The 72,089-nt window shown below is 34.3% G+C and overlaps 1 protein-coding gene across 1 annotated transcript; it reads right to left on the reverse strand.

Moving 5' to 3' along the window:
• Positions 1–31,360: 31,360 nt before the first annotated feature.
• Positions 31,361–34,211, reverse strand: LOC143561171 (uncharacterized). The gene is made up of 4 exons (XM_077049297.1): positions 34,130–34,211; positions 33,773–33,838; positions 33,233–33,303; positions 31,361–32,114 (listed from the first exon to the last, which is right to left on the reverse strand). Exon 4 carries the CDS (start codon positions 32,112–32,114, stop codon positions 31,506–31,508), a length of 609 nt encoding a protein of 202 aa, XP_076905412.1. The 5' UTR covers positions 33,233–33,303; positions 33,773–33,838; positions 34,130–34,211; the 3' UTR covers positions 31,361–31,505.
• Positions 34,212–72,089: the final 37,878 nt, after the last annotated feature.

Below are 72,089 nucleotides of genomic sequence, written 5' to 3' on the forward strand. Positions count from 1 at the left end.
TTGTCACTTTTAGTCTAATTCTCATTGTCCAAAAATACTAAGGCGGCTCACGGCGATGCGAGTGTGCGAAGTGCGCCATCAAAGCGCCCAACGCCCTTCGCCGTCGCCAGAGCCCGAGCGCCTTGGGTGCTACGCACCCTCCTCTAGGACCACTTGGTGCATGATATTCATAAAAGAATATTACTATGGAAAATCTCTTCTTTATAAAGAGCCTCCATTTCTTTACCACTTTCCATGTAGGATGGATTCCATCTTCCTTATTTATACCTTAGTGGAATGCTTACACTTTCTTACATCTTCCAATGTGGGATGAAATTTCTTTCATGTAAGTAAACTTAACTTAGGAAATATTTTTATTTCCTAATTTTTCTTATATTTCCTTATTTAATATTTTCCCATGACTTGTCTTTAATATTACTTTTGATCCCTCAACTTTCCTAAGTTGTCAAATTTTGATCAAAATTTTGGGGATGTTACATCTAAGAGGACACCATCACTTCTGACAACACATTCTTGCGCGACTTCATTGCAATTGAGTCGAGCCAATCTATGAGGTCAACAAGATTTCGAGAGATTGGAGTTCCACATCTAACCATCTAGCAATCACCCTCCATACTCTCACAACGTTATCGGAATCACTAAACATATGATGAATGGTTTCAGGCACCTTATCACACGATAGACACAAAACCGAAGGAATACCATACGTTTTCAAACTGCATTTGTTCTAGTTGGTATCTGATTAATCAACGGCCCACCAACCTAATATGTTACCTTCTTTGCAATGAAGCTCTTACATCTAGTAGATAACGAACCAATCGATAGTTTAATGTTCAACAATTTTTTAAAACTAAACATACAAAAAATGTGTTAAAAAAAAGATGAACCTTCTTTGGCTTACACCCCATGGTTGGAGCATAACCCTCCACGTCATTAAAATCTACCCCCACACCACAAATATTTTCATAGTTAAAACTCAATTACAACAGCGTAGCAGATTTTAAAAGTTTGATGCATCGTTAAAATAGGTTGAATGCAATATTGTGATCAATAGTGTAAATTTACATTAGTTTAAGCGAATCAAAAATCCTCTTTATATATGTGCTATCATGTACTTGCATTTTGTTCATTTCCTAGCAATTGCTAGTTTCATTTAGCAAAAGCCATTCAAAAAAACAGTGTAAATTTTAATAAGAGGAGAACTGTATTTTTTTTTTCACCTAAATTAACATAAAAATATTTAATCTTTTTTATTTTCATTAGATGCTTTATGTTAACAATTATGCCGAATTACAATGATTTTCGGAAGAAATTACACGATCAAAATATTCACTTGTTTATTATTATGAACAATACGAATTATTACAACGAGAATAAAAAGAGAATTGAAACACAATTACAAGAACAGAATTAACCTTAAAAGGGATAAAAAAAACTTTCAATTTATACAAGCCCTAATTGCTTCTAATGGCTATTAATGACTAAGTTTAAAGATTGGCATAAAGCATCCTCTAACTTTTTTCACTTTTAGCCCAAAGTTACCAAACTTAGCATAACCAACCAGTAGTTGACTTTTAGCTTGACTTTTGAAATTAGACTATTATTGACTTTTCTAATTAACTTCAATTAGACTTTGACAATTCTAATCACACTATATTCTACCAATCTCCATTTTGTAACAATAATTGTAAAAGACCTTTTTGCCTCTTAACACTAAGTTTAACTGATGTTACATATAGTTGGAATTTGGGTTGTTCGAGAGCAATGGTTTGACTTCAATCCTATGATGTAATATGGTTTGTCGATTTGCACTTCGATAATCTTCTTGTTCCATATGAAATGTTGATTTTGCGAGTGTTAACTCATGTTTTTTACTTTCAGATTTCAACAAATGGCCCCTACACGTTTACATTGGAAGTTCATCATGGTTGATAATTTAGCAATGGTCCATGCCAAAGATACGAGAGAAGTAACACGTGTGAAGAATCAAAGAACCCAAATTCTGAGTTTGAGCATCGACTGAATTTGAGGAATGAATTTTGTGTTAGGGTTTAGTTAACATGAAAACTTATATAAAGGGATTGAAAGATCTGTGAAATTAAAAAAAATGAATGTTTTCCTCTAACTTAACGCCCAAATAGACGGGGTTTGTGAAAAGTACAAAAATGACATGATTCGTAAAACGTCAAGTATTTAGTTGCAAAAAATGTAAAAATAAATGTATTGAAGTTGCGTAGTTAGTAACCTCATGTTTAAAAATGACACTTAACTCCAGATTAAAAGAAATTACAAATTAATAAAAAAAAAACAAAACAAAATAACTGTTTTACCCCTGACTACAGTCAAAATAAAGATAGAGTTAACGAAAAGTACGAAAATGACATGATTCTTGAAACGTTAAGAGCTCGGTTGTAAAGAAAATTAAAAATGTACTGAAGTTGCGTAGTTGGTCAAACCACATGCATGTTTAAAAATGACACTTACTTCTAACAATAATAATTATGTAATGTGACATATTAACTTTTATTCATAAATTCGAAAGTAGTCACAAACACGTGTTACATATCCTGATCTACTAATGTGGTTTTTAGAAAAACGTAGTTTTTTCCATTTTATAAAAAGAGCTAGGGGCGTAACTTATTATCCTTTACCTTTTATTTTTATTTTGACGTTAAAGTTGATTAATAAGTAATTACATTTTTCACTTAAAAAGTTCTATCCCTTTGTTCGACATGGATAAATACGAAGAATATTTGTTTTGGTTGAAAACATGAAAGATGACTTTTTCAGACCAACTTGGTGTTTGTACTTTTATTATGAAAGGGAAGTTTGAGGAAAATGAAACAAACAACTGAACGAGGATCATGGTCCTTGTTTTATTGCGGTCATAGGTTGCTAATTACATGTGTCGGCATAGCTGTTTGTATACATATATGAGTAGTGAGAAAACAACTATGTGCAAGCTTTCTTTTATTTATATATATATATATACTTTTCACAAAAAAGTAATATACAATTTAACACATATTCAGTAAGTCATCTACATAAACAAATAGCCCTAACACGCACTACAACACGAAAACAACACGCCACAAAAATAGTCTACTTTATGTTGTTCAATATAATGCGTATATTAACGAGTTAAATCAAACACGACCTTTTTAATAAACGGTTTTAACATTAATTAAGGGTTAACATGTTAACCTATTTAATTTCTTTAACACTTTCCACTTAGATTTGGGTATGCTAGAAGATGTTAACATGCAAAATTTGTTACTTCGATTTTTAGTTTCGTCATTTTTTGTTAATACTTCTTAAAGTATTCACCAAGTCTTCAGTTCCAACAAATCTATTCTTTACTTTTAACCATCTACTATCAGTTCTACATTCCCCAATCTTTTAATCCGGCTCCTTTAAAATCGACTTCTGCATTTTTTTTGATCTTTTAATCATGTTCTTTTAAAGTCTACTTGAATATGTAAAACCAAATTTTTAAATAGTAATTAAAGATAAGTAGCATGAATAATTAAAAAGACCAATTTATAGAAACTTCATTTAAGTTAAGGTTTTTATTTGTTTAATTTATTACTAAGTCATTATGTAGTTGTTACTTGTTATATTTAAACATGGACATAACCCGCAACATCACGCGAATAATGGCGCTTTGTAACAAAAGTGTGTGTGGGTTTATATCTTTAAACGCAAGGCATCCCCAAATTACACGTGAGATTTGTCTATTTGTATTCACCAATTCGATCTATCAATGAACCAACCCCAAATCAATAAATTAAAGTCGTCAACCCAGCATGATTTACAGGGCCGTCTTCGAGAATTGAAAAAAAAAATTTGGGCCGAAGGCGAAAAATATTTTGGGTCTTAGGTAAAAAGAATATTTTGTTGGGTTTAGACAATTTAATTTTTAAATTAGCTCCCTTTTAAAAAAATTAATGTATAAAAGTAAGCTTAAACATGTTTCAAATGAGATCAGAGCTCACAACCTTTTGGTTCGGAGTCAAATCCCTTTACCACTACCAAATTAGTTATTATGTGATTGAGTTAAAATATTAAGTATATATAGTTTTACATAATAATACATATAATTAAAAAAAAATCCGGGCCTAGCGGGTAGTCGACGGCCATAGTAGTCGAGCCTATAGCCGTCGACTACTCTGCCATATGTCATGGTCGGCCTTGATGATTTACACCCTAAACTATATCAAATTACTAGTAAATTTATTTTTTTAAAGTTACCTTTTTTACTTATATTTATCTTTTCTAGAATTTAAAAACTTTTACGAACTTTTCATTCCCGTCAAAAATATTTGTAAAAACACAAATTATTTAAGTTGTATATGTAATTATATAGGTTGGCTTTTATACAATAGTACACCTTTACATATGTAAAATTCTTTTGTAGAAAACTAACTTTTATAACTTGTATCTTTTTTTTTCCTATTTAAGTTGCGTGTATATCCATGCTCGAATTTTAGATATGATTATCTCTTTACCTTGCTAGGAAACTACGGGTATGCACCACACTTTCTGATAGTAAGCCGATTTAAGATGGTTAATCTTTCAAGATAGTAACCCTTTAAACGGGTTAGACTTCAAAAAAATAGAAAAAAACAAGACATAATTTTACTTCAATGTTCTTCTTAATTTAATTCTAAACTTATCATGCCTTTTATAGACTTTCATCCAAAGGTAAATAACCTACAAGAAGTTATCAAACATGCACGTACTAGACCACTAACCACTAATCTAAAAACTTAGTAAATAATTTTTTAGAAACAATGTAAAGACATGAACATCAGAACATGGGCTATGTGGGTTGTGGAGCACGTATAACTTTCCTTATATGATTCTATCTTTAAAATGCATGGTTTTAAATTAAAATGTTACAAGTTCTAATTTTACATTAAAGAGTATGGTTTTTAATAAAAAAAGTTGTGAGTTTTAGTCTCACTTAAAACACACTAAAACTATTAGTTCAAAAATAACTGCGTCACACTTTATATACGCTTTATCTTTTCCTAAAATAATTCACACCCGATTGTCACTCTTTACTACAAAAGAAACAAAATACATGTGTTTTAAAAGAAAACTGGATATATATTTTTTTAGTAAAGAGGTGTTTGAGATTCCTTATTTTTGTCTCCTTATAACTTATAATTTTTAAAAAGTTAAAAAGGTTTTTATGATTGCTTAATATGTGAGTAAAAAAGTTTCATAAGTTATAAGATTATGATTTATGACTTATGAATAAGTAATAAGGAGGTGAAAAATAAAGAATATCAAACACCCCTAAGAACAACATTATCTCAACCCTTGAAACCTTTAGGTATTCAAAAGTTGATAAAACATGATCACTAAATAATAGTGAACTATTGAAATTCATGATTCATGCGTCTTCATTAAAAAATTGTAACCTAACAAGTTTTATTTTGTTTTATTCTCTCACCAATTGCCTGTTTAGGCGAAGCTAGTGTTTTATGCGTTTAGAAAATGTTGTTTAATATGTAATACTTCTTTGTTTTGCATTCTACCTGTCTTTGCCTTCGACACTTTTGGATCACTAGCTCCCGAGGCGGTTCGCTTCTTGAAGCGGGTGCAGAAGGTGGTCCACAGTGACTCGCAGAGCCCGAGAAACCAAGGATTTATATTTAGTAGAATAGGCTTTGCGATTCAAAAGGGGATAGCGGCGCAGCTTGTTGCTCGCTTACCCATTATCCAGATGTAGCTCGGTTTGTGTTATATATAAAAATAATCATAAAAAAAATACTACACATGGTATGATATCTATAAAAAAGATGGAGAGATTGCTTATGCAATTGTGCATAGGGAAAATCAGAAAACCGATTTTTGCTCACAGCCAAGATTGTTAACGAGATCATATGTTACAGGCTGAAATCGGTGTTGATTGTGTTGTCGGTCTAAAGTACTTATATATATGCTTGAAATGTATTTAGAGAGCTTTGTGAATGCACTAAATTAGATTTGATCATACCAAAGCTCTAACATAAAGCAATTATACATAATGCAAAAATGACAAGAATAATCTCCAAATATAATTAATTTTCATAGATTTTGTCTGTAGATCATAATGTACATCAATTTCAGGAAATTATAACAAGACAATTTTGAGGAATGTATAACGATACAAGGAGGCTACTTACATCCATCCACATAGGCTCTCGGAAAGACCGATAGCATATTTATTGTGTTAAGGTATTCGATACAAATGTTATTTTCCTCTACTAGTTCACATATGATTACGAACAAGTACGTACTTTGCATCAAGACATAATATAGTGTCACTCGGACTGTTATTGTTCGAGAAACTATTTACAATTGACTTATTTAAATAAACCTTTGGTAATCATGATACGGAACTAACGATTTTGAGCCCACTGATCATATTTCCTAACAACATTTCACGACACACTGCAACGTATTTCACCATCATTGTGGAGGCTGTAAATTTCTTATTTATGTTACTTTCATAGCATTAATTTAATTTCCTTATAGATATCGTAATACTTTGTAGTCTTTTACTCTTTTATCTTAATGTTATGGATAAAAGGCCACATAAAAGCAACTTATCATTGACATGATTCATAATATAACAACAATATTTTAGTTAGATATCAAATACAAAAATATGTACTAGCCATAATATTGATCTTTTCAAGATAAAATTAATGTACTCTGAAGATAAATGGTATAGGACCATATTAACTTTTGCACATCAAGATAAAATTGATGGGGTGATTGCTGATGACCAAAATATGAGCCCCTATCCTATGCCAAAGGCATCCTATGGTATCGGAGATGTAACGTTTCCCGTGACGTGGTCCATGTGCCGACGACATTTATGAAATTAAGTCGATCCATCAAAAAAATTTTACGTGTATTTTACGCATTATAATCTTGAATTCTTGATGTCCTTCGTTGTTGAGTTGTCGTAGACAACGTTAATGATTTATAATACTTGTAGGTCATTATCATGATTTATAATATAACTAGTATTTTCATTAGTCATCAAATTTATGGTGTGTTTGGGATTGCTTATTTAAGTGAAAAAAGACTTTTTGTTAAAAGAACTTATAAACTTATGATTTTTTTAAAAGAAGGTTTTAAAAAAATGTTTGGATTAGGGGGAACCAAAATGACTAGAAATGACACTCTTTTTTTAAAGGAGTGTAATGAGTTTTAAAGGTTAGAAGGGGTGTAACAGGTAAATCAAACACATTAAGTTAATAAGTTATATATTATTAACTTTTCAAAACCCCTTTATTTTGCCTTGTCCATATATTAAATTTCATAAGGCCTTATGGTTTGCCAAACACCTTATACATCTTATTAATTTTCAAAAAATTTATAAGTTATAAGTTGATAAAAATAAAGAATCTTAAACAACTATGTGTGTAAAGAAAATGCCATAATATATATTTTTCTAAGGTAAAATGAAATAATAAAATTAATGGTTTATGAAGATGAAATCTGGAGGACCATTCTCTATAAGATATGCACATGAGATGATTGCTTGTAACCAAAAGAATGAACCCCTATCCCTGCCGGAGGCATCCTATGGTTTTAAAGATTTTGGATATCTAACAGATCCCGTGACGTGGTATATGTAACGAAGTCATTACTGAGGTTAAGCTCAACTTAAAAATCAAAATTGGACCTATCAACGAAGTTTTACTTTTATTTATGAGTTAAAACTTTGATGCCCTTCGTTAGAGTAGAGCGATCTTATAATGTACCATAATGAAGGTTCCCCTGATAATGTGTATGATACTTCGAATATAAATAGGCAAATGACAAGACAAATTTTATTTTGTCTTGGCGAATGGTTAGCAGCTACCATGCCGAGTCACCTGACATGTGTCACGCACGGATTGATTCCATTGTTGCTAAGTAACGGGTCGTTAAGCGATTGGATAGCAGACCGCGATCTTTGACGTTTCCTTGTTTTCAATTAAACCTTGAACTTTACTTATATTACCAATAGGCTCTTCAACTTATAAATTAACATTTGGGTTTGATATTTTCAGGGTGTTATAAATGGGTTCTTAACGACACTTGATAATTGTCAGAAAAATTGGGATCTATTTCCACAAATAAAAGCTTTAAACACTTTTAAGTTAAGAAAAATAAAACTTGGGGTGTTTAGAGCATTTGCATTCATTCTTTTAACTCCAAACCTAAAATTACATTAAAACTTATTATTTTTCTTTTTTTTTTCAGTTAAATAATATTATTTTATACTTTTATCATTACTTATCGTCATCGTTTTTTCCTCCACTCACAGCACAAATATTAAAATATAAATAGGTTGGAACCATAACTTTTCAAATATGTAGAAAAAACACTACATTTTCTTTTTACTTCAGTCACGAACACCTTAAACTACTCACCTACATTAAAAAAAAGAAAAAAGAACTCCCTTGCAATACTTGAGTTAATGGAAAGAATTGGTATACTGTGGAAAGAGAGAATTCTTTCATCTATAGAAAATATAATAAAACTAAAAGATATACAAAGATCATAATTGCAAAGTACTTTTGAAGAAATGTATAAAGTATTTTGCAAGGACTTAGAAGTAGTCAAAATATAGGATTGGCATCATGAATTCTAGTGAAGATTGTTGAAATAAATGTTTAAGAAACATTATTTACTAATTTTTTATTTCTAAATATGGTATCTTAACTTAAAAATAAATAAATAAATAAAAATCAAGTAGCTTATAGCCTTATATCTATTTCACTATATTTCAAAGAAATAATGTCATAAAATTGAGAATATTGTTTTTATTTTATTTTATGAACATTATTGTTAAAATATAAAAACAAATGACGTCTTTTAAAAAAAAATCATTCGTTATTATTATAACAATGTCTAAACTAATTATAACGCTTTCGACGAAAAAACAATCTCCAAGTTTATCATGTCTAATACATGTATGAACTGTAGGATCACAACGGTAAACCATTTATAATTAACGAGCACATACATTTAACAAATATATACACCATATCTTGAATATTTTATAAGACATAAAACACATAGTACGTTGATAGTAACACACCCCTATGTCGGCAACAAGCTAGTCTTCTCATATAAAACGAGTACACTTATGCCAATTATAATGAACGTGAACCCACTATCCTTTCTATTTGTTTTTTTTTCTTTTTCTCTCATTATTTCAAGTAACAGAAAAAAGAGAATAGTTTAAAGTGAAGTTTAATTGGAGTCCAACTAATTGATGTTGGCTTATAAGATAGTGATTGGTAAATTTTGTCTGTACTACTTTGTACCATTTGTTGCGTCTACGCTTTACTCTATGATATATTCGGTTAACTAAACTTAATATTCAAATAACAACTTTATTAGGTTAATATGTAACACAACACAACATTAAAACGAATTAAGTTGTATGTACGTAAACAGGTTGAGTCAGCATAAGTTAACCTGATATGTACGTATGAGGTTTGGGTAAGCGTTTTATGAAACAAGTTGTTGGATAATGCGGATGACTATATTGAACGTGTCATGTTCATGTTGTGTAGAATGACTTGCATATATATTTGTGGTCGTGTTTGGATTTAGGATTATTTCTTTGTGAGTGAAAACAACATTCTATAGTTCATAACCACATCAAGTTTGTTAAGAAAATGGGAGAAACAAGACAACATCAATTTTAAACAAAAGCGTATCAAACTGGTCCGACTGATTTAACCAATAAACTGACTAGTTTACTGTCTGATCCGGTTAAAAGAACATTGATTATACCTAGTTGATGGCGAGTGATTTTTATAAATATTTTAATGCAGTATTTTTATAAATAATATTTTGCTTTTAAACAATCACTTATTCAATAAAATTAAATAGTAAATATAAGATTTAAAATAACCAGTTTTTTAAAAGTTACTTAAAAATAAATAGCTTTTAGATTTAAAAAAACTAATCATAATTGTCTTCACCATGTAAAGCAAACTCGTAATATGTTCTACCAAATCCGCCGAAGGTTGTTATGCGTTTCTTGGGTATGTAGCTGTTGACGATTGAATGCTATTTGTTGGTCATCGATTTCTTTAAAAGTCGGTTGCATCATCAAACGCATGCCAGTCATCCTCCAAAATCATATTATGTAAAATTATGTGTAACATCCCGAAAATTCTAGACTAATATTTAATATAATACCTGCGTCGGGTAAATTATTTGGGTTAGTGGGATAATGATAATAATATAATAATAAAGCTTAAGGGGTAGCGGGCTTGGTTAATAGAATTAAAGATGAACCAAAAAGGAAAGATGGGCCTTAGGTCCATGGGCTTAAGGGAGTATAAAAATCCCTTAAACCCTAATCTTTATCATTTTTATCTCTACACCATAGCCTACACCTTGATAAACACACACAAACACTATTCTCTAACCCGAGTCAAGATCCGAAGGCGAAAACCCCAGATTGTTGGTGCTGGAACATCGAGACGAACCAAAACAACTTCAAGACTAAATCGTGCTCGTAAACCTACTCGTTTAAGCTACGTTTATGTCAAGAACTTGTTCGTTTAAGTTCAGATTTAGCCTAGAAATCATAGATCTGTTTTAGTATGGTAAAAACGAATTCAACGAAGCTAAACTTACTTAAATTGATTACAGTTTGATAGGCTAATTACAAGTATGAAGACCCGTAACATATATGCCTTAATCGCACCACATAAACATGTATATTTGGACGAACAAAGGGTTAGGGTTTGTAGGCGCTGTAATCCGAATCCATTGATACCTAAATCGTGTTATTTGGTTAAGAAACGAAGGTTTAGTTGCAGATGTAAGATATGTTGACTATATGGTGTTCTTGACGATTTTGACTTTGACCTCTAAGTCAAAGTCTGGATAAGATGGGTGTAATTCGTTAAGAGAAGATAACGAATTAATTAACCCAATTCGTTATGGCAAGGTAACGAATTAGTTCACCAATTCGTTATGCCCAAATAACGAATCACTCTCCCCAGTTCGTTATGATCAGATAATGAATCATGTGATTCGTTACCCACCCAATTCGTTAGGATAACGAATTAGGCCAGCGAACTAAGATAACAAACCAGACTAGCGAATCAGGTCATGAAAGATGACGAACTAGATTAACGAATCAACTTAAGAAAGATGACGAATCAGATCATATCTAATAACGAATTAGACTGTGATCTGATAACGAATTAGACTTAATTCGTTGTAACGAATGAGATGGCGAATTTAATAATAATTTAAAATCCTAATGGAAAATGTGATAAGACAATTAATAGAAATAAAATTTTTTCAAGCTAACCTGGCAGCTCGACCCCAGCCAGGGGCTCTGCCCCTTGGACCCTGCTAGGGGTTGCCTCCCCTAGACCCCGCTGCTAGGGGAGCTGCCCCCGGATCCCCGTTCGTTGAGGGTAATAATTTAACTAGAAACGCAATATGAAAAGTGACAGTTGTCAATACGCATAATTGTTATACAGCTAGTCGTGCACAGCCAAAGAAAGGAGTAACCATTAACGGAAGAAGTAACCGAATTCAGGTGAGTTTCTAGCCCCATTCCTTGTTATGTTTTCGGGGCTGTGTGCATACTCGATGTGACAGTTAATACACTTACCTTAAATGGTAAATGTATGCCATGTATGATATATGTGATAGATACGACTGATTGCTTGTCAATACGTGAACGATCTTCGGATATTGCATGTATTGCCAAGAATAGTGACGATTGTCTCCTTATATGGATATTAAATGATAACTTATATATAGAGTTCCCTCTACGGATAATATATAGAGTGTTCCTTAAATGGAAAGCATAGTGTTCCTTCTATAGAAGTATATAGGATGTTCCTTCAATGGAGAATATATATATATATAGTGTCCTTCTATGGAGAATATAAATAGTAGCGGTAATAGTAATAGTTCTTTTAATAGATATTATGTGACGTTCCTCTTATGGATATTTATACAAGGTTAAGATATGTATGTATGTAAGATATGTGTATGTATTGTATGTCACCTGATTAACTAGAACTCACTCAGCGTAGCTGACTTTTAGTATGCACGCAGGTGAATATGATTAAAGAGCTAGCATGAGGTTGGCACATGGCACAGATCGAACGGCTGGCATTTGAAGATGGAAGAAATGATGTCTTAATATGATGATTTATGTTATGGTTTTAAAGAAAAGATTAAATGTTTTGTAATAAACGGTTAAAGTTTTATATTTCGCGAAAGTTTTAATAAACTCTGATTTGTAGAACTTTGTTTATGAGTAAATCTGACGTTAAAGTGAGGCACTGGGAACGGGCCTTACATTATGCAAGCGTACATTACGTTTCTAAATTTATTTACAAGTCCAAATCCATGTCGGATGTTGCCCAATATGCTAATGTTGCTTTAGAACGTTAAATGTCCGTTCGATGTCTTTTCTAATCATTTCTTGAGCAACTTTTAAATTCTTTGGCTTTTTTTTATCATGTGGGCATCAAAACAATTTGACAAAACATAGAATATTCAAGATGTATACCATCACAAAGATAATACTTGTTCTTGTATTCTTCACCATTGACATTAATCGAAGACCCTAGTATAGTTCCGTCTATGACATTGTTAAATAATGATGTCAAATCATATCATTGATATCATTGTTGGAATCGGCACACCTTCAAGCATTATTGATGTATGTGGAGGATGATCACCCACATGGAATGAAATTTCCGCAGTCTGACCACTCTCATTGTGTAGAAACGATACAACCATGCATCTTGAGAAAGCCATGTTTGTCAGCATACACCTTGTATAGTTATATAATGTCATTCCACGTTCGTTTCGCAAATATTTTTTGTCATACAGATTAATTTCACACATAAAATTTGTATATGTTGATCTGTGAAGCTTTTAAAGACATCATCAGGTATTCGTTCCATAAGCTAGTGATACCTCATTTAACTAATTGCAAATGTGCACTTTTGTAAAGAAGTAAAATCGTGTCTACATCTCACAACATTTATTTATTGGAACCATGGCAGTTCTCTCTCTCTCTCTCTCTCTCTCTCTCTCTCCATATATCTCTCCCACCCTCTCTAAATCGTCTACTATTCGTAGGAATAGATGTCGGCTCACAAGAAAAAGATGTCTAAACATTTTGTCATTGTATTTAGAGTCATCTATAAAAATAATCTAGTAACAAATGATCATTAGCAATTTCACTGTCCCAATTTGAATGTGTTCTCCTAGGTTTTAGATGTGAGACTTCAACTTGTTGTACTAATATTTTTGCCTCGCTTATGATTGTTATGATGAAAGTCTCATTGGCCTCGAAGGATGACGATGATTTAATGAAGATGAATCCAATAGCGAATAACTTTTCTTTAAAAAAAATTTATGGCTTGTATGTTACTTTTAAATAAGTTTTTTTTTCTTCTAAGTTTTAGCCATTTTTAAATGGCACAATCGAGCCCCGCGATCATAAATGGCTAACCCGCACTCATGCATAGGCAGCGTGCCACGTTAGCATGGGTTGATGTGGATTCCGATCCTCTACACTCACGGTGTATAACATACACCCTTAGCCATGGAGTAATTGGAACTAAACGAAAGCGAACACAAATACAACCGAGTGATTTTCATTGTCACGATCTATTACTTAATATTAACAGTGATTTAGAGTATGGTGAAAGTATTTGTGAAAAGATTAGATTGTTCGTATTGAAACCCATTCTCTAGCACGTCTATAATTACTATTAAAAACTTATAATGTTAACTGATAAAGATTAAAACTAATTTGAAAGATGAAAATAACTAAATAAATTATTAAATTGTTTTAAACTTAATGTATAATGATTGTTTATAAACAAAACAATGTATGATAAATTATTGCTTTTTTTTTTGTATTTTGGTTAAATGTTAAATTTTATTTTTTTTCATCTATTATTAGTATGATATGCGGGCCTCAAAGCTACTATCTAACGGGTAAACAATCAAACATAATAAACATTTTTAAAGAAGTGATTTTTCTAAGTTAATATATTACACTTTCATACTTATGCTAATTTTCTTCGAATATTATGTTATGTCAATCACATCCTGTTAGAGTTCTTGGAGTAAAAGTCTCTGTATGAAAACACCTTCTAGAAGTAATTTAAAAGAAAAATGCCATCTAATTTTTTATTTTTATTTTTGTCTTATCTTACAGTAACAGGTTACGGTGTTCTAATAAAGTAAAATAATGATGCTTAAATGTCATATTCACATTCAATTCTAGCTAAATTTTCCTTATAATCTTTTAATTTTTTTATTTTATTTATCCTAACTATCTATGGTTCATGAGATAAAACTATTTTGACAATTGAGTTATATAATAGTTAAGTTTTCCTCATAATCTTTCAATCTATTGTCTCATTAATCATAACTATCCATGAGTTATAGGCCAAAACCATTATGACAATAATGAACCTTATTTATTTTTTTCATTTAACAAATCTCATGTATAAATAGGCTGAAAAGCTAGTAATATAATAAGCAAATACCATCTGACTTTTGGCATTGGAATAAAAATGGGCGAGGCTTCCTTTAAGTCCTGGTTACCTTAAATTTTTTTTTAGTAGTGTTGATATAACTGTTTTCATCAAAAAATATTTATACATGTTCTAAATATACCTATTATAAGTTTTGGTTATTGGTTAATAATTTATATAATAATTAAGTTAGATTCTTAATCAGATATTTGTGGGTCCATTTTATTAATACTAACTAATCAAATGGCAATCATGTTATGTTGGTCATTAGTTTAAATACTTGATGAAGATATCACTTCTTGATGTCTCATCTATCTTACCACAACTCTACTAAATTGATCATTTAACTAACCAAATCCCAAATTTATAATCCTGATGTGAGTTGACCGAATGGGTAAAAACATATTTCCTACGTTAAATCAAGGATAAAATCATGCAACAATCCAAATATAAATTAACTATAACAATCACTCAAGTTTCATTGGTTATTATGTTATTATGAAACTTATATATAAATATTAATTTTTTTCTTGCATGAAATATACATGAAACTTCATTAGTATTCCTATTTAGTGATTATTTAATTCAATGTATAAAAACTTGGTGTTATTTATTGATTATTATTATTTTTTCTTCACTACTCACTTAGAGAGAATGGCCATGGTTGTTTGTATGGGTACCCGCCATAAGGTCCCCAAATCACTTTTCAGCCGGTGGCCGAATCTAAAGGTGGTGCTATGGTGGAAGGATTTGATAGTTCTAAGGTTTTAACAAGATAAGTATAATCTCATTAAAAAAACAAGGGTGGGCAAAAATACCCCTCACGTAGGGCGCACGTGAGGGGGGTGTGGGTTACGGAGAAGTTGGATGATATTTGTCAGTTGAATTGAAATCGTTACAGATTGAAACTTTAATGAATCAAATTGTTGAGGGTTTGACGATTTGACCAAAATAGTTAAAATCAATAGACCACATGGACCAAAATAGATATTCTCTCATTCGCTTAAAGTTGAAGTTAAAATGTAAAAAAAAAGTAACTAGTGTAATAGTAACCAAATTTTATGTATCTATTTTTGGTCCCTTAATTATAGAAATGTAAAAAAATACGCAACAACTTAACAACGTTAAAACTTGATTAGTTTTTGTCAATGTTTTAAAAATGATATTTTACTTGTATTGGATTGGACTAAAAATTTTTACAACCGGTTGAACCGTATTATACCGGGAGGTTTAACCGGTTGAATAGTTTACCTTATAATTTCCTATAAATGCTACTTCTACTCCAAAAATAACCTAAAAGTAAATGATTTCACAACAATAATAATCCAAAAGTTAATCTATATTAAAAAATAATACAAAACCGCTCAATTTTAAGAAAATGGTACTAAAGTTTACACGTTTGATTGTTAATTGTTGGGTTAAAAGTTATTTTGAAAAAATATGGGCCGAAAATATAAAAAATTTCTTGTACTTAAAAACTAGTTTGCCGGAAAAAACCGGTATTAAAAAAAAACCGTCGACACGATGTTTTAGCAAACCGGCCAAAAATACTTGGCTCAAAATCCGGCTTGCTGTACGAAATTTGGTTTAACCAGTTCAACCGGCCGGTTTGAACCGGTTTTTAAAACACTGGTTTTTGTTGCCAAATGACTATTGATTTTAATGGATTAATCGATACCGGATAGAACATTCCCCATTAAGTATTGATTGTTTATCTAATAGCAGGAAAATTAGGTCATATATATTTTAAATATATTACACAAGTAATATATATAACTTACATTAAAGTAACTTAATTGAGTACGTGAAATATGTTGTTAGTCATACAAAGTATAAATATTAAATCTCATAAATCACTACATTCTTATAATTATATTCTTAGTTTTGTATTATAATTTTAACAATGTTTACCACCTTAATCACGGGTGTAGCTGGATCATCCTAACCTGAATCAGTCCCGGCACATTTCTTTAAACATTAACAAAAAAAACTATTTTAATTCATTGCCGAACCGTTCAATATTACATACTCTAATAAACACAAAACTAAAACTTACGAGTTTTATATAATCTTCAACCACCCACACAAGGTACATATATATGCACACATTCTTATATAAAACGATATAAGAAACCGCACGTTTTTGCCTCGATGGAAATTCATCGACCACACCTTTTTGCCTTTGTCAAACGCAAATAATAAGTGAAAACTTTATGAAAACAAAACGACCCTACATAAAAGTTGCAATGAAGATATAAAGGTTTTGTCCCAATGGTGTGATTTTGGAGTTACTTTAGAATTGGAGACAAACTTTTAGATAACAGTCGTGTATGGTGCCATTTTCATATGGCATCATTATTTTGAGCAAAATATCGTACATGTATCAATATGGGACCCTTGTTTAATACACACCAACTGTTTTTGCTTCTATTTTATTATTAACTAATTTAATACGCAATCTTTATTGTAATGGAAATTTTAAATAAAAAAATAAATAAATAAACAATACGGGTTGTATCATGTATGTTCTTGATGTCATGCCTAGGGTTATAAATGAGTCGAGTCGAGTCAAGTTTGAGGTTAATACGACCTGGTCGCTAACTCGCTTTCTGACTACTATGTGTTAAGCCTGAGTCGGCTTGGTATATAGCTGGATGAGTCTATATGTTACATTGTTTTTGTGACAAACCTTATTTTAAACATGAAAGAAAAAACTTACAGTAAAATCAGATCATGTAAAAGATTTGAATTTTAGGTAAGTCCAAACATTATAAAAATACTAGCATTATTTATGATTTAAGTGAAGTTAGTTGTATAGTCCTTGATATTTTGTTGGTTCACAAAAAAATTACATAATACTTCAAAATCTCGATAAGAGTTCAATCCTATTTAAATAAAAAAATTTGGATCCGCCATTGATCATCACAAACTTCAGTATTTTTAATTGCTGAAATTAATTCACAATCTTTTTAATGTTTGGGTTGTATACTCTTTTCAATGATGGATGAACTTTTTTTTATTTAACAACGTTTGAAACTACCTCAATACATGAGTTAGCTTTTCTGAGAGTACATGTCAACCGTTCATACCGATTTTAACGTTTAAAGCCTGAATCACTCAAGAATACCACCACAGAGAAAACCTACCAGTGTGAGAAACCCATTGAGTTAGGTTTTAAACCTAATACTCAAATTCAATTATCTCAAACCGTGACTATCACTCTTATGTCATTCCTAGAAAAAAAGCTAATTGCCAAATTGAACTGATTTATGTAATTGCTTTACACAATATTTATTACATAAAACCATCAATAAATTTCATCTAATTATTTATGTGAAAAGACCCAAAACTAATTTTTTGTTGAGACTATTTAAAATTTATTGAGTAGCTTGAGAATTAAGATATGGTCACCTACAAACTCCAGAAAGCCAAAATTATATAACTTATAATTATCATTTACTAAAACAGAACATGAAATATCTGATTTGTTTCTTTCGTATGAAGATGCATTAAATACAACACTAAATATTCATTTAGACAACGTGGCAGTTCATTGTATATGTACATAGCTGAAACACTGTATAAGACCGTAATGTATCACGTGGGGTATATACTCTTGCCAATAAATAATCATTTTTCTTTTGAAAGATATTTGTTAACCGTATAATTTATTGATGCTGGAATGATCAGATATATGAACTTAAACATGGGGAAGGTTCATGTACATTTTAATCTTAACATAAGAACGTAGGAAATAATACCAATTTATAAAAAATGAGAACGTAAGAAATAATACCAACTACAAAACCAATATAGATAAACAATGATTTGTAATAACAAAGTAAAAACCTAAAAATTACAACAAAAGAATCAAAATCAAGAACAAAATAATAACAGCAAATAATAGAAAAAAATCTAATAATAACAACATAATATAAATCAGCAATACTTATAATGTCTCATAATTGAAAATTAGTAAATACGAACAAAAAATAGCAACAAACACATATAAAAATAAACCTAATAATAGCAACAAATTGGTTCTCACTGTTTTCATGTTAAGAATAAAATGTATTTGATCCTGTAAACATAACTAAAAATATGATTCATCCCGAATTAAGAATATCCTGCAAAATATTTATCAATATGTATTAAGTTGATATATCTCGATCCCAAGATTTGAAAATTCTTAATAATGGTATTGAAATGTTTGGTTCGGTACAAGTACTTGGACGGTTCTGTTTTTGAAGGTAAAATTTAGAAATTTCCGGTAGCAGTACGGAAAACTAAAAATTTGATAGTGATTCAGTACTAACGATACTAATTCGGTACACGTACTAGGTACTAAATCAGTATTAGTAGTCGTTTTGCTCACCCCTAGTCTTATGGATGTTTGCCTTCGGCTATGATAGCGTTGTTGGGCTGATGATTACGGACCTTATTGTAGGGCTTTAGCATTTTATCGTCATATAATAAAACTTATATCTTAATCTTAAATATATAAAAATGAAACCTTTAAAAATTTTCTGGTCACTTTTCACTTCATTTCAAGCCATCAGATTACTTGTAAATTGAGACTTCTCATGCATTTTACCCAAATTTACAGGTATTGTCTCCTCAAACTCAGATAGCCCTTAAACAGGTTATAACATCTCAATAAATTAAAAATTAATCTCATCAAATATTAGATTTGAAAAATCCTACTTATATGATAGGGATATACAAAAAACTATATGTGATTTTTTTTTTAAAAAAAGTACTATTTATAATTAAGAAACAATTTTACAGTAAAAGAGATAAGTGGGTTATGGGTCTCACTAAACTCATATAGCTTCTAAACCGGGTTATAACATCTCATTTATTTGTGAAACCATTTCATCATCAAACTCTAAGTATATTATTAACTTGCTTACAATAAATAAAATTATTCTAAGGTATTTTAGTTTTAAAGTGGTGGTCAAGGGTGATGATTTAGTTTTAAAAATGCGTTATAGATTATTACTATTACCATTTGGTGTGGTGGTAAAGGCAAAGGTGGTTTAGTTTTAAAATGGTAGTTAGAGGTTTGATCCCCGCTTAAGGTGGTTTGTAAATAATATATTTGCATGTTCAAAAAAAAATATCCAAAAAAGATATAAATATTAGAAACGAATAATTAAATTAACTCCCGTAATAAACGAATAATGTAAAACAACCCCAGTTATATGAGGGATAAAAGGTAGTTAATACAATATATGTGTATTGTTTAATATAAAACATATAAAAGTAAGATGACTAAGTCTTGTTAAAATTTAAATAGTAATAGTAATTTTTTAGCCTCATTAAAATGTATTTAACTTGAGGGGTTTGAATCAAATACAAATGAAATTAACGTGCTAATTGTGAGAATCATGTAATTACTTTATGATATAATTACATAACTACTCTACTTGTATATATAATTACTATACTTTATTCTACTTGTATTATAATTACTATACTTGATTATCACAAATAGCACGTTAATTTCATTTGTACGTTAACTTTCCTCTTAACTTGAGACGTAGTATAATTGTATTTAGCATACTAAATTTCTTCATCTTATAATATACGGAACCTGAAAATTTACCATTGTGTATAATGATAGATCGAAAATTGAAAGTTTGCTTACGTGAAAATTGAAAAGTTACGTTTTTTAGTTAAATTTTGAATTATGATTTTTTTTATTTTTTAAGGGTTTTTTTATGTGACTACAAATCCTTCTCATTTTTCTTATTTTTGTTCCCTTTTGTAGAATAACTTGACCCCGGACATGTTACCCTTGCATTAATAGTAAAAAGTTAACTTTGATACTTTTACATATAAGAATTTTGTGAAAATATCCAATACACTAATCCTTAACGTATATTAACGTACACGAATCTCGTTTTTCACGAATCGATCCATGAAATCACATCTCAACATCTCGGAATCGTCAATACGTATCCAATTAATCATTGGTTAACCGAAAAAACAGTTTTGGATCCTTAATCGATCAATTTTTTACCTTTTTCACGAAGACCGTTTTTGAGCGTTTTAGGGTTTTGTCGGAGCGTTTAAGTTTTTGTGAGCGTTTTATGAGCGTTTTAGTTTTTGACTTTGAGCGTCTCGCGTACCTCTCGTACGTTAAGGAATTAGCGCACAATATCTCTACCCTAAGAATTTTAATATGCTATATACAATAAGAGCATATGTTAAATATTAACATATCCTTTTCTTTTACCAATGGCATTGGTAGCCCATTAGCGAAGACAAAACATTTGTAAACACAAAAAGGTTGGGAGGAGGGTTGTAAAATCTGACTAGGCGCCATTAATCGATATTCACTACCCCACGGATTTGTTGTCGATTAATCCTCATATGTCCAAAATCGGTCAAAATTTAAAATTTATACATTAAATTTGGAATATGTATATTTGAAATTTTACATATAAACCAATCTGATTGATCCCGACTGACCTCTGTTAATCCCAACTAATCGTTAGTTCCTACCATACCACCAGATTACCGCCTAGCAATTTCTACAACACTGGTTGGGAGGTATTGGGTTAAAGTCTTCCTAATAACAAAAATTTACCGTGTATAAAAAATAGTAGCAACTTTTTGATATAATAATAATAATATACACATTATTTGATTACCACCTCTTTTTAAATCTTCTTAAATAATAATAATAATAATAATAATAATAATAATAATAAATCTTCATTAGTAGTACACAAATGACACAAAACACCATATACAACAAAAGATTGCAATCGTGGTCATTTTCATATGTTTATATCTATATAATATAAAAAAAATAAAAGATTGTGACAATGCTGACTAAAGATGTAACTTAGTTGACTGAAATAAAAAAAATAAGTAGTCAAAGATTTAGGAAGATTTATAAATAAATATTGATTGATACTGATAAAAAGTAGTCGGACGGTGGTGACCATATATGGTTTTGGTCCCATGCAAATATTTGGCTTTTTTACGGCGAGTTGCCGCCACTGATACACGTATTACACACTGTTTGTAGTTTTGTAGACAGTAGGTACATTTTGTCCAAGTGCCAGTTCAGTTTAATGTGAAGTAAAGCAAGATAACTTTTTATAGGTGTGAACTGTGGATCTGTTTTGTTTTTAACTTGTATAAAAAGTTATTATTATTTTTAATTGCTGTATAAGTTTTTATTAATTCCAACTATTATCTTTTGGTTGCTAACGGACCTAACTAACGAGTTGGTTGTTGACGAACTCATCTTTTAACGCAATTGTTCTTAACGGTTCGCGACTAACGGAGTCCTAATTCCGTTACTTGATGATTGCCGGAAAAGTCACATTTTTTTGCAGAAAAACTCAGCCTGAAGTCCTAAATACCACCACCATGAACAACAACCAAAAATCACCACTTGAGCACTATCAACCGATTCCAACGATGGTTCTAGGGTTCCCACGACCTCAATCGGGGTTTTTATTAGAAAAGGGTTCATAAAGATTCGATCTAAGGTTACAACTTACAAAGATGTTTGAGACGAAAATGTTGAGTTTTCCGGAATAAATGTGAGCTTTCTGGCCAAAAAAACGTTTTTCATGTTACCCACAACTAACGGCGTTATAATTTTGTTAGTTGCGAACCTTTAGGAACGAATATGATAAAATATGAGTGTAACTGTATGTTATAGATATATATTTATGCTTTTTTCGAAAGGATTAAACATATGTTTGTATTACTTTTGTATTTGTTTTTATTTATTTCATTTTTTAGTAATTATATGTTACAAACATATATTGCGGGTTAAGACAGTTCATCTTTGTATCAACTCGTGAATGCCCATGTAGTGTATTGTTCGGGCTCACGTGTTTTGACAAGCCTTTTGGGTTTGCTTCTGTTCGAGTTCGCGCATTCTTTTTATGATCATATTGGATTTAGTTTGCTAACCCATATTACGACCCGTTTCGCATTCCTAGTTTAAACCTTAACTTTATTAGAACAGTTAACAATTTCTATATATTAATTATAAAAGTATTAACATTCAAACACTCGAATTAAATGTGATAATTACAACTCATTTGTTTAAAATAAAACAAAAATAGATTAAACGTGTCAAACTATGTTTAATAATAAAGTCACTAAACTGTTATAAGAAATTCTGAAGAATACTAAAATGTTATTTGACCAACTGAAAGAGTATTTATGTTGTTAAAAAATAACAATAATTTAATATCATAAAAATTATTTAAATCAAATATATAACTCTATTGTATTTCCGGTGAGCTAGTGGTAAAAGACAGAATTGATGTTTCATATGATCGGGGTTCAATTCATACCCTAGCATTTAGTTTTAAAAGCATTAGAGCGACGATGAAAGACTAGGCGAGTATATGAATTTCATTAGTTGGATCCTTAAACTGAACGAGTTTTATTTCATCACATTGTCGTGCCTTTGGGCGAGGGTTCATGGGTGTTGGTCTTAGGCGAAGGTTTTTTCTGGAACAAAGGACGAGTGTATCTCGATGTAATGAATTTAATCCGTAATCTATTTTGAGGATTCGTTGCCTGTTGAAATATATATATATATATCATATGATAAAGGATCAAATACAATAATCCCTTATCATATAATAGGTACGCGAGTTTCTTCACCATCGATTTTCAAAAAACACACGACCGTTTTGATTCTCTGCTCCACTGCTCCATCGATTCCGTACGCCTTCACCGTCACCGTCCAATGATTGCATCTACCGTCGCGACCGTCGATGGTACCGTCGTGAACACCATCTTCCTCGTCACGCCTTTTTCACAGGTCAGTTGATAAAATTGGCCAATTAAAATTGAAATTGTTGAACTAATTGATCAATTAAACTTTGAAATTGGTCCAATTAATCATCAATTTGAAGTTTCAATTAATCAATTTTGAGTTTTGAGTAAACCCAGTTGCAGACGTTCCATTTTTTTTCATATGATCGAATCAATGATCAAATTAACGGTCGATTGACGATTGTTTGATGATTATGAGATTATATAAAGTGATTTCAATGTTCAATTTCATGTTTACATGTGTTTATATTTTTTTTTGTTAGTTTTAGACCGGCGCCATGTGTTTCTCTTTCTCTCTCCCTCTCATACACACACATACATACATATAGATGTATATATATGATGAGGCGCTAAATGGGCTTTAACCACAGCGAGACGTTGTGGAGAAAAGCTTCGAAGTCCCGTTTCCTACGTGGCGATGACGTGGAAGGGCTTTAAAGCCCCTCCATGCATAGTGAATAACCTAAAGGGTTAAACTGCTTGGCGAGTTTACTTTATAATGTGTATTATTTTTTATTATGGTTTTGAATGGGTTGATGGTTGTGGTTGTGGTTGTTTACTTAAACGACTTAAACAGTTTAACTTAAACATGACATGCTTAATTAAGTGGGTTACGATCCATACATTATACAAGCTAGAAACAACCCGAAATTTGATTTTTTATATGTTGTGTTCGTAGTTTCACTTTTCGAGTATTTGCGTGCAACTTAATTAACAATCTCTAAAAATCATTTTTGTATATATGTTTTAACTTGGGTATGCTAAAAGTTATTGTTTGTATAATATTATATGACAAAAACATTTTATAAAATTCTTTATAGAGAAATATGTATTTTGTCTCCCTGGAAAATAACGCCGCGAGATGGGTTAACCACTGAAAAAGATTTTGCGAACTTTGGACCATTGTGATATTTAAGCGGGTCAGTCTGTGCCTTTGCCGTCAGTTGACCGTGAGTTGACTGACCAAAAAACGATGAAATTACCATTTTATCCCTGAGCCTATGATTAATATTAAAACTTATATTCTAAAATCGTGTAGACAGTGGGGTTCGAACCCGCGACCTTTGGTATAACAACAAACAACACCAACAATTTGAACTGAACTAACATTTGATATATCTATACAATATGTAATATATATTCCTCACTTTGTTTAAGAATTCCTCTTCATCTTCATCATCTGTCAACATTTTTAAAAACCATTTTAAAAACAACTATTTTGTCATTTGTAAAAATCTTAAAAGAACAATTTTTTAGTAATATTTTCACTAAAAAATGGTTTGTTTTAGTAATATTGTAGACCGAAAACAACGAAACGACTCATTTTTTTGTAAACATTTCACCCGAAAACAACGAAACGGGACGTTTTGTTGCAAACTTTTAGCCCGAATACAACGAAACGACTCGGTTTTTGGTAAACTTTTCACCCGAAAACAACGAAACGGCTCGTTTTTTGGTAAACTTTTAGCCCGAAAACAACGAAACGGGCCGTTTTTAAGTGAACTTTTAGTCCGAAAACAACGAAACGACCCATTTTTAAATAAACTTTTAGCCCGAAAACAACGAAACGGGCCGTTTATTTGTAAACTATTCGCCCGAAAACAACGAAACGGCCCGTTTTTTTGTAAACTATTCGCCCGGAAACAACGAAACGGGCCGTTTTGTTGTAAACTTTTAACCCGAAAACAACGAAGCGAGCCGTTTTTTAGTAAACTTTTCACCCGAAAACAACCAAACGAACCGTTTTTTAGTAAACTTTTAACCCGAAAACAACAAAAAACGAGTCGTTTTTTAGTAAAATTTTCACCCGAAAACAACCAAACGAACCGTTTTTTAGTAAACTTTTCACCCGAAAACAACCAAACGAACCGTTTTTTAGTAAAATTTTAACCCGAAAACAACAAAAAACGAGTCGTTTTTTAGTAAAATTTTCACCCGAAAACAACCAAACGAACCGTTTATTAGTAAACTTTTAACCCGAAAACAACAAAACGAACCGTTTTTTAGTAAACTTTTCACCCGAAAACAACCAAACGAACCGTTTTTTAGTAAACTTTTAACCCGAAACAACAAAAAACGAGTCGTTTTTTAGTAAAATTTTCACCCGAAAACAACCAAACGAACCATTTATTAGTAAACTTTTAACCCGAAAACAACAAAACGAACCGTTTTTTAGTAAACTTTTCACCCGAAAATAACCAAACGAACCGTTTTTTAGTAAACTTTTAACCCGAAAACAACCAAAAACGAGCCGTTTTTTAGTAAACTTTTAACCCGAAAACAACCAAACGAACCGTTTTTTAGTAAAATTTTAACCCGAAAACAACCAAACGAACCGTTTTTTAGTAAACTTTAAACCCGAAAACAACCAAACGAACCGTTTTTAAGTAAATTTTTCACCCGAAAACAACCAAACAAACCGTTTTTAGTAAACTTTTCACCTGAAAATAACAAAACGAACTGTTTATTAGTAAATATTTAACCCGAAAACAACAAAAAACGAGCCGTTTTTTATTAAACTTTTAACCCGAAAACAACCAAACGAACCGTTTTTTAGTAAACTTTTCACCCGAAAACAACCAAACGAACCGTTTTTTAGTAAACTTTTAACCCGAAAACAACCAAACGAACCGTTTTTTAGTAAACTTTTAACCCGAAAACAACCAAACGAACCATTTTTTAGTAAACTTTTAACTCGAAAACAAACAAAAACGAGCCGTTTTTTAGTAAACTTTTCACCCGAAAACAACCACACGAACCGTTTTTTAGTAAAATTTTCACCCGAAAACAACCAAACGAAACGGTTTTTTAGTAAACTTTTCACCCGAAAACAACTAAACGAACCGTTTTTTAGTAAACTTTTAACCCGAAAACAATCAAACGAACCGTTTTTTAGTAAACTTTTCACCCGAAAACAATCAAAGGAACCGTTTTTTAGTAAACTTTTAACCCGAAAACAACCAAACGAACCGTTTTTTAGTAAACTTTTCACCCGAAAACAACCAAACGAACCGTTTTTTAGTACACTTTTAACCCGAAAACAACCAAAATGAGCCGTTTTTTAGTAAACTTTTCACCCGAAAACAACTAAAACAACCGTTTTTTAGTAAATTTTTAACTCGAAAACAACTGAACGAACCGTTTTTTAGTAAACTTTTCACCCGAAAACAAAAACGAACCGTTTTTTAGTAAACTTTTAACCCGAAAACAACCAAAACGAACCGTTTTTTAGTAAAATTTTCACCCGAAAACAATCAAACGAACCGTTTATTAGTAAACTTTTAACCCGAAAACAACAAAACGAACCGTTTTTTAGTAAACTTTTCACCCGAAAACAACCAAACGAACCATTTTTAGTAAACTTTTAACCTGAATGACCGGAAAAACGAGATGGCCGGAATCCATGGCGACGTGGTGCCGGAGGTTAGGGGTTTTGGTCGGAATGACTTGTGGGTTTGAGGATTTGAGAGATTCGATTACTTGTAATGAAACTGATGATGATGAAGAACATCAAGTATGTTTGAGGTTGATGATGATGAATATGAGCTGATGATGAAGATGATGATCTGCTCTGATGATGAAGATGAGTATTATTATTAATATTATTATTATTATCTCTTATTATTATATTGTTACTATTATTATTATATTTATAATTTATTAAAAGAAGATTACTAAAATACACTTAATATGTTGGTATTATTACTAAAATACCAACGGTCAACGGACGGTAGGAGTTAGAAGAACCCGCCGGAGAAACATAGGGGCACAAAGTTCGCAAAATCTTTTTCAGGAGTTAACCCATCTCGCGACGATATAAACCAGGGAGACAAAATGCAGATTTCTCTTCTTTATATAACCTTTTGTTCTCAACAATGTCATAACTAATAAGTTTATAAATTTACATATGTACATATGACAAATTAACACTAAGTATGACTGTTTTCTCTTATTGTTCAATTAACAGTAGTGATTGTACTCTATTTATAATGTGAATGAAGAATAAAATGTCTTATAATGTTTGATAACATAAAGAATTTCTTTTTAATAGAAATATATAAGTACATGTTTAAATAGTCTTATGTTAGTATACATGTACTCTTTGAATCAGAAAAGTTCTTTATTTATTGCTAAAATAGTTTGGTTGTACCACCGTCTAGGTAGAATATTTGTTGAGCTGAATTTATCTCTCACATATTGAAGTCGGGTGAATTGACTTATTAGGCCATTTGGCCCATTTAGAGTTGTTAGGATTCATTATTTTTCTAGAAAGACACCATTAAGTAATTAACTTTTTGAGGTAATTAACATTAGGGTGGCAATTCTTGCTACGATCTGAATTGGAAACAAAAATAACATATATGTTTTAGGCCAGCTGACATGATTTGTTTAAAAAATGGTTGGGTTCAAGTAAACCCGTTTAAAAATCATGTCGGGATCGGGCAAACTTTTTAAAACAGGTCAGGCTCACCCATTTAATTTTGTATGTTTTGAAATTATACTTTTATTTTTCCCTTTTAGTGTGGACAGAGTGTCCAAGGGTGAACAAGTTTGTATGTCTTAAAAACAGGCAATGGTGATTGTTGGTGTCGATGTAAATTGACGAATGTGGCGAGGAGCATGGAGTATTTGGAGAAGATGGCGGCGAACAAGATGTAGGCAATATTTAGCGTATTAGGCTTTTTTTTTTAAATATATTTGGGCTCACAAAATAATTTGGATAAGTTTTTTGTGGACAAAATGAATTTTTAAATCTTGCAGATTTTTTAACTTTTATTTTTTAAAAGATACATGTTAATTTATTTTTTAATTTTATCTATGTTCTTTTTCTTTAAACCTTGTATTGTTTTTAGTTACTAGAATTTTTTTCTTTTATATTATGTTATTTTTATTTGAGAAAAGTTTAGTCAGTTTAGTTTTTATAATATAAAAAATAAAAAATGGCTGAACGATTGATTGGATGAAATATGGGCATTTCCATTGTTGAAAACTTGAAATCTTTTCTGTGGGCTTTTGTTTATTACTTATTTAAGCTTATGTGATGTTCTTGGGCTTCTCATATGAGTTTTCATTTTGTGAATGTACAGCCCACTATTTGCCCAGTGATAATCCCTTTTGGAAGCCCTGCTTGCGGTGCGCACATATGATGTATATATGTGTGAACCCTCGGGTGGGCAAAAGTGAAATTGCACTAATTTTGACGTTATTTTACTAATCTCGTGAAAATAACGTTAAAAGTGACGGACGGTTAATCAGGCATCATGTAGTGGCGTTGATAGCCGAAAGACAAGGGTACATGCACCGATCAGCCGGTGTCCCGATGATTGAGTGCTATGTGCCTTATGTCCAAGGCTTGATGCAAAACTACTATCGAGCCGGGGGTCTCACCGGAAGCAGCCTCTCTATCCTTATGGGGTAGAGGTAAGGCTGTCTACATCTTACCCTCCTCAGACCCTACCATAACTTTGCTATTGGTGGGATATACTGAGTACGATGATGATGATGATGATGATGATGATGATGATGATAATCCCTTTTGGGTAGAGATGTAAAAAAACCGAATTGGTAACCGGACTTGAAAAAAACCTGAACCGGATTTTTTCATATCCAGGTTTTCAGTACCTGTACCCGACCTTACCCGTAGGGTACTGATAGGGCATTTTTAGTACCAAAACCCGTACCTGAACCGGACTCGATTTGTGCCCGGTAGTACCCGAAATCCTGAACCGGGTTTTCCCAAAATCCGTAACCGGGTTTTTCAAATACCTATACCTGAAATTACCCGAAAAATACTCGAAAATACCCCAAAAAAGTGTAACCCCTTAAAAATACCCAATCTGTACTTGGAAAAAAACCCGGAAAAAGCCCGAAAATTGGGGTTTTTAATACCCGGAAATATTTTTAGAATTTCCAGTTTTATATCCGACCCGAACCTTGTACATAGGATATGGTTTTTAGAGACAATTACCCAAACCCAACCCGGGTATGACAAATAGCCGATTTTCTAATACCCGATTATACCCAAACCTTGTTTTATACCCATTATTAGAACAACCCAATTTGTGAACATCTACTTTTGGGGTCACAGTTAAGCCTATTAAAGGCCCAACCCATTCAAACATGATATAGATTATAAGATTTGTTTTTTTTTTCCTACTTTTGCTTCCCCTTATGATTCGATAAAACCTGAAACTAGACCGTTAGTTTGTTCTCTGTTTATTTTTTTTAATTTTGTAAATATTTTATGATTAAGATAAAATTTAATATGATCATGATGGGTTAACAGGTTTCGGATTAAGGGGGTATATAAGCCAAAATATGAGTGCATGACCATTTAACTCATTTATGTAAACGTGTCAAAAGGTGGGTAGGTAATAATCACGTTGTAAGCGTGTTAACGTTGGTGAATTAAATGCTTTGAATGAATCATAAATAGGTTTGTAGGCTGACCTGTTTAATTAAAAGGGTTAATTAGATCAACCAAGACATGACCGTTTAATTGGACAACTTAACCCGAACACAATCATTTGAAAAACGGGCAGATTTGACAGCACAAAGCCTGATTATATTGATCATGTGTATGATTTAATAACACATAAGTTTGACAACAGAAAATTTATAGTATTTTATCTTCGGTCATTGTTAACATTATTTTTAAGTTGGAAATTTCGTGAGGATCAATCACAATCGAACAACATAACTTAGTAAAATTTTAAAATATCAAATTCGTCAAATATTTCATCTCTTCACTACTGAAATGTTACTTTTAAGATTTTAAATTTATCTAATAAATTTTGAATGAAAAAATTATTTACCTGCTGCAAATACGTAATTTATTTTTTCTACCACAACATCGTCACGTAGGTAGTAGACTTTTCCAGTTTATCGTAGAGGCTTGAAGCCCATTATAATTTATTTTTTTCAAAATGTAACTTTTTTAAACAAACGAGAACACCAAAAAAACTGCTACCTCCACAAAAGGAGTGCAACCACCAACAAAACAAAACAAGAATCTACATGATAAAAAATTACACCACATGGACCAATCAATATATCTATTTTTTGGTCTATCTTTGTACCAAAGAAACCCGTTTGACTTTACATCTCCAATTATATCTTCGATCTTCACCTGTTTACCTTCAAACATATAATCATTTCTAGCTTTCCATAATCTCCAACAAGTAATTATAACAATCCCATGAAACGCCTCCTTCTCATGTTTGCTCAACTTGACCGATTTATGGAGATCTAACAAACGCCTCCTTCTCATGTTTACACCAACGACTTATATGCTCCCACACAAATGTTGCGATTAAACAACCTGTGGTAATATGGTCAGTGGACTCATCACCTGACTCGCATAAAGGGCACCGAATATTCTCGACCGTGATATCCCTTCTTTCAAGGGCCACCTTCATTGGAATTCTATTCATTTCCGCCCTCCACGCATGAATATTGCATTTTGTCAGGACCCATTCACTCCAACTCGTAATATAATTTTTGCTAGTAAATAATAATTAAAATTAAGAGAATTATATAGTTAGCTCTCTAACTAAATACAAAACATGAAAAAGTGAAACATGTGGCAACACATAATGGTGTATTTGTCCATTTATATTGTCCTGTGTTGGCATACAAGTGAGTGGCCAGTGTCACATACTCACATGTTTATTGTTTTAAGATTAACAAGTATAAGTGTAACATATTATATTTAGATATTAATAATTATGCTTTAGAAGGTTAATCAATAATCTATTTGTATGCCTTTCCAATGTTTGCATTATTCCTTTTTTTTCCTATAAAAATCATCACTGGCTGTTTTTGGCTAAAGTATACATCTCCATTTATAAGATTTGATTTAAGATTTGTAAGTATACCTAACAATTTATTTTTGGATAAACATTTATGTTTTTAAAATGTGAACTACTACACTATTACAATTGATTCCAAAACCATTAAAAAAAAGTTGTAACCTAAAACTTTTCATCTAAAATCAAGCTCATTATTCAGTCAACATTTTCATATCAGTTAGCTTCTATCACCATGAGCTAAACAAATCCGAACCCAACCGTATCCACTTGCATTATCTGTACAAAAAAACAGACCGAACCCACAAGTAAAATACGCCCCCAATCAAGATTTTTCCACCAACCAGTTTCTTCCATTACCCACACGGGTTTTAATCACGCTTCGACCTTGACCTTGACTTTCAACACGAGTATTGTTGACCATCACACTTTGACTTTGAATTTGAACACGAGTCTTGTTGACCGCCTTATTCGACTCTTTCCCAATATACTTGTCCTGAACATGCTGTGGAATTCCATTCTCATCAGAAAAACTAATGTTTGACTTACTAACAGTCAACGACCCGTCTCGCAAAAGGGTATTTTTGTCATTTTCTTCTTTTGAAGATCCCGAGGCGTGAAACTCAACCGCCTCGATTTCTTTCGAGTATCGTGGGATCTCGCCCTCTTCAGCGGGGTTTGTCACGTCATCTAAAGTCAAACCCGAGTGAGGGTTTAGGGTTGACTTTGATAAACCCGCGCTCCCCTTTCGGCCCATGAAGTTGGAAATACGGTCGTTGCTGAGGTGGCTCGTGGGCCCCCCACTGCCAGCTGGCTGTGTGATTTGGTAGACTAACCAAAGGCTGAAGGCTGCAAACAATGCAAATTGAAGCAAGTGCTTAATCATGAATCCCTTGGGCCTGTTGCTTCTTGGAGTTGTTGATTGGTAGTTCATCTGAGGGCAAATAAGTAATTTTGGTTAGATTTTTTTTTTAAAAAAAAAAAAGAAAAACAAATGTAACTAATAAAATCAACTGATAGCAATTTATTAACCACTTGGGCTAGCTCAAGTGGCCAGCCAAATGATAGGTAAGAGCTTGATGCCGGTTGGCCTCTCAAGTTCGAATCTTGATGGCGACACGAGTTTTCTATTAGAGTGTCCCTTTCCAGAGAGCTTGCTCTTGTGGGCGGACAACTCCTGTCAAGTGGCAGGGGGCTCGAAATTTTCTAGTGGAACACCTAGCCAAAACTCGGATGCCAAGCGTGGGCCCGGTTAAGACAACATAGTCTTGGCCCGAGTGGGGCGGTTGGGGCTCTCTCCGAGAGCTGTGGCTGATTATTCAACCACTATGAAAGTCACCGTTCAAAAAAAAATACTAATAGCAATTTATTGATAATTTCCAAAAATACAAATAATTAATAACAATAGTAATACAAGTTGTTGTGAAGTTACGCAGTCACGGTCTGGTTTGGCCGGTTCTAGTGATATAATTCTAGCCGAACCCCTAAATGTTGTTTCAGGTTAAGGATTTAGGATTTTGTCGATTTTATCTTTTTTTTAACTTTTTAAAAGAAAATCATAAAGATGGTTTATGATTATAATACGTATACATAACTACATATTCTAAAAATAAAAACAAAGATACATATTAATTAAGGTGTTATAAAACCATTAAACCGTGAAAACCGAACAATTTAAAAATCTTCCAAAAGAGCCAACTTGCTTCAGTGGACTATTGAGTTCGATTCAATTCGTTTCAATCGGTTAAAAACAGTTTAACACCCTGTAAAATCTCAAGAAACTTGAAAACAAAATGACCAAAATACCCTCACAAATGATTTTATTGAATCTTGAACGCAATTTACGTAAAAACTTTGCAAATTTACAACAAATTGATTCGGTAAACAGCAAACCACTGGCGCAAACAGGAACAATCAACAACCAAGAATCAAATTAACCCAAATTTCTATATTAATCAGCTGATGATCAAACCTAATCCTTAAACAGAGTAATATTCAATAAATAGTTTCTAAAAAAGTATGAAAAAAAGATAAAAGTTAACAAAGCTTTACCTTTGCAATACAAATCGAATCGAATTTGATCACACAATTTCTTGCTGAAACAGAGCTTCTTCCCCAAAACCCTAAAAAGAGTAAAATTAAATCATCAAAATTCAACCAAAACCGAGTTAAATTAATACATAACCATTCAAAATAATCAATAATTATAAACAAATCATTTAAAAAAACTAAGAAAAAGTGAAATTTAAACAAATCCCAACAAAATAATCCAATAATAAATTAATAATAAAAACCAAAACAGAGTAAAGTTAAATCATCAAAATTTGACAAAAAACCCATCAAAATAATCGAATAATTATAACAAGTCAATACAAAAACTAAGAAAAATTGAAATTTAAACAAAACCCAACAAAAGAATCCAAAACTAATAAAAACCCAAAACAGAGTAAAAGTTAAATTATATCACATACCAGTTAAAATTGAAGCAAAACCCATCATAATAATCTAATAATAATAATAATAATAATAATAATAATAATAAAAATTGAACCTCAAAAAGTATAAAAAAGTGAAATTTAAAGAAAACTTTACCTTTGGAATACGAATCGAATCTGATCAAAAAGTTTCTTGATGACACAGAGTATCTTCCACAAAACCCTAAACAGAGTAAAATTGAATCATCAAAATTCAACACAAACCCAGTAAAATTGAAGCAAAACCCATCAAAATAATATAAAAAATTATAACAAATCAATCACAAAATGTATGAAAAAATGAAATTGAAACAAAACCCAACAAAAGAATCCAAAATAATAAAAACCCAAAACAGAGTAAAGCCAAATCATCACATACCCATTAAAATTAAAACAAAACCCATCAAAAGAATCGAATAATAATAATATTTGAACCTAAAAAAGTATAAAAAAAGTAAAAATTAAGAAACTTTACCTTTGGAATACGAATCGAATCTGATCAAAACAGTTTCTTGAAGAAACAGAGTATCTTGTTCTTCCACAAAATCCAAAATCAATTATAAAATCTTGAAATTTATTTGAGAAATTTGATTGAATCAATGGAGAATTATTATGAAGAAAATGGTAGCTGGGGAGGTCAGAGTTAGCGGTTAAGAGTGAAATGACGAAAATGCCCCTGGGTGGAGGTTGGGGTAAGTGGTGTGAATATGGAAAGGATTGGAGGGTATTTTGGGGATTTTGGAAAAGAAAGTGACTTAATAGTGCCGGCGGTGAAGGCTAAAAAGAAGGCTCGTGTAGACTTTTTGAGTATTTTCTTTTTTTATACGTTAGCATGTTTTGACTAAGTAATTTATAATTTGTAAGTTGTATTTTTATTATTATTGTTTGAAAAAAATATTATATATTTTTAATATAAATAGAATATATTATTGCACGCATTTGCATTTTAGATAGAAAATGATAGATTGGTGAAACTAGTGTAAATTTACTTTTATGTAATTGTTTATATGGTTTTGAGTTGCTTTTTGATTTGTGGAGGCAGCATGCTGTTAGGGTTATTTATGTTAGGGTTGTTGCTTTATAAAAATGTATAGTTTGAAAAAAAATTGAAAATGATAAAAAAAAAAGTTTAAGAAACTATTGTATTTAAGTACCGATTTAACAATAATTAACATTATTTTGAAGTGGGTTTTGTTGATGTGTATAATGAATGGTAAATTGTCAGGCGGAGAGTCTTATAAACGGCCATAATAGACATACATAATACATTATTATTCTTCTACTTATGATTTAATGTTTGTTACAATTAATATAAGTGTGTATATATACGTGTGTGTAATGTAAATGTGATTGTTACGTATGAATGAAATGAGTTTTTTCTCTATTTATCGATCGTTTCTTTACAATTATACATGACATGTAAAATGAGAGTTTTTAAGGAAGAACGAGTTAAGCAAAACAAACATTACAATTGGAAAAGAAGTATAAATGTTAGTATAGTTATTACATTTCTCTAGTTAAATCTAATTTTATTTTATTGTATTTTTTGAAAGGTTAGAGCTAATTTTATAGTTATAGCTAAAATATAGCATTAATATATAAACCGTAATTAAAAAACCAAATTAAAGAAAGTGGTTCAGGCGTGGCCGAATAATACGGTTGGGAGTTCAACAGTTAATTTTTTTGTATTTATTAAACTACCCTTACGTGGGGTTTGACTTTTGACATTTGTAGTTTGGTTGTGATGTAAATAGTGTAAGGTTAGAGGGTAAAACTGGAAATATGGCACAATAGTAGGGGTGTGCATGGATCGGTTTAGGGCGGTTTTGAGTCAAACCCATAATCATAACCGATATGTCGGTTAATGAATAACCATAACCAACCCGTTAGAGCGGTTTTGGTTAATCGGTTTTGTAGGTTAGCGCGAGTCGGTTATGGGTCGGTTAACCGTAACCAAAACAATGTAATTGGGCCTAAAAGTTTGGTACCAATTATTACAAAAACGTTATTACATAATCTGAAAAGTATATAATCTATATTATTAATACCAAACATTTAAAAAAAGAATGACATTATCAAATCCAACAATAAAATTCAACTTAATTTTATAATAAATGTTGAACCAAAAACATCAAAATGTATAATCCAACAACATGTTTGGTGGAAGTTAATCCCAAACATATTGTTAGTTAAATAGATGTGTCGGTTCGGTTATGGCGACTGTGACATTCGTTAATTTCGGGTCTCGTTTGTATTCGTTTATCATGTAAACCGACCCATTTTGTAAACCAAAGCTTATGATATAATCAAAATGATGGATTTTATGTTACAATATTGTTTTACACTTGTTGGGTCTTGAAAACATTCTTTTTGGTCCTTAAAACTCCTTAAAATGACTTAAACCAAACTTTGGGGACTATTATTGTCATTTACCAAAAACTTGTTTGACCATTTCAACCATCCCATGCATCTTTACTCTATTTGTATGAACCATACTCTTACCATATAAAAGCAAGGCTCCATACACCATTTTAGTTGTTCATCTTCTGCAAAATCTCTCTCAAATCCAAGTATTCATCTTCAACATTTTGTTACTTTGATTTCTTAAGGTCAACTAACTATAGTCTTTCATTTTAACCTGTTCATCTAATATTACTAACACTTGAATATGGTGGTACACATATATATAATACACACCCATTGTTTTCTTTATTTGTTACTTCACCAACTCCGGTTGGTTAAGTTTCGAATGTCATAAGGTAAGGCTTCATGGAGGACTTCGTGTTCTTGATATATATTTACAGACACATAACTTATTATACATATCACTTATGACTAACTTCTAACCCTTTTTAGTTTGTTAATCTTATTTACAAGTTCCATGGTATGGGTTTGTATAAGACTAACCTCGGTTTAACCGAAACTGGTCCAAATCAGAAACCAAACTTTTGTTTACTAGTTTTGTTAAAATAGTTGTTTAAACATGTTTATTGCTAGATTTGAGTTTCAAAAATCATTTTTACAAGTTCTTTGATATTAAGCATATGGAATCCATCTATGAACTCGTTGGGAGATGGAAACCGAACTAAACCGAAACTTTTGCTTAAAAGACTTATAGTTAACTTTTTAGTTGTAAAATTTAAGTTTTCTTCATTTATAAACCAATATACAAGTTCTATGATATTTGGGCATGTAGAAACCATCTATGAACTATTTGTGAGATGGAGACCGAACCAAACCGAACTATACCGACTTTTACTCGCTTAAGACACACAAGTGTGTTTTTAGCTATCAAGACTTGTATATTTCTTTAAAAATAGTTTACAAACTGATTTTAATTATTTTCTTAAGTACTTGGAATTGTTGGATCCAACTTGATCTCATCACATAGTTTGGACCGACAAAATCGAACACTCGCTTAACGTGCGTTGTTAGTTTTAAACAATAGATCTACATACTTGGTTAAGTGTTAGTATATTTTAATGAGTTATCTCATAACAATTAATATGTTGGAAAGTTGACTTTGGGTTTGACCATTTGTCAATACCCGAATCGACAACCCGAACACTCGTTAAAAACCCGTTTTAGTATCTTTGTCTCAAAGGAACTTGCATTTTAGCATTTTTCCCACCTTATTACTTAACATTGATTAAGTAAATATTAAGGTTAGATACTTTAACCCGGTTTCGAGCAAACTTACATTTTTAAAGGATTGTTATTATAAATTCTTAAATAGTTACATTTTAAACCTTGAACTTTAATTGTTTACTTTTTGCAACAATTATTTTATTTAAAGATCTTCAAGACAACCATTCTAAATCCAAGATTTTATTGTCATTTAGGCCTTTCTCGTTAAACTTCATCCATCCGGTTATTCATATTTTACCGATCAAGTTTTATACTTGAATGTGAGTAACTTCATACCCCGTTTTCTATCTTTTGTTTTGGGGTGACATTTCATACTTATTCAAATCAAATGCTTTATACTTGAGTCTTAAACCACAAACGTTCAGTTGGTAGAGCAGAGGACTGAAAATCCTCGTGTCACCAGTTCAAATCTGGTTCCTGACACACTCGATTTGGTGTTCTATGCTTATATGCCTATGTGTTTATCGCTTTCGGTTGGTGGAATCTATAAATCCTAGACTACTTGGCATCCCCTTGTAGCAAGGTGTCGTTAACATAATGCAATTAACGATATTCTATTAAATCCTAGACTACTTGGCAATCCCTTGTAGCCAGGTGGCGCTAACGTAATTCTATTAGCGATTGTCAATTTATCCAAGTTTATAGCTATTATTTATGGTTTTGTATACTAGTTTTGTGGCTTTTCATACTATATATCTATTGTTCAAACTTATGAATTGCTCACCAACCTTTGTGTTGACAACTTTATTTTATGAAATGTTACAGGTTTGCATCTAGGTTGATTATGGAGTTCGGTGAAGAAAATGACACAAATACCGTTAGGATATTAGCAAAAATGAACAATATTTTATTTGCTATATTTTGCTATATTTTGTTGTATTTGACTTATGAATATTTGGTTATGTGACATTTTCGATGTTGTGAAATGATATGAGTTTGTTAAATATTGTCGCTTTAAATAGTGTCATGCGCTTATGGGCAATCGTTACGCCTCGGCATGTTCTGCCGCCTTTGGTCGGGGTGTGACAGCGGTTTTGGACTTATCTTTAACCAAAACCGACCCGTATTTGACGGTTTTTAAAATATCATTAAAACGACCCGCCGGTTATATCGGTCAACAGTTCAAATCGGTTCGATTATATCGGTTATGGTTTGGTTTAACAGTTATAACGGTTAAGTTACTCACCCCTACTAAACAATGCCTTTGGCCAAGGCTTAAAAGTGGGGTTGTATTTGTTGACTTTTTTAAATAAGTATATTGAAAATGTAAAAAGTCAAGTAAAGTTGCTTGCATTTGATGGGTTTAATATTAACTTTAAGTTTTAACCACAAGATAGAAAAACAGGAATTAATCAACAAAATTTTATCAAAACTAACAACATGCTAGAACCACAAGCGAAATCATACAACAATAACATCGAATTACAACCGAAATCTATACCAATCCTTTCATGTTAACCTTTTTCTTTTTATCTATACTTGATCCAAAGGTAATTTAGAGATTTAATCTCTTCGTATATGCTTTGAATATGAACCAGGGCCTCATTGTGGACCAGATCGTTTCGTTTCTTTCGAAGACACCACATTGTAACTAGGCAAATCGCGTGGAAAGCTTTAGTTTTATCCTTTTGAGCCGACATGTACCTATGAAGCTCCACCAAATCTTAAACACTAGCTGTAGAAAATATAATTAACGGAAATTGAATTTTCTAGATTTGAAACAAAAAGCAAGGGTGAAATTGGCGATTGATGGAGACGAGAACACTAGTTTCTTTTATGATTTAATTAGCATTAAAGGCGAAAAAAAGTCAAATAAATGGACTATCGGTGAACGGGGTGTGAATGAACAACCCGAATTCAGTCAAAGCATAAATGCTCGACTTTTTTCAAAAGAAACATGAAGAGCTTATGTGATCAAGACCAAAGTTCATAAGAAAGGGTTTCAAGAGGCCATCTTATTATGCGCATTTTCTAAACAAGAAATAAAAGAGGTGATGTGTTCATGTGCGAGCGACCCACTTCTCATATCGTATTATCCACTTTTTAACCTTATAGGATGTACTGACAAGATGAATGCAAAGGTACTTGCGAATAAAGTAAGAAATGTAATCGGGTTAGTGGTGTTCAAGCCACCTTTAATATGAGAGAATCTTAACACAATTTCAAACTCTAAATTTGTAAACATGATACAGTTACTCACTACAACACATTAGGACATATAACAACGAATGTAAGTTACCAAGATCATCCAATGATACAAGAGTTGTTAGTAGTACCAGGATGCGGTCAACGTCAAGTCAAATTAAAAGGAGAGTTTGTTTTAGAAAGTTTTAATTTAAAAATCATAAACAAAGAAAGCAAAAATAGATGTTTGAATACAATCACAAGAGAGAATCACTTGGGTTTGATTTCCCTCTTTATGACAAGATTAACCCTTTGATTGTGGATTTCTAAAGGATCACTATATGAAAATACAAATGGAGCCGTTACACAACCATCCAATTTTCCCACCTTTAACACACACACACACAAGTGTAAGTGATAAATGATAATATCTCCTAAAAGTAGCAACAAGAATCCTCAATTTTAAGAGAGAAATAACCAACATATGAGTGCTTATATTAATGGAATCTATACCAGCATACTAGAATCTACAAGTACTTATTCCTTAATAGATTCTATAAATAATCCTAAGTTCCAAAAAGAACATTTGCATTTTGACCTTTTGTGTGACATGTTTTATTGTACCAGTGAAATCCATACAAGTGTTCCTGTTATTGCAATACTTACATTTAGATTTGTATTGCTACAGAGAATTTATATGGGTAACAGTCTTTTTAGTTCTTATTTCATGATCATAAAATTATGGGTAAGTTTATATTCCGTTTTCGGTTTTTAATTTATATAATTTGGTTTTTCTTGCAGAAAAAAGTCGGTAAAAGCCAAAGACCCATCTACCGAAAAAATCAAAAAAAGAAATAGATTCAAGCAAACCTAAAAAGCCACCATATGCAAAAATTTGACATTTGAATCTGCGTTATTATGGTAATATACTAGGCATGACACGCATGTGGAATAACATGTCACTAAAAATAATCAACTTAAACATCAATTTAAACAAACATATATTTCTTTAACTATTAAAACTTGATAGATTTACATTGTCACTAAACACATCACCATACCAACCAAAAATAAATAGATTTACATTGTCTTAATATTAAAACTTTCAAATTACAAGAAGTTAATTTGAGCATAACAACCATTACACATCAACAAAATAATTCATAATGTTCTTTGCTGTTAAACCACATCAACATCTAAAACTTCAACCAAAAGAAAATCACTTTTCCTAATACACCTGAAAATTGTTACAACACAATAGCAAATTATATAAAGTATAAACCACATAAAACAACATGTATAATAATTAGTAACATATAAACATTACTAAATGTGTTATATAGAACCAATAAATCTTAACTTCCAAATTATAGTTATTAGAAAGTGTAAAGAGGTATCGGTCATCTACTACTTGTATTAAATCTAACAACAATATCTAAAGAATTTATATTGAAAATATATATTTAGAATGTTTTACTATGTTTAAGGTTAATCAAAATCAGTTAACAAAGACAATAATAAGTTGCTTAATTTAAAAATGAAATAATAATAAGAATAATATATAAAATATTAAACTCTCTCATTAATTATCGTTTTTATAGTCAAACATTATAATATATTTGAATTTCAAATTAGTGAAAAATAAAAGATTAGTGTAAAATAAAAGATTAACATTTGTAGAAACTTTTAAAATATATTATATTTGGAAAATAAAAGATTGATCATAAAACAAAGTATATTTAGAATCTATGATTATATATACTATTATATAATTTTATGTAATATTATATAATTTCAGATCATGAATAAACACCTTAACAATCGTTTCTCATATAACAATATCTAGATAATTAGAGACTGTTAATAATATAATCGTAAGAAATTCATAATTAGTTTAATTGAGATAAATAATAAATAATAAAATATGTTGATTTTGAAAACGAAAAGGTGGCCCGATACGTTTACCAGTTATGGGCAAACCGGTCAGTTTTAAACAATTAGAAATCCAAGGCTAGCTTTCTAGATTTACCAATGTCAGACTTTAAAAACTTTGAAATCAAAAGGCTTATGCATTATTCCAAGCAGTACCATTTAAGCCACACAAAGTTGCCCATATTTCTAAAATAATAAATATAAGAAAAACATGTAATAAAAAACCATGTGTCTAATTAGTACTTGCAGTTGACGTCGAATTGTTGCACATATTTTAAGTTTGAAGTTGCCCATTGCCTAGTAATAGAAAACTGTAAATGAGTTCAACCAAATTCTCAAAATTAATGATATCATCATATAACATATCCAAAGATGTGAGCAAAGATTTTGGTCGATGGAAAAACTTTGCTTTATGAGACTTACTAAACAAATATAAGAATAAACCAAATAAAGTGTAAATAATATAGTACATATATATATAGACTTACTTGAAGATTATTCATAAAGAATTCAATTGCAGCATTTGTTTCACAAAGTCCATTCTGCACGAAAAACCCAAAAATAACATAAAGATAATAAAATTTTGAAATGCAATTAAGTTCCAAACAAAAAATATAAATCAAGATGGAACTGTTTTTGTTATTATAATCGAATGATACAACACAACATGACTAATAGATATAGAGGGTTATGCGCACCGCAACCTTTGATATGAACTAATGGAGATATTTGTGGCATCCCATCCAAATGGGTTATCTTCACCAACTCCGCGTGCCTACTACATAACAAAAAAATGGGTCATTTGGTTATTTACATTACATACATTGCAGAGGGTAGGTTATGGGGTCGATGATGGAAATGGTGTGAAGAATTGCCTACTCATCTTGTATGTTATATATTGATTGGACAATAATTTATTTTTGTTAAATTTCGTAACATTGTTATAAATGAAACTTAATATTAGACGTAACAACATGCATAACTCAAGGCAATATATTTATAGATAATAACTGAATATAGATTAGAAATAATTTAGATATAATTGTAAATTTGAAATGATATCAATTAGCATATAATAGGTAACTGAATATTTGACTAAACAATAAGTTTGAATATAATTAAAGCGGTTTATTGTAAATCTTTTTTTTCCTAAAATAAACGATTGATTATATTTAAAATGTATATTTAGAATGTATTATTATATAATAAATTTAATATTTTAATATTTAAGGCTAATCAAAATAGTTTAATATTTAATAATAATACGTTGCTTAATTTATGAATGAAATAATAATAACAATAATAAAGAAACATAATAGTTTCATTAACTATCGTTATTATAGTCAAACATTTAAATATATTTGAATTTCAAATTTTTGTAAAAATGTCAATTATTATTATTATTATTAAATTATTAAATTCTGGAATAATAACGGATTAATTTAATGTAGATTAATATTTTTAGAAACTTCTAGAAAAGATTATGATTGTAAAATCAATATTATACTTTTTTGTTTAATTTTAAAAATCACTATTATGATTTAGTAAATTTACTAAATTTATAATTCAGTAAATATTAATAAAAATTTAGAAACTTTATGATTATATACGGTTATATAATTTTATTTAATATTATATAAAAACATAAATTATTTCCTTAATTATAGTTAATTTAGTCAAACCTTTAAATATAGTCAGTAATAATTTGAATTTGAATTTCAAATTATAGTCAAAAGATCAACTAATAATGGAATCAGTTATGTACATTAATATCTTTATTAAATTCTAGAATAAATTATATGTGGAAGGTGAATATTATAATTTAATATGTATTTTAATTTTAAAAATCAATATTATATTTAGTTTAGTAAATTTAGTATATTTATAATTAGTAAATGTTAATAAAAAATTAGTAATTTTATAATTAATATTTCAGGAATATTAAATTAAAGATTAAAGATCATAACACAATAAAAATTTAAAGAGTACTGAATCAAAATTGGCCGGAAAAATATTAAAAATTGGACGGAAATTATGTTTCTTAATATTTAGTAAAGAAAAAAAATAAAAAATTGGATAGAAAAAAACCATAAAGTAGACAGAATTTTAGAACTGGACAAACAAAACAATAAAAAACTTGCCGGAAAATAATTAAGAATTTGAACGGAAATTCAATTCTGAATATTCACTAAACCAAAAAATAACAATTTCACCGGAAAATCTTATTAAACATAAAAATATGCTTATAACTAAGTGGCCGGAATATATTCATCGGATATTATAACAAAACAAAGTGGTCGGAATATATTCATCGGATCTTACTATACTATAATTAAACCAATATGCGCAAGAATGAATTGTTAATTACCTTTAATATATTCATCGGAGAATAGATCTGCTATAAGAATCATCAATTGAGGAAAAAAAAACTTATAACATCTCCTCTGACAAACGGTGAATTGAACGGAATCCAAACGATTGGAGACCTGTCCACCTATGGAAGTGAAGAATAACATGGTAGCTTAAAAAATTGATGGTGAATAATGTAGAAGTCGGAATATGAGCGCCGGAATTAGAGTTGAATATGAGCGACGGAATTAGGGTTATTATGTTCGTGAAGAGGTTAGAGAGAAAAATGACTGGTTGCATTGGTTGTGGGTTATGGAAAATGGAGCGGGTTATGTATTTTAGGTTTGTGGTTAATATGGCACGTGGCATCATTAGAGAGACTCTTAGAATGGAAATATGATGAGTTGGAGGCCTAGGTGGACAAGCTAGTAGAATGCCATGTGGAAGAATGTATTGCTATAATAGTATTTAATGTCACACCCCAAACCACGGGTTAGGCGTATGACAACTATGTTGGTACCACATTTGTAAATAAATTAGAGTTACGTTCAATTAGCGGAAGTCTTAAAAACATGTGGATTTAACTTATAAATATTTACATACAAAAGACGGGATATAAAAGTTTCCCGTTTAGTGTTTAAAAGATTACTTGTGTCATAATTACAAAACACCATTTAAGTTTATACAAAAAAAATCCGAGCCATCGGATATATAAGTAGCACTTCGACACTTTAAGCGCTAATCTTGGTCACCTGCAAAAATGTAAGAAAACACGTCAGCAACAAATGCTGGTGAATATGCTGACGCTAAAATCTTTTCTTTTACTTTATTACCCCTCGAGAGTACGCCTGCCTCGGCCCATCGTGGCTTAGGAATAACAAAGTTAAAACAACACAATTATAAATTCGAGTCTCTACACTAGGTCACCTCAGCAAACACCGCAGCGTTCGACTTAGTTAAGTACACGTATGTATACACATGGTCGTGCTTCCTATAGGAAAGCGTCCTACGACCAGGCGTGGTGCGATGTGCCCACCGCGTACTATCACATATGTAAGGATCCAGACAAACGTATACTAAAGCCTGAGGGCTAGGCTTATACCCTTTATTTATAACGGTTTTAGGAACACGTAGTCCCTTGTAAATAATTTTCATATAACATGTTTGACTCGTTTAAATAAGTTTGTAAAAGTTTGAGGGCACATTCACATTCACTTTGGGATCGGCTTCAAACACCGTCTGAGGGTCTTTCCCTTTTTATCTCGCACCTATAGTACGAGTATAAACATTTGTTAATCGGATATACAATCCGGCTTAAGACCTTTAGTCTTATTTTATAAACTTTACCTCGATGAACCTTTAGTTCAAAATCTCTTTTACTTTAAAACCTTTAGTTAAAAAGTAATTTATAAAACTTTAGTTTATTTATAAAACCCGACGTTTCTTCCTCTCTAAGAAACGTATTCTTTTTCTTTTATTATTTAAGAATAGTTATTTATTCGTTAAATAATATTTTCATAACAAAGAAGAATATATACTTACACACATATATATTTATCAATTTTCAATGCCTTATCTTTTGTTCATTTCTTTGTTATGTTTCCTTTTCTTTTATCGAGGCATCGAGTATAACCTCGACTTAAGGCTTAAGCCTTTATAAGAATATTTTATTATATTCAATTGTCGTTACGCCTACCTTGTTGGTGTTTAAAAACCCTAGGAACTCGAGCAGCACTCCAACGCCGCTTGGTCTTTCTCGATCAACTCTTTTTCTTGGTACACCTTCCTGGGCACGCCAACGATAACACCAATTTTTCATCACTTGTCGACACGCCTTATGAGACTTGTCACCTTGTTGTCGAGATAATATAAACAACTTCTTGGTCGTATGTGGGTGGAGGGTGGCACGAACTTCGAGGAAACGAACACGTAGATCGAGAAATCGGGGCACTCTTATCGAGACGAATCAAGAGAATGATTATGGGATTGTAGAGAGATGTTAGAGAGAGAGAGAGGAGTGGGCTGAATTGGTGTGCAAATGGCTGGTCCCGACCTTACTGTTTATAGACAAAATCTGGAAGCCCGTCGCGGTACGCGACGGCTTTCTTGGCACCCGTCGCGTAGCGCGACGTACGTCTGATGACTCGCCACGTAGGTCTGCCACGTGGCAGACGCTGCGCCACGTGGAGACACGTGACAACACGTGGCACACGTTGTACCACCGCTTGCCACGTGGCACACGTGTCACAACATGTCAGACCACGTCATCGCAGTACGCGATGGCGTTAGTTCAACAGCGATCGCGTATCGTTGTTGACCCTTCTAGAATCTTTGACCAAGTCCTATCGCGATACGTGATGGACTTGTCTTTTGTCCCGTCGCGTATCGCGATAGGACAAGAAAACATAATTTTTGTTTTTAACCTTCAGGTTTGGATTTTGGCAAATTTAGTCCCTTAAGTTTGTCTTTTTGACTTTTTGAACTCGAATTTTACACGATGTAACATCCTCCCCACCTTGAAATAAATCTCGTCCTCGAGATTGCTTCATTGAAATAGATGGGGATATTTCTTTTTCATTTCCGATTCGAGTTCCCATGTATACTCGGGTCCTCTTCATGAGTCCCATTTGACTTTCACAATTTTCAACGTTCGTCTTTTCAATTTCTTTGTTTTCGAATCTTCTATTTGAATTGGACGTTCTACGAATTTTAAGTTTTCATTAATTTCAACGTCTTTTAATGGCATAGCTAAAGATTCATCAGTCAAACATTTACGCAGATTCGAAATATGGAATACATCGTGTATCCCTTGTATTTCCTCGGGCAGTCGCAATCGGTATGCAACGATACCAATTCGTTTGAGTACTTCGAAAGGTCCAACGAATCGAGGGCTTAATTTTCCTTTCTTACCGAAGCGAACGACGCCTCTCCAGGGCGAGACTTTTAATAACACTTTGTCACCAACATTAAACTCTAACGGCTTACGACGGACATCGGCGTAACTCTTTTGGCGATCACGTGCCGTCTTAAGTCGTTCTCGGATTTGGAGAATCTTGTCAGTGGTTTCTTGGACTATCTCGGGTCCAGATAATTGATTGTCTCCGGTTTCAGACCAGCACACGGGTGTCCTACATTTTTGACCATATAACGCCTCAAATGGTGCGGCTTGAATACTTGTGTGATAGCTATTATTATACGAGAATTCCATTAGTGGTAAGTGGTCATCCCAACTTCCACCTAAATCGATCACACAAGCTTGGAGCATGTCTTCCAACGTTTAGATCGTTCTTTCGCTTTGCCCATCAGTTTGCGGATGATAGGCGGTCCTAAGGTTAAGCTTTGTGCCTAAGGCTTGTTGGAAGCTTTTCCAAAAATGAGATGTAAAACGACTGTCTCGATCAGAAATTATAGATAGCAGTACTCCATGCAAAGCAATGATGTTGTTCACATAAATACGCGCTAGTCTATCCATTGAATACGATTCATTGATGGGTATAAAGTGTGCGGATTTTGTCAATCGATACACAATGACCCAGATTGCATTATGTTGTCGAGTCGTTTTAGGGAGTTTGGTAATGAAATCCATAGTGATTAATTCCCATTTCCATACGGGAAGTTCGGGTTGCTGGAGCAATCCCTAAGGCTTTTGGTGTTCAGCCTTGACTTTCAAACATGTTAAACATTTTGCAACATGCGAAGCGACATCACTTTTCATTCCATTCCACTAGTAGTTCGATTTGAGATTATGATACATTTTGTCACTACCGGGGTGCATCATGTACTTGGGCTTATGGGCTTCGTTCAAAATTTTCTCACGCAAGTCCCAACTATTGGTACCCAAATCCTATTTCCGAGTCTAAGGATACCATCGTCACCCTTGACTAACGAGTCAATGGTGTCGTTACGTTTTTCGTCGGAGATTTGGTTTTCATTGATTGCTTTAATTTGAGAAGATTTGATTTGTTCGAGGAGATCAATTTGAAGTTCTAGACGCAACGCTTGGATTCTTTTGGGCTTCTCATGTTCCTTGCGACTTAAGGCATCAGCCACGATGTTGGCTTTGCCTTCGTGGTAAACAATCTCGCAATCGTAATCATTGAGACTTTCCATCCATCGTCGTTGGCGCATGTTGAGCTCTTTTTGATCGAAAATATGCTTTAAGATTTTATGATCAGTGTACACGGTAAATCTTACTCCATAGAGATAGTGTCTCCATATCTTAAGGGCAAAGATTATGGCCCCTAATTCTAGATCGTGAGTCGTATAGTTCTTCTCGTGTACTTTGAGTTGACGAGAGGCATAAGCGGTTACTTTCTTACGTTGCATTAGTACACATCCCAAGCCGGAGTGAGATGCGTCACTAAATACTACAAAATCCTTAGTACCTTCTGGCAAAGCGAGTATAGGTGCTTGGGTGAGCTTTTGTTTGAGTATATCGAACGCCTCTTGTTGCTTTGTTCCCCATTCACATTTGATGTTCTTGCGAGTTAAGGAGGTCAGGGGAACAACGATTCGGAAGAAGTTTTCAATGAACCTACGGTAATAGCCGGCCAAACCTAAGAAAATTTGAATCTCAGTTGGCGATTTTGGGATCTCACAGTTAGAGATAGCTTCAATCTTAGCGGGATCGACTTGAATACCGTTGACGTTGATGATGTGACCAAGAAATTGTACTTCATGCAACCAGAACTCGCATTTTGAGAATTTAGCATACAACTTCTCGGTTCTAAGAATTTCAAGCAAAGTTCGAAGATGGACTTCATGATCAGCCTTTGACTTATAATAGATAAGTATGTCGTCGATGAATACGATAACAAATTTATCCAAGTAAGGCTTGCAAATGCGACTCATCATGTCCATGAACGCAGCTGGTGCATTAGTAAGTCCAAACGGCATGACCGTGAACTCATAATGTCTTTGGAATATCCTTGGATTGGACTTTGAGTTGGTGATAGCCGGAACGAAGATCAATTTTAGAAAAGAAGCTTGCACCTTGAAGTTGGTCAAAAAGATCATCGATTCGAGGAAGTGGATAACGATTTTTGATTGTGACTTTGTTTAAAGCACGATAATCGATACACATACGCATAGATCCATCCTTCTTTTTGACGAATAAGATTGGTGCTCCCCATGGTGACGAACTCGGTCGAATAAAGCCTTTCTCCAGAAGCTCATCGAGTTGTTTCTTTAACTCCTTCATCTCAGTTGGCGCTAAGCGATACGGAGCTTTGGCGATCAGAGCAGTACCGGGAATCAGATCGATCCTAAACTCTACTTCGCGATCGGGAGGAATTCCGGGAAGTTCATCAGGAAAGACATCGGAAAAGTCGGAGACTATAGGTATGTCCTTTATCTCCTTTGATTTTGATTCTTCAGTGACGTAAGCCATGAATGCTAAGCATCCTTGATTCAAACATTTGTTAGCCCTAATCATGGAAATTATGCTAACTTCGCCAGCGTCCTTGTCCCCTTCAATTCGAATCATTCATTTATCGGGGGCTTGAAGTTCAACGGTTTTGCTATTGCAGATGATACGGGCATGGTTATCGGATAACCAATCCATACCAAGTACAAAATCAAAACCAGCAAGTGCCATTGGTAAAAGTTGGATAGGCAGAATATAACCAGCTAAGTGAATTTTTCCGTTTTCAAGGGCTTCGAAGATCTTAATGATTTCGCCACTAGCAGTCCCGACGCTTAGAGTTTTATTTAACTTTATTAAAGGTTCGTTTAATAGACTACAAAAGCTATAATCTATAAAACTTAAATTGGCACCGGAATCGAATAAAACTCTAGCATAGGTGTCGTTGACTAGAAACGTACCGGTAATGGTTTCCGGTATGTCAACGACCTTCTTTGTGTTGAGTACAAATACTCTCGCGTTTCCCTTCTTGTTCTGGCCACTTCCACCCGCACCACCAGTCGCGGGTTTGTTCTTTGGGGACTCGAAGCTAAAGTGCCCCATCTCTTTACAGTTGTAGCATGTCATCTTCTTTTTCCAACAGTCAGCGGCCGCATGACCCGTACGGTTGCATGACTCACAAACTTTAGGAGGCGGAGCGAAATTACATCGACCCTTGTGATACCTTCTACATGTTTTGCACGGCATAGCATTTGAATTGAATCGATTTTGGGGTTGGTTTACGCCTTTGCCTTTGAAGTTGGCGCTTCCTCCAGTTCTCCCTTGAGCAGTTGTTGTTGCAACCTTCTTATCTTCTTTCTTGTTGCGGACCATACCGCCCATCAGATAACCAGCCAATTCCATCGCGGAGTCGGCGGTTTGTGGTAAGTGTGACCTCACCATATCGCGGATTTCCCGCGGCAGTCCCCAAATGTATCGGGTAACTTTGCTGGATTCAGGATTTACCAGCTGGGGAACCAGACGACAATATTCGTGAAACTTGGTGTTGTATTCACGAAGATTCGTCCCCACGACCTTAAGATTGAGGAATTTAGTTTGGATTTGGTCAGTTTCATGCATGGGACAAAACTTTCCCATCGACATTGCTTTGAATTCATCACAACTCAAATTGTACATCACATCTCTCCCTTTACTCATAATCATTGTATTCAACCACTCAAGCGCTTCTCCTTTGAAGATGAGCGCAGAATATTGGATCTTTTCCTTATTAGAACACTTGCTCGTTATCACAATTGTTTCCATATCCTCAAGCCACCTCACGGTTGTGATGGCTCATTTATCACCATGGAACTCCTTCGGTCCATAGTATCTGAAATCCTTGAATGAGCACCCATTGATTTTGAGTTTCTTAAATTTTTTTCTAACACTCCCATCAGCATTCGACTCATGAACGCTTTCTTCGATACGAGACGGGTTCGGACGAGATTTTCGGGAGAATTAACGGAATGAGGATGTTTTGAGTTTTTTGATTGTGACCTAGTCATAGACTCATCTCTAACCGCATCCTTAATCATCTTTTGTATTTGTTTCATATATTTATCGGAGATCGGTTCATCTTGATTATTTACGGGGTCTTTCCCCTTGTCTTTTATTTCTTTCTTTCCGTGCATTCTCGTTGTTATTACTTTGTTCAGACATTTTTCTTTTTTTTTTCAAAATGTCTTTTTATATATGAAATTTTAACAACGTTTCCTTTATTAAACATATATTTATTACACATTTATATATATATCACAAAAGGATATATATATTACTATACATACACACATATATATATCATTTGATATATATATATATATATATATATATATATATATATATATATATATATATATATATATATATATATATATATATATATATATATATATATATATATATATATATATATATATATATATATGGATCATCCTATCTTTATTTCAAGAACGTTTCAACGTTCTTGTTACACACATATTTCACATAGCATACAAAATTATATTATACACATAACTTTACTTTGCATTCTTTTTCCACCATCTTCAATCTTTCATGAACTTCCTCACCACCTTCGTTAACTTGTTGCATTTATGAAGAAGTGTTTTTCCTATTTTCTTCTTTTTCTCTCCTTCAATGGTCATCTTCTTTTTCCAATCATCAGTTTCGTGCAAGGCGCGGTCCAAGTGTTCTTCATACGACTGTGGAACTTCGCTGGGATATCCATATTGTGGAGGTGGGTCGCGGTAAACCAATGTCACCATTTCATAGTGATTCCTTGGTTCTGGATACGGAATTTCAGTCATGTCGGATGAAAGATAGAAGAAAGCTTAGCAGCTTGGTTTTATTCTCGGATCTCATCAGCTTGTTCTTCTTCTGTTGGGATCACGCATTGGAACGGTGAAAAACTTGATGAAGCTTGGTTCTTGAGTTTTTCAAGATATTGGACGTATGGATCAACAGAACCGTAGCTTGGGTTTTGGGAAGTGAGTGATCCATCTATTGATGTTGATATCTCATTGGAACTATGAGGATGCTCTTCTTCCGGTTCAGATTCTTCCTCAGGATCCTCTTCTTCTTCGGGGTCTTTCTCTTCCTCCTCGGGTTCTTCCTCTTCTTCAGGTCCTTCCTCTTCCATATGCTGAGTGGTTTTATTGTTTATCGGGGGTATATGGAAACTTTCATAGGACATCATTACCCTCATTCTAGGTTTGGGGGACGACCCTCCATTATTATTGGGTTGAGAGTTGACTTCATTGAAAGTGGAGCTTCCGGTATGCCATCGTCGTTGATCGGAGTGGCATTTCATCCAGTCAGAGGATGGGGATCTTGGTTCTTCTTTGATGGGTAAGTTGGAAAGGAAGGCACGGGATGGATGAGGATTTGGTGGTAGGTATCCAGTTGGGTAGTACTGCGGTATCTCCGAGGGTTGGTATATAGGGATCTCAGTTGGATGGTATGTCGGTACTTCAAAGGGATGGTACATTGATATGGTTGGTGAACGGTAACTTGAGTGCCTCGGCGGCTCAATTCCTTGTTTTGGTGGACTATTGGGAATGTCTATTGGATAGTGTTTACTTCCGGGATAGTATACGGGTTTGGTTAAGTTATGTTCCACACCTTGTTTACTTCCGGGATAGTATACAGGTTTGGTTAAGTCATGTTCCACATCTTGGTCAAAGTATGCTTCAGAGTATCCTTCACTCATATTATCCTCGGGGTAAGGTTCGGCGATTCCAGCCTCTTTAGCCTTGCGCACATAATTCTCCATATGGGTCTTGAATGACATTTATCATTGTGGGTGGTTTAGAACGTGGAGGGAAAGAAAAGGTTACCAACCTATCTTATCCCTAAAACAAATAAACAATTATTTCCTATACTTGGATCGAAGATTGGGTATTGTTTTATGATACCCAATTCGCTAAGATCGATGGCTCTGATACCAACACTTGTCACACCCCAAACCACGGCTTAGGCGTATGACAACTATGTTGGTACCACATTTGTAAATAAATCAGAGTTACGTTCAATTAGCGGAAGTCTTATAAACATGTGGATTTAACTTATAAATATTTACATACAAAAGACGGGATATAAAAGTTTCCCGTTTAGTGTGTAAAAGATTACTTGTGTCATAATTACAAAACACCATTTAAGTTTATACAAAACAAAATCCGAGCCATCGGATATATAAGTAGCACTTCGACACTTCAAGCGCTAATCTTGGTCACCTGCAAAAATGTAAGAAAATACGTCAGCAACGAATGCTGGTGAATATGCTGACGCTAAAATATTTTCTTTTACTTTATTACCCCTTGAGACTACGCCTGCCTCGGCCCATCGTGGCTTAGGAATAACAAAGTTAAAACAACACAATTATAAATTCGAGTCTCAACACTAGGTCACCTCAGCAAACACCGCAACGCTCGACTTAGTTAAGTACCCGTATGTATACACATGGTCGTGCTTCCTATAGGAAAACGTCCTACGACCAGGCGTGGTGCGATGTGCCCACCGCGTACTATCACATATGTAAGGATCCAGACAAATATATACTAAAGCCTGAGGGCTAGGCTTATACCCTTTATTTATAACGGTTTTAAGAACACGTCGTCCCTTGTAAATAATTTTCATATAACACGTTTGACTCTTTTAAATAAGTTTGTAAAAGTTTGAGGGCGCATTCACCTTTTCACTTTGGGATCGGCTTCAAACACCGTCCGAGGATCTTTCCCTTTTTATCTCGCACCTATAGTACGAGCATAAACATTTGTTAGTCGGATATACAATCCGGCTTAAGACCTTTAATCTTATTTTATAAACTTTACCTCGATGTACCTTTAGTTCAAAATCTCTTTTACTTTAAAACCTTCAGTTAAAAAGTAATTTATAAACCTTTAGTTTATTTATAAAACCCGACGTTTCTTCTTCTCTAAGAAACGTATTCTTTTTCTTTTATTATTTAAGAATAGTTATTTTCGTTAAATAATATTTTCATAACAAAGAAGAATATATACTTACACACATATATATTTATCAATTTTCAATGCCTTATCTTTTGTTCATTTCTTTGTTATGTTTCCTTTTCTTTTATCGAGGCATCGAGTATAATCTCGACTTAAGGTTTAAGCCTTTATAAGAATATTTTATTATATTCAATTGTCGTTACGCCTACCTTGTTGGCGTTTAAAAACCCTAGGAACTCGAGCAGCACTTCAACGCCGCTTGGTATTTCTCGATCAACTCTTTTTCTTGGTACACCTTCCTGGGCACGCCAACGATAACACCAATCTTTCACCACTTGTTGACACGCCTTACGAGACTTGTCATCTTGTTGTCGAGATAATATAAACAACTTCTTGGTCGTTTGTGGGTGGAGGGTGGCACGAACTTCGAGGAAACGAACTCGTAGATCGAGAAATCGGGGCACGCTTATCGAGACGAATCGAGAGTATGATTATGGGATTGTAGAGAGATGTTAGAGAGAGAGGAGTGGGCTGAATTGGTGTGCAAATGGCTGGTCCCGACCTTACTGTTTATAGACAAAATCTGGAAGCCCGTCGCGGTACGCGACGGCTTTCTTGGCACCCGTCGCGTAGCGCGACGTAGGTCTGATGAATCGCCACGTAGGTCTACCACGTGGCCGACGCTGCGCCACATGGCGACACGTGGCACACTTTGTACCACCGCTTGCCACGTGTCACAACGTGTCAGACCACGTCATCGCGGTACACGATGACGTTAGTTCAACAGCGATCGCGTATCATTGTTGACCCTTCTAGAATCTTTGACCAAGTCCTATCGCGATACGCGATGGACCTGTCTTTTGTCCCGTCGCGTATCGCGATATGACAAGAAAACCGAATTTTTGTTTTTAACCCTCAGGTTTGTATTTTGACAAATTTAGTCCCTTAACTTTGTCTTTTTGACTTTTTGAACTCGAATTTTAAAGATGTTGTTTATTTTTTCATTTTTATTTTAAAGACTCTTTTAGAGTGGTCAAATTAGAAAGAAAAGTCAAGTGGGTCAAATCGGGTTCACAATGAATATGTTTAATTATTAGACTTTTGTAAATTTGAATAGATTAGTAGATTTTGTTGCTTGATTGTAATCTTACAAATTTTAGCATTTGGCCCTACTATAGCCGCATCTTGCTTAGTTATCGAATATTTAGAGAAAAACGTATGAACGGCAATTTGTTAACAATACACGAAAAGTTTATTGTTTATTGTATGTTGCTTAGTTATCGAATATTCTAAGTACAAAGGGCTTAAGCTAGTTGCATATATATTATATGTTATCTTGGATTACAGCTCATGTGATTATAAGACCGTGAGTAGTTGATAATGTTTATGAGGTGTTGTGCGCAATATGGCATCACGTCACCAACTCACCATAAGAGCATTATAAACAAAAGGGGTGCGACGGATAACGCCCCACTAGACAGTCTAAGGCTGAGGGGTGTGGGGCTTCAGCGGGGGCGCGAGAGCCCCTCCGCTCGCGCCCCCAGGCGCGAGCACCACACCACCGGGGCGCGAGAGGGGCGCGAGAGGGGCGCGAGCACGGAATTCAAAGCAGGCGCAAGGTGGGTCGCGGGAGAAAGGTGGCGTAAAGGAGCATTGGGAGACGTGACATAGCCGTTGGGAGTACACAAATGAGCCGTTGGGCTCTTTAATTTAATAAAAAAAAATTATTCTTCCTATATATAAACCCAATATCACCTAAAACAATTACCACACCCAAAATCACATAAAACAATTACCACAACTTCAAAAAAAAACCCAAAATCAACCCATCTTCCAAACTTTTTTTTAAAAACATGTCTGGAAATTGGTACCCAAACCTAGATTCAGGTTATAGTTACGACGATTTATGGTCGTCACCAGACCAATCGATGTTTTTTTCGGGGTCGCAAGAAACATCCGGCTTTCAACAATCCAACATACAACCGTCTCCTAACTTTGTTGTTCCGGAGACACAAGAATCACACGGTGATGCTACGGGAGCAAGAAGACGCGTCCACCGAAAAAACAACTTGCAACGGACGGGCCGGGACCGGCTTCGACTCCGAGGATGAAACGGAAAACCACTCCGTGGTCATCGGATGAGAAGGAAGCCTTGTGTCGGGCTTGGATAGTCATTTCTGAGGATCGGCGTTGCGGTAATTGTTTTAACGTTTTTAAAAATGATTTTTAAAAAAAAAGTTAATTAAAAAAGTTAACTGGAAATCTAATTTAATTATTCATTTTGCAGCCGACTACCAAAAAAGCAAGGTTTTTTGGACAAAGGTTAGGGAGACGTTCTATACGCTCGTTGGGAGTACAGAGCGAAACGCCGATATGATTTCGGATCGGTGGTCCGAAATCAGAAAATTTGTCGGCTTGTTTACTAATCTTTTCAACAGGAACGCCGGTCGTATGAGACCAAGTGGCAGTGATGATTTGGCGGTTTACAATTTCACTGTCGAAGAGTGGAAGCAGGAGTGTTTGCGGAGGTACGGGACGGTGAAGACGTGGGACGATGTAAAGTTGTGGGAGAGGTTGAAAAGGTGTTCCAAGTGGGTTGAGCTGGTGGCGCCGGACCATGATGCGGAAGTAGGGCCGAAACGGTCTAAAAGTAGTTCGTCTGGAGCATATAGCACTACTGCCGGGTCGGATTGCCGCGTTGGATTCGACCTAAACATTGCGGGGGAGGAAACGTCTTCACCGCCGAGGAGGCGGCCATTGGGACGGGACGCCAAGGGGAAAAAACCGGCTGAGGGGGGAGCCGTAAACATCGTCGATCTTGTTGAATCCCTCAATAAATTCAACAAAACCATGGAGGTGGTCTCTAATGACAAAAAGGAAAAAAGTCGAATGAGAGATTTGGACTTCCTTACAAGAGACTTCAGTAACCTAAATCCGGTCGATCAAATGCTGATGGAAAAGCAAAAGGAACGTATCCGAAAGAGGTTGATCGAAGAAAACCAAGCCGAAGAATAAGAATAATGTTTTTTTAGTACTTTAATTTTTTTTTATTTTTAGATATTAATGTGTTTTTTTAATGTGTGTTTTTTTTAATAATTTATGAGTTTTTTTAATAATACGTTTTTTGAATATATTTATAAAAAAATAAAAAAAAAATCCGCTGGAGCCCCTGCTCTCCCCTCCACTCCAGGGCCAGGGGCTCCAGCGGGGGCTCCATCACCCATCTTATCTTGTTTCTCTCTCTGCCACACGTCACAATATTATTGGCTGGAGCCCCCACTCGCGCCCCCGTTAGAGCCCCCCACATCCCTCAGCCTAAAGTCTAAAAAAGAAAATGGTCAAATACAGTGGTCTTAGACTCTCAGTAACTTCCAATGTTCCTTTGAAGAATAGCGGGTATAAACCTTTAAATGCTTATTACAACTGATAGCTCCAAAATATTTTTATTATTATCATTTTACGTACTATCTTAAAACCAGCATATGAGAACTTGGGGACGCCGTAAAATCTCTAACTTTATTATATAAAGCAGGGTGCCCGCGCAATGCAGCGGGGAGCGAGCGCAACTTAACAATGAGCGCATGGTCTGTGTCGGTACATACGTCACCTGATGACATGCACGTAGCCTAAAATTGGGCGTGTAACTCGTGCAAAGCGTGTAATCGAAGATTGAACACGCGTAACCGGACGGGAATGCACGTCACCGACATTAAAACATGCTTAACCAATATACAGTAATTTGTAATATACAATAATTTGAAATAAATCATTTTTTTAAACCAACCCGTTTTTGCCGCAAAACCCGTTCCAACTCGACAACGTTTTGATCTGGCCCATTTCTACTCGAACCCGAACCATAACCATATTTGTATCGACTCATTCCGACCCTATTGTACTTTCAGAACTCGCCCGACTCGACTTGTTACCCGGTTCTAAATGGCAAGATCGTAACATTCTAGCTTGTTAAAACTAAAAACTATAGCCATATTATACTCAAATTAAAGAGAATAAAATGCTCATTTTAGTGATGTAACTTTTTTGAAAAAATATTAACGTGTGAAAACGTTATGGACGTTAAAAAGTCGTAGTGTAGTTGGTTTTGAATTAGGGGACATATGTGTAACTATTATTAAATTTTACAAAAAAGGTAAGGAAATTGAATGACCAAAGTTGTATGTATATTTTGGTGAGTAAAGACTTAATTACCTTTAATTTTTAAATTTTTGATACATTATGCGTTGCATATAAAACAATGAGTTTGATACCTCTTAAAATTTAAGAGGTTTATAACTCATGCTTTAGATATAATATAGATATAGATTAAACAATATTAATAAACAATAGTTAAGATAGCTCCTCCACTATCCTAAACATACAGAGTTTAAATCCTGTGTGGTGCAAATATAGGTCGTTTAGCGTTAGTTTTTTAATAAAAGAATATAATTCATAAAGTTGAATTAGACATTTCATTATTATATATACAACACTCTTCATTGTGGATATCCACACTTAATTACATCTCTCTATCATGGCCCAATCACAACTCTCAAACATGGATGATCTCTTTGATCTTGATCTATGTTTAACCATGGAATTAGATCACCCCTATACAACTCTCCCTACCAAAGAGCCCCGACCGCCATCGCTAGAGGAAGCCAAGAATCAAGTTGTCGCTATGAAGACTATGAACATGGATGCATCAAGTGTTTGTAGTGTGTGTCTTGAAGGTTTCAACTCATCATGCACAAGTGGTAAGCAAGCTCCTTGTGGACATGTCTATCACTTTGATTGTATTACCAAATGGCTCTCCATTCATGACTCTTGCCCGCTTTGCCGGAGTAAAGTTTACGACCACCGGATGAGTGTTCCATGTAAGATGTAGGCTTGAAGATGTCATAATCACAAAAAGTTTATTGTTGTATCAGGTTCTAGTTGAGAATGTCATCAAATGGAAAAATAAGTTGATATCTTTTTTTTTAAGTTGAGTTTATTAAGTGTTATACTTACTATATTATTATTCCTCTACTTATTTAGTTTTAAGGTTCTTAATTATTGTTCATCTAATCTATTGTCTACTTCTAATTGTACTCAAAACAGTTCAGAATAGACTCGAACCCTCAATCTTTAGACGAGAGATATAGTTAGTTGATTAATTTTATCATTATCATTTTTATTGTAACCTCTATATAAAGATATCTGGTTTTGGCTATTCAATACAAAGAAAATAATATAAAGCACAACCTAAAAAAATAAAAACCCTGAACAACAAATGCAACAAAGATATGCAAAAAATCAGACACACCGAACCTAAAATTTAAACTGATACAAAATTCGAAAACAACCAACAGAAAATTTTAAAATAAGATAATGCACAAGAGTGAATGATGAAGGTGTTGATATTTAGCCAAGGTTTCTTATTTCAAGTTAGACGTTGCGACACATGTCCATCTTGAAAGGGCATATTGATCGAGTTTGATATTCTTATTTACTACTACTGCTGCTACCACTGCTACTATCTCTCGATGTAAGGATGTTGTCTTCCAATATAAAGATATCCGTTTTACTTATTTAATGCACACAAAAATATTTTTCCTTAATATTAATTTGTTATTCGTTTCAGTTTATTTATCCCTCGACAATCCATAAAAGATATTAAGAAATGTGCATTTAATTAAAACTACGCAAACCTGTTAAGACTTGCTAACATCCGGCTGTAAACGAGTTGAGCTAGAGTGGGTTCGAACTTGAATTCAAAGCTAAACGAGGAAGCTTGGCTCAGCTCGAGCTCGAAGTTAAATGAGCCTAAGAGTGACCCAACGCCTTGAGCCTGTCTCGACCTCGGCTCGGTTACAAAAATGAGCCAACTCAGCTCATATCGTTTCATATCAAGTATTTTTAGTTAGCTTTTTATCGAACGAGCTACGAGCCACGAATGTGTTAGACAACCCAATAACAAGTAAAAATCTTGTCGAATTACGAGAAACGAACTTGCTATCGTGTTTAGTTGCATTCAATTTTTTTGTTAATGATACTAACATTTAAACATATGCTCATGATCATCTAGGTCTTGTAATGCCTTAATAAGCTTTCCACTACATATTGGCTTATGTATACAAGTTTTAATTAGGAAAATACAAAATTTAATACGCAGTTTATGATTGTTATTTGTTAACATTAAACTATTATGAATTTAAAACAACATAAATGCTTATCACCTGACCCTGCTTGCAGTCCGCACATATAATGTATATATGTGTGAACCCTCGGGTGGGCAAAAATGAAATTGCACTAATTTTGACGTTATTTTACTAATCTCGTGAAAATAACGTCAAAAGTGGCGGAAGGTTAATCAGGCATCATGTGGTGGCGATGATAGCCGAAAAACAATGGTATATGCACTAATCGGTCGGTTTCCCAAAGGTTGAGTGTTATGTATCTTATGTCCAAGGCTTGAAGCAAAACTACTATCAAGCCGAGGGTCTCACCGGAAGCAGCCTGTCTATTCCTACGGGGTAGATGTAGGGTTGTCTACATCTTACTCTCCTCAGACTCTACCATGACTTTGCTATTGGTGAGATATGTTGAGTACGATGATGATGATAAATGTTTATCACCTGTAGTATTAAAATTATAGTTTAATTATTAAAGTGTTTAATAAGATAGATGTTCTTAAAATGACGAGGATTCAAGTCTCGTAAAAAAATGATTTGCTAATTTGTTGATACAAAATAAATTGAAGTCATGCCACATATTAACACCAACCATAACCTTGACATGCAGCATGAATATGGGCTCCAATGCATTTCAATCACAAATTGACGTATACTATTATTTTATGTTGCTCTTGTTTTGTACAATATGATTGTCGATTTATGGATGTGGTACTATCATGAAAGCTCAAGGTTATAATATATTTTTAACATTTGTTTTAGACAATCCACCACGACAAGTTGATGAAAGAAATATATATATATATATATAATGCAAAAACATGATTTTAAATACTACATTAAACTAAAGTTTGATCAATTGCATTCCTCATAACCCCTCGCACTAAATTACCAGCTAGGGTTGGTAATGATTTTTTTTTTAGGAAAAACCATTTGTTTTTTAGGTGGCTTGGTTAAAACTTAAAAGATTTTAAAAGTAAGTAACTCGTAATAGGGGATTGCGAGCCTTCAGATGCACTCTTAAACTCATAATGGTGGATGAACTCGGACAAAAGCGTTAAACTCATAAGGGTGGGTTGCGATCTTCAGACTTATCAAATAAAAACATAATTCATGCATGTCCTGCATCTAATTAATTAGATTATGAAAGCCATATTAGGTGAAAAGTAACATTCGCAAAGGGGAGGTACGATCTTAGGATCCGAATTAGATTCTCCAACACCTAACGAAAAACCTTATAAATAAAGCCATCTTTTGTTGCTTCTAAATTATCAACCTGTTTTCAGCAAAAAATTAATTGAAAATTAAAGAACGTTGTTTTAACTTTCAAAAAACTACCCTTTTCTTTGGGGAACAAAAAATCTGTAAAGTTGTTTTGAAACTTTTAATTTTGTTTTTAAAATTAAACTAGCTTTCTAAAAATGTTTTTTCACCAAGTATTATAACCACAAAAACCTGTTAAATGAGTGTAGGTCATAATACTTGGTGGAAATGTGTTCTCTCTAATGAAATCCAATTTTTTTATCACTTCACCTAATATGCAATCGGTATTTTTCTTCAAATATTCTATAAACAAAGAATAAGCCCGTTGTTCATTAGTAGCAAATAAAATATTGTTTTCTAGTGGACCAGGATTTACCCTCAAACTTGTTTTTTAGAGGCTAGTTTAAATAAAAAAACAAAACTAGAATTTTCAAAACTACTTTACTAATTTTTTAAAGCTCTTAAAGGGTAGTTTTTTGGCAATTAAAACAATGGTTTTTATTTATTTATTCATTCATTTATTTTTTGTGGCTAAAAATAGGTTGAAAAATTGAATGCATATGGGTTTATTTAAAAGGTCGTTTGTTAGGTGTTGGAAGCTCTAATTCGGATCCTAAGTTCGCAGCTCCCCCTTACTATGTTACTTTTCACCTAAATATTAAGTGTTGTTGCTTTCATAAGCAAATTAATTAGATGTAGGTCATGTAAGAATTTACGTGTTTATTTGTTAAGTCAAAATATCACAACCCCCGTTGCGAGTTTAAAGCTTTCGTCTCTCCATTGCGAGTTTAAGACTACATATGAAAGCTCGCAACCCCCTATCGTGAGTTACCTACTTTTGAAATCTTTTAATCAAAACACCTAAAAAACACAAACGATTTTCCAAAACAACCCAAAAATACAAAAAAAATCGGTTGGTAATTGAGCATCTATTTAAAATACGATTAAATATGTTAATAAAAAAAGTACACTATGCAATTTTTTAATTAGTAAGTTATTCTGCATTATTTTTCATTATTAAAACATGAAACTTAAAGTGTATTACACACAAGATATATAAAGTGATTAAATGAGTCGTATACTTGTTTGATACTTGTGTTAAGCGCGTTGTATTTAACTTGTTTAACAAAAAAATACATATTTTGCTAGCTGACAACATAACATATTCACATGGTTTTTAAAAAGTAAAATACTGTTTTTCTCCCTAAATTTAGTTAATTCTAAAGTCAGTTTTAAACTCTCTCCCTAATTATTATTTTTCGTTATTTAAAGCCCCTTCGGGGGTGTTGGATAAGCTCGATCGGCTGCAGAGATTATTTTTTTGGGGTGGTTCGGAAGAGAAGGCCAAGATGAGTTGGGTAGCTTGGGAAAAAGTGGTGGCTCGGATCGAGTATGGGGTCTCGGTTTGGGTTGCTTACGAGGCGCAAATGCATCGTTACTTGCCAAATGGTGGTGGCGATTTAAAAACGAAAGAGGAAAGTTGTGGTGGAAAGTAATATGGGCTATACATCATTCATCAAGGTCTTGGTCATTTATTCCGGTGAAAGTATCAAATGCGGGCCCATGGCGGCAAATAATAAATATCTCCCCAATACTTGAATCATCCGGGATTGCGTTGAGTAGGATAATTCGGACGGTGGTAAAAAGCGGGGAACAAACGTGGTTTTGGTTGGACAATTGGATCGGCGACCGACCCCTTTGTGAACAATTTCCGTCTCTTTTTTCAAATGAAAAATCAAAGTGGTGTTCGGTGGCTGATCAACTCTTTATGGTAGATGATATGATATGCGGGAGATGGGATTGGTTCAGAGACCCAGGTGGGCCGGTTCTTCTGGGAGAGTTCAGGGGGTTACTGACAGCTTGTCAACAGGTGATACTCGAACCCGGTAACAACAAGGCAGTGTGGTGTGGAGATTCCTTAATGAATTTTCAGGTTGGGTGTCTAAAAGGTATGTTGGTGGAGAACTCCTTGGTAGCTCCAGAATATGTTTTTATTTGGAATAATTGGATCCCTAGAAAAGTGAGCTTTGTAGCTTGGAGGGCGGTGTTAAATAGACTAGCAACTCTTGATGCGTTAGCTAGAAGAAATATTCCGGTGAGATCGACTATTTGTCCGATATGTGGATGTGTTGAGGAGTCGGTAGACCATGTCTTTATTTCTTGTGGGTTAGCTCAAATGGTGTGGAGTTGGGTTGCTCAATGGTGTAAGGTCCCCCTATTTATGCCTTTTGTGTTCGGGATTTGGTCGATTTACACAAATTTGTTTCGTTTCATAAAGATAAGACCAAAATGTTCCATGCGGTTTGCTTAGTTACGTTGTGGTGTATTTGGAAGAAACGAAATGCCTTGGTTCACAAAGGGACTTCTATCCAATTAAATAATTTGATGGAAGAGATAAAAGTGCTCGGTTTTCTTTGGATAAAGAACAGGTCGAAAAGGTTCGGGCTTTCGTGGGAGGATTGGTGTACATTCCGTTTGTAATGTAGTAGCTTATGTTGGGTGTGTTTATTTTTGGTGGTTGAATTAGGTGTTTCTAGCTTCTTGCTAGAGTTTTAATAAAAATTTGTTGATCGTTAAAAAAAAAAATTGGTTTGGAAAATGAGTTGTACTTTGTGCTTTGTTTTTTATATATATATATATGGCCGAGATACTGTACAATAATGCCTTAACGTACGATAGGTACGCGAGATGCTCAAAGGAAAAAATACTACACTCAAAACGCTCATCCGAAAACCTAAAACGCTAAGCCAAAAACTAGAACGCTCAAAAATGAGTTCGTGAAAAAATGTAAGAAATTGATTGATTAACCGTCTAAATCTGTTTTTTCGGTGAATCGATGATTAATTGGGTAGGTATTGTTGATTTCGAGATGTTGAGATGTGATTTTATGGATCATTTTCGTTAATATAGGTATTCTTGTATGTTAAGGATTATTGTATTGCATTTCTCTCTCTCTCTCTATATATATATATGTATGTATATGTATATTTAATTTTTATTTTTTAACTAACATACTTTTCATCTTTTAAATGTTCATCATAAAACTTTTTTTATTTTTAACCTTAACAATTTTTCACTTTCAGCTAATTTGGTTCTAATAACTTTTCATATTTTAAAATTTTTTCGTGTAATGCTTCGGTTTAAACTTTGCGAATTAACATGTTGCAAGTCGTGTGTGTAGTTCAACAGTTTTATGCTTATTTTCCCCGCTTAATATATCCGTCACAACGTGCCGGTCCTAAGTCGAGTTAGTTATTTTTTTCCTATGTTATACATTTCGGTCTAATTAATTTTGCACTTTAACACACCGCAACAGCGTGCATGGTTGAATGCTTTTACATGTACTTTTCGCTATTTTTATAAGTCATGGTGCAAAGCGCACGTCCAACACCCCTTTCAATAGTTGTATTCGATTAAATGGCGCCCCTTCAACACACGAGTACGATAAAACATTTAAGCGTTGCTTTTTTCTTGGTTTTACTCACCTGCCACAACCCAAGGGAATTGATACTCGGTTTTTTTTTTGGATCAGTTTTTGAAGATTTTGCTGAAAAGACAAAGGTTTCCAAAATTTCAAAATTCTAGTTAAAATTGTTAACTCCGTTTGCAAATAAGATGATGGCTATTTGGTAATTCAGGTGTATTACTCATGTATACATTTAATTAATTGACTACTAGCATCAATTATAGGTCCGTAAATGAAGCAAACGAACACAAACATAATATGCTCATGTTGTTCTTTTAACTTTAAGCAAACAAACTATCAAACACGGATGACTAAATGAACATGAATTTATTTGTTATTGTACAAAATGTACCCAAGCGTTTGATATCTTATTTCCTTTTCTTTTAGTGTATTGGACATGTACTTCATCATTAAACTGTGAGAACATCATTAATATTACTAGATCACTTGTGTTTGTTGGAAAATATTTAATGAAAATGTGAACTTGTAACAAATAATTATAGTTATATATTAGACCGAATAAGAAACAATGTGTTTCGGGAGAGATTAGGGGTAATTAACATATCCGAAAAGATTAGAGAGTGGAGATTGAGATGGTTTGGACATGTGAAGAGAAGATAGACGACAAATCCTGTTAGAACAGTAGAAAACATTACTATAAAGGGAAGGAGGGGTAGAGGCCGACCTAGATTGACTTGGGACGAGAGGATTAGACATGATTTGCTAGAACTAAACCTCTTCGAGGACATGGTTGTGGATATGAATTCTTAGAGACGTAGAATTGAAGTTAAGGATTTCTAGGGAGAAAGGAATACCTTAAGGGCTGTTTTTTACCTTATTCTAGTCACACACCATTATGCTATTTTCTTGTCATCTAATATATATTTTATGTATTAGTAATATTAATTATACTACGTGCTATTATTAATTATATTACCGTGAACTTTGATCTTCTCTTATATTCTCGTACACATATGTTCTTAGAGCTGATGGTCTCTTTAGAAGCCACCTCTTTATCTATTTAGATAGAGGTACGGTGTGTCTAAATCCCACCCTCCCCAGACCCTACTTATAGCTTTGCTATTGGCGGGATTTTACTGGGTATGATTGATTGATTGATATACGTTATATAAGTAATTATTTATAGGTTTGTGTTCTACTGTATGAGAGCTTTGCAACGAGTCAGACATATCCAAAACAAAGCTAAGATGAATGAGATGTCGATGCTCGAATTTGTATGGTTGGAACAACTAAAAGTGCAAAAATTTGAGGAAAATGTTTTAACAATTTGTCACCTGTCCATATAAGTGGATGACAACCATGAAGTAGTTTATATGGATGAGCACTTCTTGTATATTGTTTTTGTAGACGAAAGAACTAGTGGCAACTCTGAATGGTGTAGCACACACCAGCACTCATGCATAAGCGTGTGGCGTGGGAGAAGTGTCGTGCTTTGATGCCTCACTTTGAACTTCTGATCATCAATGCTTGAAAGTTGCCTTTATGTTTTTAAACTTCGGTGTGGTTTTGGTTCTAGCACGATTCAACTAGCGTGACTACACTACTACAAAAGCTCCAATAATTTTTATGTTAGTAGCGGTGACACCATACAACCGCTTTAAATTTTTAGAATTCAATATTGAGAAGCGGTTTTGGGTTGGAACTGCTTCAAACCCAACCAAATTATATGTATATATATATAGGTTTTGGTTTCTCATCTCCATTGTTAGTGATTACAACCGAAGAAGGAGGCAAAGCACTGCCGCCTTACCTCGGGAGACAGCGGATGCTCAGATACGGTATGTTTATGGGTTATTAGCTTGATTACGAGTGGTCGCCCACTTTATGTCCCACACTCACTCTATGAAATTCCGGCAATTAACGCAATTTGGCGAACAATATCGCCCATGTACATAAACGTAGATTATTAATTACTTTGTATTTCTTGCAAGAACTCCTGAAATTCTTGATTTTTTTTTTATCTTTAGGTCTTTAGCACTTACCTATTTGCTATGATTTCGTCATACGTTTGCTGCATTTTTTTAAAATAAATTTTATAGGTTGCATATGATAAAGTTATATGGTGTGTAGGACATTGACTATAGTAACACTAGCATCATTTAGAGGGTATTAATCAGATTATTCATATACTTTATTCTTTGTTTCTCAAGTTAAATATTCCAACATTCTGCCATTTTGAGCTTTAAAATGCAACTTTTGTTTATTGATTATGGAGGATGATCTCATGAACTTACAGTTTGTTAATAAATTTTGTTTCTTTCAAAATACCCAAATTCTTGATAGGTTTATGTTACAGGTCAGAACGTCTTTGGGTTAAGAGTTTGAATCTTTACGTGTTCTGACCACAAATGAGTTCAGCTTGACATGGATTCACGTCAATCTGTTCTTAGCAAAATGAGGTAGTGTAAAAAACTGGTTCAATTCTTTATGGTTTCTGAGCAACATGAGCTCGGTTAGAACATGGCGATTTACAAAACATCAATTTGTGCTAGGTAAAACTGGCCAAAATAGATTCGAGTTGAAATATATCTCATCGGACTACAAAACTTCCTTTAGAAGTTATCTGATACGACCCGTATCTTGGAATTTGGACGGTCAACTGGTCAAGTGCAACTACACACTGTAAGTTTTATATCCAATAATAGTTAAACTGATATGAATTTATTGTTGACATGTTTTTGTTTTCTTTTTATTGTTATAGAATTGGTTAGCCCATCAATGTACTGTCTGAATTTCAGTATTTTAGTTGCTTGACTGTACACTTAACATGGGCTAAAATTTCTGCCACAAGACTGGGATGATGAATGAATAGTTCCAACTTTTCTAAACCAAGATTACAAAGGTCAATGGAATGCAAAGATTTGTGGGTTAAATGATTGGAACTTAAAGTGCATATTTTAAAAGGTCTAGCAGGGTTCATATAATCTTGGCAAATGGACATGGAAGGCACCCTTGATTGATAACCCAGGTTTCCGTCCTTTTATCTTTGAAGTCGTTGCAGATGTATAGACATTGATAATATTTACATATAGTTTGTAAGTAAGTGGGTTTGCTTGTAAAAGGTTAAAAGGAAGCATGTACAAATTCTCAGCTGCAATTTCACATGCCAGAGATGATGTAAGATTTTATGGTAGTTCATAATACAATGTGAAGAAACACTAACCGGACCCCGGGCAGATTACGGGTAACCTGGGGGTTAGATAGATGTTTCCCACGAGGGGTTAGACCCGGTAAAGATGGTTCTTCTGATAACCTGCAAAACAGACACCGTGAGCTTGTCACTGAGAAGGGGGGGGGGGTTCTTCCTTGTGACCACCCTCCGGCGTGAGAATCAGACTAGATTGCTCTTTAAATATAAATGTATATTAAGAGATTGCTAGAGCAGATATCAGGTATAATATGATGATAATATGATTAGATGATAAGATGAGATGATCATACCATTTGGGATATTTATAGCTGATATCTGCTCTAGCAATCTCTTAATATACATTTATATTTAAAGAGCAATCTAGTCTGATTCTCACGCCGGAGGGTGGTCACAAGGAGGAACCCCCCCCTTCTCAGTGACAAGCTCACGGTGTCTGTTTTGCAGGTTATCAGAAGAACCATCTTTACCGGGTCTAACCCCTCGTGGGAAACATCTATCTAACCCCCAGGTTACCCGTAATCTGCCCGGGGTCCGGTTAGTGTTTCTTCATTGGCGCCATCCGTGCATAAAAGCTAGAACATTTCTTTTCAGTTTTTTCAAACTTCTGGAAAGATGGTTAAAGAAACTCCGGTAACCACAACCCCAGCTACTGGGGGGAATACCGGCTACACAGTCTTTACAAACACTACCCCGGTTACCCAAGCCGGGGCAAGTGAAGTAAATTTTACGAACACTACCCCAGTTACCCAAGCTGGGGCAAGTGCAGTAAATAATCGCTCACTGGGATTCACCGATGCCCAGTTAGAGAAAAGAACAAGACTCCCCCGCCAAACACTCGATGAAGTTAAGGCACGGGCGGAGGCACGTCAGAAGGAATTCCAAGCTGAGTTGGACGAACGCTTGCGTTCCGTCCAACAGGTTGACGAATTCGAAGAATACTTGGACGATGACTCGGAGGAATCCGACACCGACGCGAACCCTCGCCATAGGGCAAAAGGGAAGCGTAAGGAAACGGACTCCCAACCGAGAAGGCGTTTTGGAGAAGCCTTCAAACCAAAAAACACAGGTGGAAGCCCATGTGACTTCTCCAAAACATTTAGACCAACTGTTGCAAATGCGGGAACGTCCAAATTTGCAAGGGACATTGCGGAAGCAATTGCCCCAAAAAGTGCCAAACAAATGTCCAACATAGGCACATATGATGGTATATCTGACCCAGATGATCATTTGAACAGATTCATAGCGGGGGCAACCGTCAGCAATTGGACGGAACCTACGTGGTGTTACATGTTCCAAATGACGCTTGTTGGGCCAGCTAGAGCGTGGTTCGATCGTCTACCGGTCAACCACATCTACGACTGGGCAGACTTCCAACAGAAGTTTAGCCAACACTTCAGCCAACAACGAAAGTATACCGAGGAGCAATGGACAATCCTCAAATGCATTCGAGAGGAAGATGAATCTTTGCCAGACTTCATCACTCGCTTCAACTCAAAGAAGCTAAGTCTGGGTAACATTAGCGAAGATCTTGTTCGCGCTGCTTTTATTCAGGGCGAGAACGACCCAGAACTCATCCGCACCTTAACTGGTAAAGATGGCATGCCATCCACATGGGATGCCATTATGACAGCAGCTAAACGCTTTGCGGAAACGGAGAAGCAACTGGGTAGAGATCTCCCACAGAGCACAAACCTCTACACCCAGAAAACAAGAGAAGACAACGTCCTTACCGCCCGATTAAACAAAAAGCGGAAGCTAGGCATTTGGCAGTCAAGGGTAAACTTTGACACCTTATCCGGCTTGCAACATCGGTTAGGCGGAAGGGATAACGTACGGTCAAACCAGAACTCCAGATGGACGCCACTCACCAAAAGCGTCACCGAGATATTCGCCACTGAGGAGCTCCCATGGCCAAAGGCTCCAATAATCCGACATCGTCCCAATGCTGATCGGAGCAAATACTGTGACTTCCACAGGACAAAAGGCCACAACACTGAAGAATGCACAGACGTAAAAGACATGGTCGAAGCATTTGTCAGAGATGGGACGCTCGCGCACCTCGTGGCGCAATGAACGCTGAGCAGGCTGATGCGTGTAGAGCCCCAGTTGGGGAAAACACGAATAAAATTGCAGCTTCAATGTTGGAGACTACATACTGCGCAAACAACGAGATCCCGAACCAGGTGCATATCGGCTCGATGGCACTCCCATCCCAACAACAGGGAAGGGAGCTCAATTACACAGTTTGCATGTAGATCAATTCCAAATTTGTAAAGAAAAGGCCCAGAGCCACTTCTAATGGAAATGATTCTCCTTAGAACATCGACGCTGATGATTTTACATTTATACATTAACTATCAACACTGATGCCGGTTTTTACCGCATACATAAGTGTGAAAGTCGTTGCGTGGGGAAGGCGGCAAAACCCGCATAAACCCAAAAAACGACAAACCTTCACGCAGGTCAGTTGAAGGGGAAAAGTTCAGTCATCCCACTAAATGAAAGTGCCGGTCTATCCGCATGAATCATGATAGAGGAAACTGAACACTAACCTATTAACAACCGCGCGTCGAACGGTTAATTTATTCAACACGGATATGCCGGTTTTCACCACATAATTACGTGGAAAGTCGTTGCGTGGGGAAGGCGGCAAAACCCGCATAAACCCAAAAAACGGCAAACCTCCACGCAGGTCAGTCATAGGTAAACTTTGGTCAACTAAATGAAAGTGCCGGTCCTAACCGCACAAATCATGAGAGGAAACCGAACCTATTGACAACCGCGCGTCGAACGGTTAACTTATTCAAAACTTAGAATTTCTAACAAAAGGATGAGGAAAAACTTTCACGCAGGTTAGATGTAGGTAAAGTTTAGCCATCCTACTAAGTGCAAGTGACGGTCCTACCCGCACAATCACGAAAGAGGAAGCAAAACTTCAACCTATTATCTACAACGTTCAAAGGTTAACTTATCCTAAACACTTAGAAATTTCAAAAAAGATGAGGAAAACCTCCACGCAGGTCAGATGTAGGTAAAGTTTAGCCATCCTACTAAGTGCAAGTGACGGTCCTACCCGCACAATCACGAAAGAGGAAGCAAAACTTTAACCTATTATCTACCATGTTCAAAGGTTAACTTATTCTACACACTTGGAAAATTGCTAATTTAAACTAAAGTATGCAAGTCATATAACGTTTATAAAGCAAGGAATCCAGAGAAAGAAGCAGTCTTACCCGCACAAAGATTTATATTTCATAATATTCATTACAAGAATGGCCGAGTAACTACCCGCCTACAAGAATATAAATCTATACAAGCTAAATCTATCCTAGCAGTGGGAAGGGATCTTCAGGATCAGGCTTCAGGGCCACTTCCACTTGGACCAGCACCATCAGTAGAGCGTGGCAATTCAAGGAAAGCTTTGAGGATAGCTAGCCCATCATCAGCAGCAGCAACTTGGTTCACCTTCTCCACCACCGGATGCGGGAAGGCGGCATACTGATTCACTGCTTGGTCGTAAACAGCTTCAGTATCAACATTATAGAAAGGGAAGTTGGAAGGCGGGATGCCTTTCTCAACGAACCCTAGACCAAGCAGGAAGCCGGCCTTTTCCCCATCTTCATGAGAAGCGTTGAGGGCTGCGCTCATAGCATCGTCATAAGACGTCTCCGTGAAGACTCGATGCACAACCTACAAAAAAGAAAATATACAAGTATCAGAACCTTTTCTATTTACAAAGAAAAGCGTAAAGAAATGAAAAGCATACCTGAGACAACGCTTCTCGAAGAAGCCATTCCTTGGCAACCAGAGCTTCTTGGAGGGCAGCTTGAGCTTCATTACGGGCGCGTTCGGCTTCACTCTTGTTGAGGTTGGCAAGCAACACTTCTTTAGCCGCAGCCTCTTCGACGCCCTTTAGCTTCCGCTCAGTGTGGTCAAGCACCCCCCTCTGGTCCAAGATCTCTTGGAGCTTTTTGGCGTCTTCCATCGCCAAGGCATCATGAGCCTGCTGGAGAGCCTCTAATTTGGCTTTAAGCTCTTCATTCTCCACGCGTAGAGGCTCAGCAACAGCTTCAGCCTTGGTGGCCCTCTCGGTTGCGTTCCTTGCAGTTTCCTTAGCCAGCCGAAGCTGTTCATTAACAGCTTGGGCAGCCTTGGAATGGGCCTCGAGCCGGGCCTGAACTTCAACCTCGAGGGCCTTGAAGGCCTTCTCCTTTTCCGCAGCAGCTGCGGTAAGCTTTACGTTCTCCTCCCGGACAGCCCGCGCCCGAGCTACTTCTTGAAGACGAGCTGCTTTTAACTTGTCGTTTTCACGACAAAGCAGCTCGACGCGCGGCTGCATCCGGGCCAGGAGAACCCGAAGCTCATTGGTTAGCCTACCCTCTTGGTAGCTAGCCATGGCTTCCCCCAACGCACCACTGGGAGCTGCGTGACGAGCCCACTCCACGCA

This window comes from Bidens hawaiensis, unplaced genomic scaffold (genome assembly GCF_021521415.1).
Source record: "Bidens hawaiensis isolate Kalapana, Puna unplaced genomic scaffold, B.hawaiensis_p1.1 tig00020589_1, whole genome shotgun sequence".
Lineage (NCBI taxonomy): Eukaryota > Viridiplantae > Streptophyta > Magnoliopsida > Asterales > Asteraceae > Bidens > Bidens hawaiensis.

What these genes read in the sequence shown, in the direction of transcription:
- LOC143561171 (XM_077049297.1), bottom strand. Translation starts at nt 32,114, where the DNA reads ATGAACTACCAATCAACAACTCCAAGAAGCAACAGGCCCAAGGGATTC.